At 47.8% G+C, this 67,500-nt stretch overlaps 2 protein-coding genes and 2 pseudogenes across 15 annotated transcripts in view; 3 read left to right on the plus strand and 1 right to left on the minus strand.

Moving 5' to 3' along the window:
* The first annotated feature begins 3,715 nt into the window (after window positions 1–3,715).
* Dnajc27 (DnaJ heat shock protein family (Hsp40) member C27) lies at window positions 3,716–49,785 on the plus strand. 7 transcript variants are annotated; one of them, XR_015621733.1, is made up of 9 exons: window positions 3,735–3,978; window positions 7,031–7,113; window positions 10,240–10,309; window positions 18,802–18,966; window positions 19,880–20,002; window positions 25,212–25,372; window positions 29,712–29,862; window positions 35,060–35,190; window positions 49,462–49,785. XR_015621733.1 is itself a non-coding variant. In XM_087552527.1 (8 exons), exons 1-7 carry the CDS (start codon window positions 3,892–3,894, stop codon window positions 29,842–29,844), a joined length of 822 nt encoding a protein of 273 aa, XP_087408653.1. In that variant the 5' UTR covers window positions 3,735–3,891; the 3' UTR covers window positions 29,845–29,862; window positions 30,507–33,426. The 7 variants fall into 7 exon arrangements, 3 of the variants coding, with proteins under 3 accessions (NP_996727.2, XP_087408653.1, XP_087408654.1); XR_015621732.1 differs by lacking the exon at window positions 49,462–49,785 and adding an exon at window positions 42,904–43,133 and having other exon boundaries at window positions 29,712–29,894; XR_015621734.1 differs by lacking the exon at window positions 49,462–49,785 and adding an exon at window positions 42,904–43,133.
* On the minus strand, window positions 27,841–28,080 carry Cox7b-ps3 (cytochrome c oxidase subunit 7B, pseudogene 3; annotated as a pseudogene).
* LOC120103497 (general transcription factor IIH subunit 5-like) lies at window positions 46,231–46,622 on the plus strand (annotated as a pseudogene).
* A 9,942-nt stretch (window positions 49,786–59,727) lies between the features above and the next one.
* Window positions 59,728–67,500, plus strand: part of Adcy3 (adenylate cyclase 3) — a 78,918-nt gene continuing 71,145 nt past the window's right edge. For 2 of the 8 annotated variants that reach the window (XM_087554559.1, XM_087554563.1), the window contains exons 1-2: window positions 59,728–60,100; window positions 60,474–61,327. In XM_087554559.1, the coding sequence (XP_087410685.1) occupies window positions 60,653–61,327 (675 nt within the window). In that variant the 5' untranslated portion in view covers window positions 59,728–60,100; window positions 60,474–60,652. The remainder of the gene's footprint in view (window positions 60,101–60,473; window positions 61,328–67,500) is intronic. The other 6 variants (XM_087554560.1, XM_087554564.1, XM_087554557.1 and 3 more) reach the window with 4 other exon arrangements.

Raw genomic sequence — 67,500 nt, forward strand, 5'->3', positions numbered from 1 at the left:
ATCTGCTGTTAGAATTGTAAACAGCACTAAGCTGTATTTTTGTAGTTGTGATGCATTTGTTTGCCTTGAAATTTTAGAACCCTGCAGATATCTGCCTGAGAATTCGCTACGGGACTGTGGAGATCTCAGCGTAGTTTGAGAATCATGGGGTCCCAGAACAGTGCTGTTTAAATGTTTTATGTCCTGATTTTAAAAAGTCCTTTTATATTTTATTTTGTGTGCTTGTGTGTCACGTGTGTACCTATGCCACAGAGTCTGTGTGGAGGTCAGAGGATAACTTGTGGGAGTTGGTTCTCTCCTTCCACCCTGTGGGTCCTGGGGATCAAACTTAGGCCCCTAGGTTTAGCAGTGGGCACCTTAGTCCACTTTGGCATCTTGCTGGCTCCATATTGCCTGATTTTGATACATGCGATATTGCTATGTAAGATAAAGTTCCTGCTCTTAGCAATACATAGTGAAGTATTTATGGATTTAAAAAGTTTGGAAACGAGGGTTGGGGATTTAGCTCAGTGGTAGAGCGCTTGCCTAGCAAGCGCAAGGCCCTGGGTTCGGTCCCCAGCTCCGGAAAAAAAAAAAAAAAAGTTTGGAAACTAATTTCAAATGACTGAGAAAATGTGTGAGCATATATGTACAGTGAACACAACCTATGTAGCAAATGGATGGAGGCATTTAAACTCTAGAAAGATCTGTAAATTTTATTTTTTGTGGTGTTCCTAAAACGTCTCTTTATTAAGCTACTTAAAGATAATTTTAAAGATGAAATGTAATACTAAATCTTTAGCGACATAAAATGTGTATTTAAGCATTTTTAGATGTCTGGAAGTTAAAAGCGCGATCACAGATAGCTACAAGCTTTTGTAAAAATGGTGGTAGTTGGGAGAGACATGCACAGGGTCAGTGACGTTTGCTTCTTTACCTGGGCAGCAGACACTTACGTATTCATCCTTCCCCCCTCCTGCCTGCCTTTGTCTTTTGAGACAGGATCTCACCATGCAGCTCTGGCTGTCCTGGAACTCACTATGTAGACCAAGCTGGCCTTAACTCACAGAGATCCACTAACCTCTGTCTTCTAAATGCTACAATTAAAGACCTGTGCCACCTCATTCAGTACCATTTATTTTTTGGGACAAGGTCTCATTCTGTATCTCTGACTGGCCAGGAACTTGACAGAGAGCAGGCCAGTCTCAAACCCATAGATATCTGCCTGCCTCAAGGTGGGAGCCACCATGTCTCATTCATTACTTAAAGTGGTTTGGTCAGGGTTCAAGTGACTGAGGTGCATATTTTACACATCAAAGCAGACCTGGCCTCCATGTTTTCCCAGCATCCCTCAGTTCTACCTGGCCTATCCTACCTCCAACCTTGAACTTTCAGTCCAAAATCTGGGCTAACCTTCCCCTTTCTAGGGGAAGGCTCTTTCCTATACAATCCAGATGTTTTGTGCTGGCATTCTCTCTCCCTCTGTGTCTCTGTCTCTCTCTCCCTCTTTCCCTCCCTCCCTCCTTTCCCCTCTCTCCCTCCTTCCCTTCCTACTTCCCTCCCTCCCTCCCTCTCTCCTCCTCCTCCTTCTCTTCTCTCTCTTACCCCTCCCCTTCTCTCCCCATGGTGACTTCCCTGGCCTCCTTTCCTGGGGTCAGTGAACTCACCTGCCTGAGAGCAGCTTCCCAATGAACCCGCCTTTAAAATATTCTAATCTGGTTTGAATTGGCTCATTTCACTGGCAGCTGAGAAATAAACTGATCAGATGGTGCCGAAACCCGGAAGCTGGCCATCTCCTACAGAATTTCCCATGGCCACGTATTACGTTGTGATGTCAATTATTGAAAAAGGTTCTATCTTTTTTCTTTTTCCAAAAAAGCATTTAACATTTTAAATTAAACATGCTTGAAACTGACTTTAGTAACTACTGATGACTCCAGTCTTCACGGTGTCTTCCCAGACTTGGTTTAAGATGTCAAAAGCACTGTGGGGGCAGGAGACTTCTTCACCTTGCAATTACTGAGAAATTGGCAGCCATCTTTCCCCAGGGCATGAGATAATCATTTGTCAAGCTCTGTTTACATCTGTAACTGAAATTATTGACTAAAAGAATAGTGTGTCTGCCAGACTGACTTTCATTCAAACACTTGCTTTCTGCAATAGCAAGTTATCTTAGAATTTATGATTATACCTTGTCTTGTCAGGTAAGGGGAAAGAGAGAACAAGGTTCTGGTTAAGCTGGGATGTAGGCAGATGTCAGAACCCCACAAAACCTATGCTAGAGAGGGGAAACTAACACCTCTCTCCCCTGCTGCCTCTGCTCCAAAAGGCAACTCTGGTTTTTAACAAGGAAAGAGTCTTGTTCAAGGTCCTTTTCCAGAGCCAGGGTCGGACTCCCTCTTCTCATCTGATGCTACCTTCTTAGCATGATGTTAAGATGGCTCCCTGCTTTTGCAGGCTGTCTGAAACTAGAAGCAGCAATCCATTAAGAATAATCAGGAGAGGAGGGGATGAGATGTGATTGTGTTCTAAACATGTACTTTTTAAAATTATTCCCTAAAAGGGCAACAATATAAAGTAACTATTTACATAGTAATAGCATTTACACTGTAACAGCATTTACCTTGTACTGAGTAGTTATGCTGGCTAGGCTGGGTTTGGGGTGGAAGCCAAGAAAACTCACTTCTATAGGAAGCAGACTGAACAAAGCCATGAGGGGCAGGCTCCTAAGTAGTATTCTTCCACAGCCCCTGCATCAGCTCCTGCCTTCAGGTTCCTTTCCTCTCTGAGTTCCTATCCTAAATTCTTTTGACGATGAACAGTGAAGTGTAAGCCAGGTTAAACACTTTCCTCCCCAAGTTGCTTTGGTTATGGTGTTTCTTCACAGCCATAGTAACCCTAAGACAGTGGGACGGATAATGTAGAGGTGACAAATAGGCTGAGGGTGTGCATACATTGCATAAAGAGTTTTATACAGGTGGCTGAAGAGATGGCTCAGTGGTTAAGAGCACTGACTGCTCTTCCAGAGGTTCTGAGTTCCAATTCCCAGCAACCACGTGGTAGCTCACAACCATCTATAATGGGATCCTTCTTCTGGAGTTTCTGAAGACAGCAACAGTGTACTCACATACATAAGATTTTCTTTTTCTTTTCTTTTTTTCGGAGCCGGGGACCGAACCCAGGGCCTTGCACTTGCTAGGCAAGCGCTCTACCACTGAGCTAAATCCCCAACCCCCATACATAAGATTTTTATACATATAAAATTTATAAAGGTTTTTGTATCTTTATTGGAAACAAGATTGCACAATACTGCCCCACCTGGCCTTGAACTCATAGAGATCCGCCTGCCTCTGCCTCCTGAGTGCCAGGATTAAAGCGTTTGCTTGGAAACCGTCTTTGAGTGACTGGGACATCCGCAGTATCCACTGTGATCCTAAGATCAGTCCTCTGCAGAAATCCCCAGGTCACTGTATTGATGGAAAGGAGGATGGCAGCGAGGCATCCATCGGCAAAGATTCCAGAAAAAAAGCCTTTGGCATGACTGGGCCTTACACTAAATTTCAAAAACTCCCCCTGACAACCACTCTATTTCTGCCATTAAGTGCAGACCAATTCTGGGGCCAGGAAAGGAAACACTAATAGCGCACCAGCAGGACCCCAAGACCCAGTCCTCCTGGGCCCCGCAATGACGTCACGGCGCGCTGTCATCGCGAGACTCCGCTCGCCCTCCGCGGCTCGCCGCTTCCCAACCGCCCGCGTCCGTCCGCGGCCAGGCAGCGGTGGGGATGGCGAGCCGCGGAGCCAGGGTGGTGACGAGCGCAGCGGCTCCGTCATTGGGCGAGGAGGCCTGAGGGACGGGCTGGCTGGGTGCTTAAGGACACCAGAACCCGCGGCCCCAGCAGAGCGAAGGCAATGGAGTCCAACGTGCCGAAGCGGAAGGAGCCCCTCAAGTCCCTCCGCATCAAAGTCATCTCCATGGGCAACGCCGAAGTGGGGAAAGTGAGTACCGCGTGCTGTGAGGGGCAGGACCTCCGCGTGCCAGAGCGACCTACCCATTGGCTAGCAGAGCCACCACTCAACAGCCTGAAGCTCCGCCTCCTCGCTGTCTGCTCAGCATCCTGAGCTCACTGGGGCTTGCGGCCTCCAGAAGAAAACAATCCTGACCTTTTTGACCTTTGGGTTGCTGGCTCTTTGCTGACGTCACTGTTCCTAAGAAGGTGTCTGGGGTGGCCTCTGATCTTTGATTGTATTTTGGAGGTAGTAAGGAGGCCTAGGTTCCAATGTCGGATGATCAGTTTACGTATCAAATCTTTTTTCAGGGAGAGGGTTGGGGAGAGTGGTTGCCAGCCTTGCTGTTTAAAGTGAGGCAGTGAGGCATCCAGATTTAAAGGGATGCTAGATTCTGAAACATGTAGCCCTGATCAGCCTGGGAGCCTATATTCCCATCACCAGAGCATAACAACCCAGTATGTTTCTGGAGACTTGCACTGGCCACCCAGGATCCTGCGTTTTTAATTTCTCATACTGCCACATCCATTTTTCTCGGAGAAGCCTTTAAAAAAAAATCTTTCAGAGTGTTCCATCTGCTGCTTATAAGCTATTAAACTTCCTCTCAGATGGGAAAGGCAGGGTGACTTAAGGCTTTCCCTAAATGAATTTAGATGCGTATTACTCGTTTTCTTCCCTTAATGTGCGGAAACTTGGTTAAGAATTCCCAAGGTCGACAGACAGTGACAGGGAAGGGATCAGAAGAGGAGTCCTTCAGTAAACCAAATGCAGAAGGCCTCTAAAGAGAAAGTGTACATACTATATAAACCAGTGCCCTGCACTAGAAGACGCTCAGCAAATATTTATTGGTGTTTTACTATTTAGCACGCTCCCATTCTACTTAAGTACCTTCGTGTACGTGTTAACAAAACGTTCGCTGAAGATTAACATTTATTGACTACTAACTATTTTCCAACTCTCTTTTAAAAAGCAGAGAGAGTTGGGAGTATAGATCAGTTGGTGCTGTGCAAACATGGAGAGCAGTTTCACATCCAGAACCCCTGAAAAAATCTTTTAATCCCAGTGCTAAGCAAGCACAGATGGTTGGATTCTGGGACCCACTGACCAAGTAACCCAGCCTAATCAGCAAGCCTCGGGTCCCGAGAGACGTTGTCTCAAAAAGAAAGATGGCTAGCCACTGGAGAATGACACCAAGCACTTGATTAAAACTCCCTTCACTACCTAAATTTTGGCTTTCCGTGTAGATAAATGTTGGACAGTTTTGGAAAATGTGCTTAATACATTAAATGAAACTGTAGCCACTGGTTTATTCACTATTATTTTAAAGAAATATGTTTTCAAAATTAACATAGTATGTAAAGAGATACAAGGTCGCTGATGAGTGAGGGTATTAGGTAATTTCAGGTCCAGGTCCGAGGAGACTTTGAAAATTGGCATGGGACTTTGGGGTGCATTGACTGCCAGGGCAAGAAGCTGAATTGAGTTTAGATGAGGGGCACAGAGAACTCTCAAGTTGCCCAGAGAAGGAATAAGCCCTCGGGGCTGAGCTGGTGTGAAAACCCTAACTGTATAAGCCTAGTGGCCTGAGTTCAGCTCCAGAACCCAGGGTAGGAGGAGAGAATCAGATTCCAAAAGCTGCCAGGCTCAATGCGGCCTGAGAGAGCTCAGCAAGTAGAAGCACTTTGGACTCCTGCAGAGGACCAGCATTCGGTTCCCAACAGCTGCCTCAAATTAGATGGCTCAGCATTGCCTGTCTCTCTCTAGGGATTTGATGCCCTCTTCTGTACTCTACTGACACCTGCATCCACAGACATACACATGCACACAGTTAAAATTGAGCTTAAACATTTTAAAGTAAGTCTTCATGTGATAGAATTCACATAGAGTTCACTTATTTCAAAAATACAGTTGATTGATTTTCATTTCATTCACAGAGTTATGAAACCACTACCTTGATCAGTTGTAGAATATTTTCATCATCCCCTGGAGGGAACAAGCCCCAGCAATTAACAGACTCTCCCTAGTTCCCCTAGCCATTAACTCACTTCCTGCCTCTATGGATTTGCCTGTTTGGGCGAGTTCATGTGAATGGAGTCATATACTACGTGACCTTTCACTCCAGACTTCTTTGACTTGTATAAGGCGCACCTTTGCTGTGGTATATATTAATATGTTCTTCACGTGGTAGAGATGTATTCCATCATGTAGATGTCATATATTCATGTGAGTTTTCGCTTTTGGTTATGGGCACTAAAGGTAATTATACTGTAGACTTGAGGTCTTAGGCCCTGAGTCAAATACGACTTTAATATTTTGATCCTTTTTCACTGGCGGAGTCCTGGCTCGATTAACAGAGCTCGATGTAGGCAAGACCAGCTACTGTCATGTCTTGTTAGCTCACTAGGGGCCTGCTGACTTAGGTGATGGCAGGATGTTTGAGTAGAAACCATCCAGCAGATGCTTAGATGTGGGCGTGGGAAGAAGCGAAGGCTAGATATGGGTACTTAAATGGTGTTGAATGTGGAAGGCCGAGAGAGGTCTGCAGGAGACAAGGTCAGAGCGATGGCCGTATAACAGAAAACACATCCACATTTAGTGTGAGGCTAAGAGTTAAGTTTTTTTCTTTAAAATCATCACTTGTGGCCTGGTTGGTGGCACATGACTTTAATCCTAGTACTAGGGAGGCAGAGACATGTTTGAGGCCAGCCTGATCTACATAGCAAGTTCCAGGCTAGCCAGGTCCCTCTTAAAACCGAAGTAAAAACCTCACCTCTTATACTTGTTTCAGGCACATTATAGCTTTTGTTTTCTTCTTGTCTTTTGGGGGTTGTTTTAGTTTTGGGTCAGTCTCATGTGGTTGAGGCTGGCCTTGATCTCTTGATGCTTCTGTTTCTCCAGGCATCCACTGCCACGGTAGCCAGTTGTTGCATTTGGAAACTCTTCCATTTTAACTGGGGTGACTGAGGAGGCCCTAGTGAAGAAATGTGTTGTTTCTAACAGCTTTCCAGAGTGTATTACTAACGTGTGCATCTTGATTTTCTAGAGCTGCATTATAAAACGCTACTGTGAGAAGAGATTTGTGTCTAAATACCTGGCCACCATTGGGATTGACTATGGAGTCACAAAGTAAGTATATTGTTCCTCTGGCCTGTGCATTATACAGCTCTCAGACTGGGTCCTAAGATAGCCTGCATCTCCTTCAGAGCATGGCGTGGGGTACACTGAGGGCTTTGAAGGTAAATCTGAGAAGACAAGACTAAGGGACATTTTCAGGTACGTGGTGCTGTGCTCTCAGCCAGCTGGTGTGTTAGGTGCCTGCCAGGACAGACGTGGTTTTAGGTGTAGCCCGGCAGTGATGAACAGGCCAACACAAAGCCTGACTGGCAGCTGGAGCATCTAGGACAGATGTCTGCATAAGCAAGCCTGACCAGCAAGTGTGGTTTTAGAACTGTGGAACCCAGCATGTAGATCTGAGAAGAGTGAAGTTGGGGATCAGGGGAGATTTGTTTAGAGGTGAATCAGGAGTGGTTGGAGAGAAAGTAGCAAGGGAAGCCCCACTGAGGAGTAGAATCAGGACAAAGAGCTCATTCCTTACAGACTTCTGTGCCTTCGGCCCCTGAGCACCTCTTTATCAGTGAGGACCTTCGTAAGTGACACACGTTAGCGTTTTCTGTGTTGTCTGTGGTGGTTGATTATTTCTGTATGTTTAAGACCCCTGACTTGAGAAAGGGGTCTCTTTTGCTAATGTTATTATTCATTCTTTGAAAGTTTTATGCGTTTGTATAATGCATTTGGACTAATCCACCCACCAGTACCTCCACCTCTGCATGGGTGTGAGGCCATCCACTCTCGGGGCAACCTACTGTGGCCACATCCCCAAAAGAGAGTTACTTTCCTCCCTCAGGAACCATCAACTGCCAACAGCTCCTCCACCAAGGGTGGGACCCCAAGGGTCCTTCATCCATGCTGGGATTTAGACTGGCTTCATCTGGTCTTGTCCAGGTGACCCCGGGGGCTGTGAGTTGATGTGTACAGCAGCCTCGTCATAACTGTCAGCAGCTGACGACTATCTTCCCCCTTGCCAGCTCTTCCATGCTCTCTGTCACCTCTTACCTGGGTTCCCTGAACTGTCTTGGTCAAGGCTGATAGAGAAGATCACCTACAATTAAACATTCCTAGTTATTGATACTTGTCCCTTTGACCAGTTTTTCCTTTCTGGTTAACTACTCCTTACAGAAGCTTCTCTGACCAAAGTTGAGAGCAATACAGGTCTGTGGGTCTAAACATAAATATTGAGAAGTTGGTTTGACAGAATGACTATTAAGCAAAACAACAAAAGTTATTTGTGTCTTCCCAGGCCTCATATATAATCCGAAAGTGGTTGGTTACCTTCATGTCTTAGAGTCTTATTGCTGGGAAGAAACGCTATGACCAAGGCAACTCTTATAAAGGCAAACATTTAATTGGGGCTGGCTTACAGTTTCAGAGGTTTAGTCCATTATTATCATGGTGGGAAGTATGGCAGTGTGCAGGCAGACGTGGCGCTGGAGACGGACCTGAGAGTTCTGCATATGGATCTGCAGGCAGCAGAAGGATGCTGTGTCCTACACTAGGCATATGTAGCTTGAGCATCTGAGACCTCAGAACCCACCGTGACAGTGACATCCCTCCTCTAGCAAGACCACACCTCCTCCAATAAGGCCACACCTCCTAACAGTGCCACTCCTAGGACCAAGCATTCAAACACATGAATCTGTGGGAGCCATTCCTATTCAGACCACCATACCCATAACTGCCATGCCACTGTTACACCAGTGGACGTATCTTGCCAGGCAGATTGGTATTGTAGCAGTAGGTTCCACCACCAGCGGAGATCGTGATCTCTTTTCTCCCCACATCCTGTACACCATCTTGTGGTACATATAACCAGCCAGCAGGGAGGGAATATCCACGTCAGTCACGGTTTATTTCTTTATGTCCTACATCCAAAGTGAGTCCTGTAAAAAGGGATTTGGTATGTTTTCTCCAAGGGCCAGGTACAGTGCTTCTCCCTGGTGACTGCTCAATAAATATTGATATACTTAGAGATGAAAAAATTTATATCAGAATATGAAGGCAATATTCAAGAAGGTAGATAAAATTGGCGAGGTGTATGTATAGCAGAATGTCAGTTGTATAAAGCACAAGGTCGAGTTTACCTATGTCCTAGACTGCGTTAAAGTCGTTCAAATCTATGGTAAAGTAGAACCTAAAAGTTCTATATAAATTCTATCACTGTTTTCAATTGAAAGCAGCAGGAGATGTTTTTGAACACTTTTCTCTAAAGTATGCAGTTTATAACTCTTGAATGAAAGTTACAAAGCTCTTCATTTGAAATCCTCATTTCTTTCTAAGTTTTTCTTTCCTGTTTTCTACTTCAGAGCATAGGAGTTCATCAGTGATGTGGTGGGGCATTCTATCCAAGGCAACTTTGATTACATCTTATTGACAAATGGAAATTGCTATGTAATGCCATAGAATTGCGACTTGTTTGTTTGTTGAGTCAAAGTGAATTGAATTTATTCAATAGGCTATTTTGTGTATTACTAATTTTTTTAAAAATGTGATTATCCCGTGATGAGTATTCTGAAATTCCTTCCCAAGGAAGACACAAAGAATGCTTACCCCTCCTCTCAAGTCTCTATGGCTAACCAAGGCAAGATTCCACCTAGGAAACCGACTAGTTTATTTTGCTTACGTAGGTAAGGGGTCATCTATGGTGTGGGTGTTCCTCTCACAAAAGTTGGCACCAGAAAGTCTTTACTCTGCTGGGATGAGGGCTTCCTCTAAGCTATATAAATGCTACCCCTAACCCTCAGTGGGTTACTCTAGCTCTTCCCCAAGGCCATGTGCAATTAAGGCAGAGTTTCATACAACAGGTGTTGGGGAGCAGGAAGAAACTCAGATGAGGGTCTTATGACCCCGTCCCCATGACAACCTCAGCTGGGGAGGATCCTTTGTAAGTGGGGAACTTGTTGGTTCAGGGTTGTACACTGAAGCATCTGAGGTGGAAGGTGGGTACTCAGGGCTTATGTGTTCCAAACAAGGAGGCGGGGTTTATGATCAGCTTGCTGGCTCCTATTGTAAAGTTTATCTGGAGTTAAGAAGAGGATGAAGAAACCTCTGGAAATGTCACTCCTCTTTCCTTTTGAAATCCATAAATATCAGTACAGAAACACGACCTTTGAGATTGTTTCCATCTGAATCTTTCAGGGTCCAAGTCAGAGACAGAGAAATCAAAGTTAACATCTTTGACATGGCTGGACATCCCTTCTTCTTTGAGGTAAGAAAGGCTTTTTAGGAAATTTAAATCTATAAGCAAACAAAAGCAAAAAAGCTGGGCAGTGGTGAGCACCTTTATCCCAGGAGGCAGAGGCAGAGGCAGAGGCAGAGGCAGAGGCAGAGGCAGAGGCAGAGGCAGATGGAGTTTGAGAACAGCCTGGTCTGCAGAGTAAGTTCTAGCCAGCCAGGGCTACTGAGGAACCCTGTCTCAAAAGACAAAACAAACAAGCAAAAAGAAAACTTTAAGTCCATTTAAAAGCAAAACAAAAATCCTGGGCAGTGGGGATGCACAGCTTTAAGGTAGATCTCTGTGAGCCAGCCTGATCTACAAGGTAAGTTCCAGGACAGCCTGGGCTACACAGAGGCACTGTCTCAAAAAACAAAACAAATAACAACCACCATGGCAGTAAAAATAAACTAAAGGAAAAACCGAAAACCTAAGTCCAACATTGACATTGGAGACAGAGGGGATTAATTGAAGTGACTGGTATTCAGATCATCTGTAAAGTTAGCTCATATTAGTGGCTTGCCTCTGAGTCTCAAGTTAGTGGATATTCCTTGATCACTTAGACTTTCCTGGAATAGAGATGGAAACTTTCATGGCTAATGTTTCAAACATTTTAATGTATCAGCCATTTCCACCGTAAGAGGACGCTGACCTTGTACCTTATACCTCAGCCCAGGGTGTGAGGGGTCAGTGATCACAGTCCTGCATGGGCAGTAGCAGCTCAGCAAGGTCACTCTTTGACAGCAGGGTCTAGTGTGACCTTCCCTGTCACTCCCCAGCCACGCTGCTTCCCAGGAATAAGCCGAAGCAGCCCTGCTAGGTGCATGTTCATCTGTGTGGCAGTCCCCAGACGGGCACGCACTCCCTGTTGGTGACTTTTGCTAGCTTGGCCACTTCACTTTTGTCTGTATTGTCATTATTTCCTTATTCCTATTAGCTCTGGTGTTATGTGGCTCTTTGCTCCGGGTTCTTGAGCTAGAGCCCGAGCTAACAGTTGCAGACCCTTCTGTGCAGCGAGCGCTGTGGTTCTCTCCTCAGCATCGCCTCCTGTGTCCGTCACACTGCATGATGCCTTCATTTTCATTTGGTTCAGTGGACTGGGGTGAGGGCGTTTGCCGTTCGTGTGTTTCACAGCTTCTTGAATCTGTATGCTGTGGATGGCTCTTAGCACTTTTAGACATTCCAGCCATGCTCGCTTTGGAGGCAGGTTCCCCTGTCTCAGATGCTCACCTCACTGGGGCTGCGGCCACCATGCTTCCTGTTCTTCATTACACTTCTCAGCTCCACTGTTCCTATCGATTTCTTTTAGTCCAGTAGGTCCCAAAGTCCCTGTTCATTCATTCATAGTCCTGTGTCCCAGTCCTCCCTCATGTCTCCTCCACCCCAGGTATACACACACACACACACACACACACACACACACACACACACACACACCCCACTCAGATTGGGTGATTTTTGCTGTAATACTGATTTTTAAAAATTACATTATTTATTTATGTGTATATGTGTAGGCACATGTATGCCATGGTGTGTGTGTGTGTGTGTGTGTGTGTGTGTGTGTGCGTGCATGTGTGTGTGTGTCCTTTCACCACGTGGCTCTTTTGGGAATAGGACAGAGTCATCATGCTGGGCAGTGAGCATTGCCTGACTGGCTGCAAGGGTCTCTGCGGTAGTCTCTGACTGCCACAGACAGCAGAGCAACAGTGTGCAGGAGGCGAGGGGCAGTTCAGTTCAGCACGACTCAGTAGCCGGTGTTCAGACTTCGGGAGTCTGACCCTGAGCAGTTTATTTTAGGTATATTTAAGTATAGCACAATGGGTAAAAACCTTTCCTGGTGATAATGAACTCAATCCTGTGTGCACAGTAAAGCCCAGAGTGAGCTGAATGAACTGGGTGTGGCTGCACCAAAATCCTTTGTAAAGTACATGTGACACTTGTTCTGTGATGAGTTCTGTGGAGTGACCAAGGACAAGCTCAGTATGGGTTTGGGGGAGGGTCCTGTGGGGTCTTGGCTGTACAGATGCTACAGAGGTTACCAGACTGTTAGCCAAGCCTACTCCCAGTCTTCTGAATGGATAACAGGTTATACGGCCCTGCCTTTAAAGGTGCAACCCTGTGTGTTTACATTCCAGAGTCCTAGAGCTTATCTGTGAGCACGAGGACCTCCATACCTCCTACAGCTGGTCCCCCCTTCACTGATTTTTCTCCTATCTCCTCCATTCAGCTAGTGATCCGTTCAGTTAGTGATCTCAATCACTAAACTTCTTATCTCCACGGTCACAGTTCACGTTTCTGCAGTCTTGACCAGGGCAGGAGATGCCCCCACCTCTCCCCACATAGGTGTTTGGCTTTTGTTTGTGAGCTGCCTCTTTCCTGTGTCCTTCACTAGTGAGGCTGGGCTTTCCTCAGGCCTTTGTCTGTCCCTCATGGCGTTCTCTAGACACCTAGAGTTGCTTCTCCACATCTTGGCAAAAGAATCCCCAGAACTCGCTAGCATGCCATTCCTCTGGTCCCAAGGACCTTAGCTCGTCTGCCTTAGCTTCTGTCCCTCAGAGGTTTTAGAATTCATACTTTATACGTAATGTCCAGGATTTTACCTGTTCTTACCAAAGAGTACAGGAACGTATGGCTGCTTCCGTCTTTTGAGAGGGACTTTTTAATGGTTGCATAATTTTCTACCTTGTGAATACACTAAGATAGAGAGGTAAAACAACTCCCTTCTGTATGGGAAGCTTATGCCGGGTTTAATCAGTTTCCGAAGCTGAGCCTTTTGTCAGTGAAAAAGGCACAGAGTTCTGGTTGATTTTAAGGCTGACCTAGGTGTTCTGAATATCAGAAATACTAATGTAGATCTTGACTTATACAAAGATCATCTCATTGGAAAGTTAAACGATGTCAGCATACTCCTAAACACAGTGGTCATCTGCCAGTCACGGCTAGCTGTAAGTCAGTTTCTATGCTAGACACTGGAAGCACAGAGTCCCATGTTCTTGTGGAGTGTAAGTATGTTCGAGAAGTATTCCTTAAGCCAGCGGCAAGTGCTGGCTCATTCAATACTATGATTCAGTGTCTCCCAGGGTCAGAAAGTCCTACTGAGGAACATGACATTGGAACTGAGAGGCTGCGGGTATGCTAAGACTTACACAGGGTGGGGTGTGGTAGTGTCTGGAGAACAGGGAGTCATGACAGGTTTGCTGCTTTGTGAGCTAACCCTGTCCAGAGCTAAAGCTTGTGGCTGCCCTCCATTTGTCTGCAGCAGGCTCTGGCCTTGCCTTTGAGGAGAGAGACTAAGTCTTTGTGGGTGTCCCTGTCAGCTGATGTTCACTAAGCTCTAATACATCATTCTAGGTATGTCTGATTGCAGCGTCTCAGCTCCCTGTTCTATATTTGACTCCTATTAATGCAATCTAAAAATACTTTGGGTTTTCAGGAGTTTGTGAAAATAGAAGTATTAATTAAGAGAAACTCCTTAAAGTTACCTCTTCTGCAGTACCTTGTCACAGACATAGTCTGAGCTCTCTTCATGTGTCTTGTAGTTGCTGTCTGTGGTACAAACCTTCCTTTTTGACAAAACCAAAAACACTCTCTTCTTTCTAAACCACAAGCTCACCAAAGTGTGTCCTTGCTCAGCACATATGTTGTGAACACCCACAGACATCCCACAGTCCCCAGCTTCCTCATCCCCTGATGGAACTTCCACTGTTACCAGCCCCCTTGACAGGTTTCCCCAGGGGCTTGCCAGGGGCAGCAGAGCCTCTCTTCCGTTGAAGAACATGCAGTCTCCTTTAGATGCCCTCATAGGAACTTTCTGAGACCTCTGTAGTATTGTATTACATTAGAAGCTGTCTCAGCCTTTGCCCTTCCCTTAGCTTCCTCACTAAACTTCGTTGTGATAAGTCTCCTGCCCATAATCGGAAGCTGCTTCAGAAGACTAGAGTGATGGAGCTGTGGGGTCTACTGAGACATCTGTTTTGACCTTTTCTTTTTACAGGTAGGGAAACTAAGGCTGGGGTAATAAAACAACGTACCCAAGACCATGTAGGTAGCTAGTCCTGAGCTTAAACCTGAGTTTGAGCAGTAGCTGTTGAGCTTGCTTTAATCTATCTCTCTCTCTCTCTCTCTCTCTCTCACACACACACACACACACACACACACACACACACATACACTCACACTCACACTCATACACACACTCACACATACACTCACACACACTCACACACACATATACACTCACACACACACTCACACACACATGCACACACATACAGACACACACACATAGAGCCTCCCCTCACTCACATACACACACACACACACACACACACATACAGACATACTCATTCATGCACTCACACACAGACACACACACACATAGATCCCCCCCTCTTACACACACACTCTCATACACTCATGCATTTTCTGGAGACATGACCCGCAGTGAAAGTCTCCTCCCCCTTAGCCTCTGCTCTTGTCCTCTGTAGACATCTATATGTTCAGCCACTCAGTGAATCAGTGAATGTCCATTGGCCTCATGGGTGACCAGGAATAGATATATCCAGGTGCCTTGACCTTAGTGTGGAACACAGCTGATGCAAATGCTGCCAGCTGTGCAAATGGCAGCAGGTGACAGGAGTGTGCTACACGTGCAAACAGTAGCCAAGCATGATGGTGCATGTGGTAATCCCAATACTTGGATGTGGAGTCAGGAGGATCAGGAGTACAAGTCATCATCAGCTAAAATGGAGTCTTTGAGGCTAGTCTGGGCCACAACAGACCCTATGTCCAAAACAAACAAAAACAAAAATAGAGGATGTGGGGGTGGGGTGTGTAAGGTGAGGTGGGAGTAGAGGAGAAAAGAAATAGAGACAAGTGTAACAGCTGTGGTGGTTTGGAGGCCAAAGAGTTTACCCTCTGTTCTGTTCTGGAAGGTAAGATGGTGAGAAATGGAACAGGAGAAACCACATATAAAATACAACATTATACTCAAAAGATTAAAGACAAGAACTCCAAACGGGGGACTGGGGGCACAGCTCAGCAGTTAGAGCATTTGCTGCCCTTGGAGCAGGCCAGGTGTGACTCTCAGCCCACATTAAGTGGCTCACAACCTCCTAGCTCCAGAGGATCCAACACCCTCTTCTGACCTCCATGGTCACCCATACCTTTGTGTGCTCTCTCTCTCTCTCTCTCTCTCTCTCTCTCTCTCTCTCTCTCTCTCACACACACACACACACACACACACACACACACACACACACACACATACACACACACAAATATTTTAAAATTTTAAGTCTTTTTTTTTTTTCTTAAGAAGCAGCTCTGGCATGCACCTTTAATTCCACTGCTCTGTTTTTTTCTTTTCTTTTTTTTTTCGGAGCTGGGGACCGAACCCAGGGCCTTGTGCTTGCTAGGCAAGCGCTCTACCACTGAGCTAAATCCCCAACCCAATTCCACTGCTCTGAAGGCAGAAGAAAGTAACTCCCTTTTAAGTTTGAGGCCAGACTGATGCATGGTGGATATCAAAACAGCCAAGGTTATATAGCGAAACACTGTCATGAGCCTGCACCCACCCCCTCCCAAGAAAACAAAACAAACCCAGCCTTATAACCCTGTTCAAATGAGATTGAGCTTCAGAGGACTTGGGGTGGGGAAACAACTAGGGGATTTTGGGCCAAGGCTGTGAAAAGATAAGTTACAATGTGTCATGGTGCTGGGAAGACAACAGGGAGGATGACAGCAGTGTGGTGAAGGTAGTGTTGCACGGTGGCTGCTGACAGGAGAGCGGACAGCCCAGCTGGCCCAGAGACCACAGTGCTGCTTCATCCTGACTTCCCCTATTACGAAGGCTCCTGTGGTTCAGGTAAGTCTGGGGCTGCCTAGCAGAACGGAGGTCCAGAAACTGAAGGGAGCAGACTGATCTTGAAGATTGTTACAGCTGAACCTATGCACATGGTTGATGGCGCTGAACTGTAAAGAAAGCCAGGAAGAAAGGAAGAGGGCCCAGGATAGCATTTGGAGAGGATTGGTATTTGACAAAGCAGAGAAAAGGAGTTAGTAGAAGATAATTTATATGTATTTTATTACATGTATAATATATATAAATATATTAATATTTTCTATGCTCTCATGTACGTCTGTGTACCTGGTGCCCTTGGACGTCAGAAGAGTGTTGAATCCCCTAGAATTGGAGTTAAGCACATTGTAGGCCACATGTGGGGGGTGGGAATCAAACCTGTGTCCTCTGCAAGAACAACAGGTGCTCTTACCCACCGAGCTATCTCCTAAACTCTGGTGGAAGAGAATTTAAGAGGCTAGGAGGATGGCTCACTGGGTAAAGTGCTTGTTGCACAAGTATGAGGACCTAACTTTGGATCATCAGTACCTACATAAAGTCAGCTGTGGTAGTACACACCTGTAACCCCAGGGCTGTCCAGGCCCAGGGGCTCCCTGACTATCCATGAATAGCAATCTGCAGGTTCAGTGAGAGCGTTTGTCTACAAAATACTGTGCAGAGTCAGAGGAGGGCACCTGATATCAACCTCTGGCCTCCACATGCACACAGGCAGTGAACGACCTGCACATGCAAGTGTGCCTGCATATATGTACACACAAAGACAGATGTGGAGGGAGGGAGGGATGGGTGGATGGATGGATAGACAAATAGGATAAACACACCTGGAAGATATGATGTGGGAGCCAAGGCCTCAAAGCTCTGGCATAGTAGGGAGAGTCACCAGCTGCCAAGAAGGGCAGGGACTACCCTTTGAGGAGAGAGATTATTAATCATTATCCTAGTCAGTGTTCTGTTGCTATGAAGGGACACTGTGACCACAGCAACTCTTACAAAGGGAAGCACTGAACTGGGGCATACCTACATGGCATATCAACATGGCAGGAAACATGGCAGCATGCAGGCAGATGTGGTACTGGAGGAGCTGAGAGTTCTCATCCACAGGCATCAGGAAGAAAAGAACAGCTAGTGTGTCTGGTCCCTTGAAACCTCAAAGGCTACCCTCAATGACACAGTTACTCCAATGAGACCACACCCACTTCAGCAAGGCCACACCTCCTAATCCTTCCCAAGTAGTGTCACTCCCTGATGATCAAGCATTCAGATACATGAGCCTATGGGGGCCATTCTCAGTCAAACCACACAGCCATCTTCTGCTTCTGTTGTTTCTTACTGTGGTGGACTGCTTCTTAGATTTCTGTAATTTGTGATAGAACCTTATATTCTTGGTCAAGGTTTTTGTCAGCTTATACTTTCATGCCCAGTATGAAAGATAAATGCCGGGGTTGGGGATTTAGCTCAGAGGGGTTGGGGATTTAGCTCAGTGGTAGAGCGCTTGCCTAGCAAGTGCAAGGTCCTGGGTTCGGTCCTCAGCTCCGGGGGAAAAAAAAAAGATAAATGTTTCCCTCCCCCTCCTCCATAGGGTTTTATTATATAGGTCAGATTTGCTTCAGACTTACTATGTAGCCAGGGTGGCCTCAGACTCACTGTGCAGTCTAAGCTTGCCATAAACTCACAATCCTTTCTCAGCCTCTGAATGCTGCTGTAGCAGACATTGCCACCATCCCCTGCTTCTTCACTTCTGAATACTTAGCTGGAGTGAGTCTGAGTGCATGGGGACCTCGTGAAAAGAACATAAAGCTATGTTCTCTGCCAAGGTTCCGACTAGAATTCCTGCCCACCCAGCTTCTCGCTGCCTCTGCCTGCTGAGTTCACCCTGCACTTCTGTCAACTCTTCTGAGAGGTGCAGCCATGTGCCAGAGGGAAATGGCCATTTCTGATGAATTGTGTGAAGACAGTCAGAGTGCAGAGAGGAAAGGGAGAGGAAGCTGTTGTATTGTGTTCAGGCGCTGTGCTGAGTGTGTTGCCTTCATGATCTCCCCTGGTGCAGCCACTGTACAGTGTCCTTTTACAGATGAGGAAGTGCATGAAGGTCCTGTGGTCAGACCGTGGTCACACCTCTGGTCGTGTGGACCTAGAGCTGCCTGCCTTCTCAGCTGTGCTCCTTGCCATCTGATTGCACTGGCTCTGGGGTTGGGGGCTGAAAACTGACGTTCAGCCCTGGAACAGTCTGGGAAACCCTGCTTAGGATGCTGGTTAACCGGCTGTGATGTGTGGTGGCAGCTGCCATCCACAGTCATGTCGTTCTGCTTGAAGCTCCTTCTGACTGTTCACCTGCCTTCCCGACACGGTTTTTACATGACTGTGTTTCTAAGTCTGCCTACAGCTAGAGAGTGCTGCCTCTGAGGAGCCAAGCCCTGTTTCCTCCTCAATATTCTCCTGACCTACAGATCCGTTTGTTTCATTTTTGATTTTATATAAAGTCCTCTCGGAGGCAGTAAATACTGAGGTACAATAATGAGTACTTCAAATATAAAAAACGACCCAATTTGTTCATTAGTAACTGTGAGGTGCATCCTTACAATGATCACAGCGCCAACTCCTCTTGCCTCTGTTCTTCCATCCGCAGGTCCGAAATGAATTCTACAAGGACACACAAGGTGTGATACTGGTCTATGACGTTGGGCAGAAAGACTCATTTGACGCCCTTGATTCATGGCTGGCAGAAATGAAGCAAGAGCTTGGGCCTCATGGGAACATGGAGAATATTGTCTTTGTTGTATGTGCCAACAAGGTAACTGCTTTGAATTGGTTTGTTAACAGAGTTGTGCTTTTGAGGACATGAAAAGGAAAGAGCTGGGTATGTGGCTTAGCCAAAAATTCCAGGACTCAGGAGACAAAAGCAGGAGGCCTCTGAGTTTGAGGCCAGCCTGAGCTATCTAGAGTTCCAGGCCAACATGGCTGGTTTCCTGTCTTCAGTCTTCAAATACACACACACACACACACACACACACACACACACACACACACACACACACACACAGAATGGGGGCGTGTTATTTTTAACATAGAAATCAGTAGCCTTAGCCAGGCACAGGCCTTCAGTCCCAGCATTCGGGAATCAGAGGCAGGATTTCTGAGTTCAAGGCTAGCCTGGTCTACAGAGTGAGTTCCAGGCCGGCCTGAGCTACATCTCTAAATAAATAAATAAATAAATAAATAAATAAATAAATAAATAGTAGCCTTTGAAAACATGTCTCTGAGACAAAACCCACAAAAACCTGGCCTAACTGGATTTTTGTTCATTTTTCTCTTGGGTTCAGCTTGAGGAAACAGTCTAGGGAGTAAACAGGAAAAGCTTAATATTTGTACCTTGACTCGGTGGGAGGGGTAGTTCATGGCAGACAGCAGACCTCAGGATGGCCTCAAACTCAGAGGCCTCCTGCTTTTGTCTCCTGAGTCCTGGCCTCTTGAGTAGGACATGTAGTGATGCAACTTTCACAAAGCACACAGCTGCTGCTTTCCCATGGGAGGAAGTGGAAGTGTGGTCTGAATTAGATGGAGAACCCGTCATTGGGCTTTGTTGTTTGGTCCTATTTAGCCTGAGTTTTATACGGAGCTCTGAGGCTCAGGATAAAGACCTCACTGGGCCTGGTGTAGTGGGACAAGGTGGATCCCTTCTCTGTCCCCTCCTGACTTTATTTCAGATTGACTGCTCTAAACACCGCTGCATTGATGAAAGTGAGGGGCGTCTCTGGGCTGAAAGCAGAGGGTTCCTGTACTTTGAAACATCAGCACAGACTGGAGAGGGGATCAACGAGATGTTCCAGGTAATCAGACGCCATTCTAGGGTTCATGTCAGCCAGCGGGGCAGGTCAGGTAAGGTTCTGAGAAGAAGCAAAACAGGAATGGGTGAGGTGGAGGGACAGAGAATCTGAGCGATCTGTTGAAGGGCAGACCCGGTTTATCATCTTAGTCACCTGCTGTCTCAGATACTGTCCTCATCACTGTCAGAAACACCTGAGGAGAGCAACTTAAGGAAGGCAAGGGGCTTAGATACAGCTGAAGAGGACAGGCCACTGTGGCTGGGAAGTTATGGTGACAGGAGGTTGAAGCAGACACACTGAGGAAACAGAGAAAGGTGAGCACTGACTGGAGCTCTGCTTGCTTGATTTCTATTCAGTCCAGGACTCCATCCCATGGACGGTGCTCTCATGGTTTGGGTGAGCTTTCCTAGCCCAATGTAGAAAAGCCCTCAGACTTTCCCCCGTGATTCTAAATCCCATCAAGTAGACACTCACAGTGAATTTCACACCTGGGGAAATTCTTCAAGGTGCTTCGGACCTCTCGAAGCCTCATGTTACCATGGACCCTAGGGATATTTAACTTTTATTTTGTTTGAAATAAGGTCTCACTATGTTGCCTTGACTGTCCTAGAACTTGCTATACAAACTGGGCTGGCCTCAAACTCAAAAAGATTCGCCTGCTTCTGTCTCATGAGTGCTGGGCTCAAAAGCATATGCCACCACATCTGACTAGACCCTTGAAATCTGTGTCTTGAAGAAACACTCCAGGTGTTGGTGGTGGTCATCAGTGTTAACAAATCACTGTGCTTCGCTGAGTTGAAAACCAGATTTCAAAACCATCTTTGGATAATGGTGGTACATTCATATGAAGCCTTACTGTGGCAAGTTGACTCGCAGAGCAGCTCCCAACTCGATTGTTTAGAGAATAGGAGGCCATCATTGCAGAATCTAACTGGTCACATGTAAAAATCCAAAGGCAGTAGAAGGATGTGCTCACATGCTAGCCTGAGTAGATGATGCTTTCTTGTTAGCCTGTGTATGTGTGTATACATACATGTTTAGGTGTCCTCTCAGGTGTGTAGAGAGGTCAAGTGTCTCTCTTGCTTTCCACCTTTTGAGCTGGGGGGTCTCTTGGTGAACTGGAGCTCACATCTAGACTGGCAACGAGACAGTCACCAGGATCCACCTGTCTGCCGCTTCCCCACTTTAGCTCTGCGGCTATGGGCACTGACCCTGCTCCTGGCTCTGTAGCACCAGTTGTCACTTTTAAAAACCTACTTTTTAAAAGCTACTTAGAACAGTAAGTAATAAAGTCAGGGTCTGAGTATAGGTCCCTTTAGAAGGTGTCTTAGTTAGGGTTTCTATTGCTGTGGTGGAACAGCATCACCAAGAAGCAACTTGGGGAGGAAAGGGTTTATTTGACTCAGGACAGGAGCTCAAGCAGGGCAGGATGCGTGAGGCAGGAGCTGGTGCAGAGGCCTTGGAGGGCTGCTGCTCACTGCCTTTCTTACCAAGGACCACCAACCCAGGGACGGCTTCACCCACGATGGACTGGGCCCTCCCCCATGGTTCATTAATTAAGAAAGTCCCCTCCAGCTGGGTCTCATGGAGGTGTTTCCTCAACTGACCTCAACTTTCTCTGTGATGTCTCCAGCTTGGGTCAAGTTGACACATGAAGCTAGCCAGTATAGAAGTGGGGGTGTGAGTAAACTGTTTTTCTTCTTGTGAGTATATCTGACATTTGGGGAATTTTTAGCTTTTCAGATACTGTAGTTATTCTGCAGAGTCAGTCTTAATTGCTGTGTGGGATTGTATTGATTCTTTCTCACAAGAGGCCACTTCTGCAAGACAGGTGCATGCTTGGCTGGCAGGATTTGCTATGCTTCCTCTTCTTTTTTTTTTTTTGGTTCTTTTTTTCGGAGCTGGGGACCGAACCCAGGGCCTTGCGCTTCCTAGGTAAGCGCTCTACCACTGAGCTAAATCCCCAGCCCCTTCCTCTTCATTTGAGCACACTGGGCCTCACGTTCACCATGTGTGTGGTGCGCAACCATGCAAGTAACACTTGACAGCTCCAGATGTTCACATACCTCACCTTGAGATGTGTGACAGTGTGCGCTGGGTATTGTTTTTGTTTTATGTACAAGAGCATCTCAGTGAGTGCATGGAGTAACTGTGAGAGACAACACTTCTCTTTCCTTCTGGTTGAGTACTTTAACTACATAGTCAGAGATCATTTGATTCACATACACAATGCTTCACTGTGCAAATCAGAATAGCTGGCATCTCCTTAGGGTAAACTCCATTCTCCTCTGGCCTCACTCATACGCTAATTTATCTGTCTGTATTTACCTTTCCCCATTTTTGCTGCTTTGGGGCATCTGTCTTTATCTCTGGTTCGCAGGCCATGCTGAGGGTCTCTATATATATTCTACCTGGGATTTGTTCATTTTCTGAGATCGCCTGGTGCCCATGGAATCCAGAAGAGAGTTTTGAGTCCTCTGGAGCTGGAGTTACAGTTTGTTGTGAGCCACCATGTGGGTGCTGGGAGTCAAACACAAGTCCTCTGCAAGAGCAACACTTGCACTTAACTCCTCCAGCCCCCACACCAAGAGAATAGGTATTTTTTCATCAAATATGGGAAGCCTTGCTGTATTTGCTTTGGCTTTGGTGTGTGTGCATGTGTATATGTAATGCCAGAAGACAATGTTGGGGTCATTCCTGAGGTGCTACCCCTTGTATTTTTGAGTCGGAGTCTGCCACTGGCCTGGAGATCATGAATTCACCTGGGCTGACTGACCAGCAAGCCCCTGGATACCACCTGCCTCTCATTCCTTAGTGCTGGGTTACAAGCCCACATTACTGTGCCCAGCATCTTCAGACACCAGTACAGGGCATCGGATCCCATTACAGATGGTTGTGAGCCACCATGTGGCTGCTGGGAATTGAACTCAGGACCTTTGGAAGAGTAGTCAGTGTTCTTAAGCTCTGTGCCATCTCTCCAGCCCTGTGCCCAACATTTTTAAAAAGGAGATTAAACTGAGGGCCTCATGTTGTACAGCAAGTGAGCTGTCTCTCCAGCCCATTTTTACAAAGATTTATTTTTTAATTTTTTTGTATATGAGCATTCGCCTATCTGTCTGTGTACTGTGTGCTTGCCTCATACCCACAGAGGCCAGAAGAGGGTGTTGGAGCCCCTGGAGCTGGAGTTTCAGGCTGCTATAAGCTGCCATTGGGTACTGGGAAACTGAGCCCAGGTCCTTTTCAAGAACAATGAGTACTTTTAATGCTAAGCCATCTCTCCAGCACTCAAATAAGGTATTTTTTAAAGATACATATTTTTGTTGTATTTTTCTTTACCTTCTTTCAGCATTTCTGAAGAATAGCTAGTTGTTTTGAAACCTATTAAGTCCAGCATTTGAACCAGTTCAGATTCAGGTCCTACTGAGTGCTTTCCCCTGACATTGGTCATGTTTTCTTGTTTCTTTGTGTGGTAGTGGTATTTTGAAGGCAACATTGTAGAGATCCTGCATAATTCCTTCTTTCTCAGAAGAATATTGTTGCAGAAGCCATATCACAGCGGACTCCTGTAAGCTTGCATTTTTGTTTAAGGTCAGAGATCTGAGGGAAGCCCTGAGTGCACTCTACACCTTCTAATTTGGGAGACTTCAGCTCCCAAAATCTGTCTTTCCTCAGTTGTGTTAGTTCTTGGCTTTGGGTTTAGTTAGGGTGTGTGAAAGTCCTGAGGTACAGCCTTTCTGTGGTGCCTCTGGGACTCCACAGGTGTTGATTAGGTGTTCTGGGAAGGCCAAGCTCAAGTGTCTTGGGCTAGTTTTTCCCCTAGGGGAGAAAATGGGTTGTATTCTTAGTTCCCATCTGGTGAGCCTCTGGAGGCCTCAGTTTTCATATGAATAACAGTTTTTAGCTAGAAATCTTGGAGGAAGCCTCACCTCAATAGGGTCCAGCACCGTCTGTCACCTTCCTGCCCAGTGCCTTCTCTGCTGCTGTTCCACTGCTATAGCCTCATACTCTGATCTCTGCCTCCCTCTCTCAGTGGGACTCTGTGTCTGTCTGATCCAAGTACAGCCTTCAGAAAAGAGTTAGTGGCTCACTTCAGTGACTTCATGTTTGCTGTGTCCACTGCCTGAAAGTAGCAGCCTTGTGCCTCTGTTCAGCACACACTACAGAGCTGCATGTGGTTCGACACATGTCATCCTAGTACTTAAGAGGCAGAGACAGGAGGACCTTGTGTTCAGTATTACCCTCTGCTATGTAGCTAGTTCAGGGCCAGCCTAGGCTATGTGAGACCCTGTCTCAAAAAACAAAACCAAAAAAATTCAATATTGTTTATAATGCCCAAAATGCTAGACAACTGGCTAGTCCAGGAATAGGGAATTAAATGAGTTTGCTATAACCACGTAATAGAATACTGAATCATTAGGAAGCAAAGAAGGACCTAAATGTAGGAAGATTCCCTGAAGGAGGTGCTAGGGATTGAACCCAGGTCCTTACTTGTGCTAAGCAATCACCCTACCACTGAGCTGTATCCTAAGTCTCATTAAGTTACTGAAGCTGGTCTTGAACTCACTGTATAGTTTGGGCAGACCTTGAACTCCTGCTTCTCCTACCTTAGCCTCCCAAGTAGATGGGATGACAGGCATGCATACCAGGCCTGGGCAAGATGGATTATGAAGGAAACTGCAGACTGCTAAGCATTGTGTTCATCTGAGATCTTTGTGTAAATGTTTATGTATTTGTACACAAGATTTGCTGGTAGCAGATGTTTCTGTGGGGATACTAAAATATGCTAATGATGGCTATATTAGGGAGAAAGACTCAGGGTAGAAAAAGACTTTCTATTTTACTATTTGAGTTTTTCTGATAGTGTTAGTCTATTACCAACTATTACCAACTTCAAATGTGTTTCTTTGAGAATAGAATCATTTTAATTTTTTTAAATTAGTAAATTTTAAGCTAGCTAATACTTTTCTGTTTTAAAAATATGTAGTTAGGGGGTTGAGATTCAGCTGTAGGGCACTTGCCTAATGGTTAGGGCACTTCTGTCCTCAGTGCCAAGTGGGGGTTTGGGGAGGGGGAATAGTTCCTTTAAACAGTCTTCCAGTATCTTCCAACTGAAGTGTATTTCCTTCACTTGTGACTTTCAAGAGTTACTGAAGTGTGTGAAAGGAGCTCCCGTTTCAGAGAATCATCTCTGAGGTGTATTTTCTTCCCACAGACCTTTTACATGTCCATAGTTGACTTGTGTGAAAATGGGGGCAAGCGTCCTACCGCAAATAGCAGTGCTAGCTACACCAAAGAACAAGCGGACACCATTCGCCGAATCCGGACTAGTAAGGACAGCTGGGAGATGCTGGGAGTCAGACCTGGGGCCTCAAGGTAAGCAGTTTTAGGATGCTTAGTTCTGGAAGAGACCGGGGCTCTCTTCCAAAAGTTCTACCCAATCTTTCTCTTTCTGATTGGTTAGGAACTTGAAGATGTCTGGAAATAAGTTTCATAAGGACTCTACCCCGCTAAATTAACACAGAGAAATGAAACAGAAGGCACACTGCCTGCTGAGCCAGCTATGTCCTGTTTCTGTGGAAACACTTGAGGAGATGGCTTGCTCCACCTTTGACTGTGTTGAGCAAGAATCTGACATAACCTAAGAAAACTTTATGAAAAGTAATTTTTAAGTCATAGAGTTTTAGAAGAAGAAAGATCTTTCAGCTTGCTCTTCTTATTCTAGGGAACTGGGTTTCGGTGAGATGGGTGATCACTGAGGCCCCAGGGGACAGCAGTGTGTCCTGACCCAGGAGCACTGTCTGCCTAGCTTCGTTCTCATGAATCTGCTCGTTCTCCGCTGTGATTGGGTTATGTGTAGTTACCTGTTGTATTCTAAAGACTTGTTTAGGAAGAGCTGGGCATAGTCGCACCCTGTACTCCCAGCACTGAAAGAGCACAAACTTGAGGCCTGCTTGGGCTGGTCAAATTCTTTCTCAAAAGGAAAAATAAAGAGAGAGCTGGGGGTATTTAGTTCAGTGGTAGAGAACTTACACACACAGCTCTGGGATCAGTCTCTAACACAGAAGGAAAAGGAAAAGAACGTATTCTTCGTTGTGCAAAAACAACTCATTGCTGAGTGTGGTAACATAATTGCTAATGATGCATGACTCGTGTGACTGGTTATAAGGGTATAAGGGTTTCATTTTGTTTATTTTTGATGTTTTTTGGGGAGCGAGTTATTTTGGATTTTTTTTAAGCTCTGGCTAGGCTGTAACTCACTGTATAGACCAGGCTGTCTCTAGCTCACAGAGGTCCCCTACCTCTGCCTCTTAAGTGCTTAGGGTCTCATTTTCTCATACTACCCTCCTATGCGTCTCCCTTCGGCACCTTGACTGCCACAGTGGAAACACTTGACCTTGAAATTGCATGTCAGAAGCAACCTCTTTTTCTTCTTAGCCTCGTGGCATAGCTTCACAACCAAGGCAAAGGGGGAGAACTGGGAAGGCTGTTGGAGGGCCACCTGGACCTCCCTGTGTGTCAAGAGTGCTCAACTCATACTGTGAAGGGACTCAGATGGGCTCGTGCATGCAGCAAAAGTTTATTGGTGTCTTAATTTCCCTTTGAACTCTCTGTAGTCTAATTCTGAATCTTCTTTGTCATTTGCAAGTGCTATTGGCTCCACTATTAAGGAGCCATTTCTTCACCTCCTTACTCATAGATTTTAAGTAGTATGTATTGAAGAAAAAGAAAAGTTTGGCTCTTTATTGACTTTAGTTAACTAGAATCTACCAGAGCTTCCAGGGTCCCTGTGATTTCTGTTTCCATAACCCATATAAACACAAGTTTATCTTTACACAACCATGTCTATCAAATGACATTGAGCACCAACCCTTAGATTGTTAAGTTCTGGAGAATTCTGGTACTTGTTTGGAGCCAAATGTCATTACAGTTCTTCAACTTTAAAGAAACCTTACTGTCTGTAGGTAGCACTGATACATTGTTGACACCTTACTGTCTGTAGGTAGCACTGATACATTGTTGACACCTTACTGTCTGTAGGTAGCACTGATATTGTTGACACCTTACTGTCTGTAGGTGACACTGATACATTGTTGACACCTTACTGTCTATAGGTGGCGCTGATACATTGTTGACACCTTACTGTCTGTAGGTAGCGCTGATACATTGTTGACACCTTACTGTCTGTAGGTAGCGCTGATACATTGTTGACACCTTACTGTCTGTAGGTAGCACTGATACATTGTTGACACCTTACTGTCTGTAGGTGGCGCTGATACATTGTTGACACCTTACTGTCTGTAGGTAGCACTGCTACATTGTTGACACTTTACTGTCTGTAGGTAGCGCTGATACATTGTTGACACCTTACTGTCTGTAGGTAGCACTGGTACATTGTTGACACCTTACTGTCTGTAGGTAGCACTGATACATTGTTGACACCTTACTGTCTGTAGGTGGCGCTGATACATTGTTGACACCTTACTGTCTGTAGGTAGCACTGATACATTGTTGACACCTTACTGTCTGTAGGTAGCACTGATACATTGTTGACACCTTACTGTCTGTAGGTAGCACTGATACATTGTTGACACCTTACTGTCTGTAGGTAGCACTAAGAGGTTGTTGACACCTGCACCAATCTGGCTCATCTAAAACTTTCCCTTAAGAGACTTTCCTATGCCTATAAATCTTTTTTCTTTTTTGAAGCTTTCAAAGGTACTTTATTTCTTTATTTTTTCTTCAATATGCCATATTTTAATGAGTACATGGTTCTTTGACTTGACATTCATTTATGAGTTGGTTTTGAAACAATTACTTGATTATCGTACCAGCTGGCATGACTACTGATCTCTCCATTCCTTGGGGTGACTCTGCTAACGGGACAGGTTCCACTCTATTCCAATTTGTGTGGCTGTATATGTTCATGTAGAAACACAGAAGATGCCTCTACCTGCTACTATAGCATTTCCATATTTGTCATGGAAAGTAGGTGTCCTCTTCTGATGGCTCTGCCTTGCTACCACTTGCTGAATGCTTCAAACAAGAAGATGGCTTAGTGTGTTTTTGGCCAAGGACAACATCACGGAGACAAAGGTGGAACTGCGGTAACTACAGCTGCTGCCTTGGTCGCCTATAAATCTTGACAGGCACTCAGTGAGAGGCCAGAATAACCCTGAGCCTGTCTAGATGTAACCTCTAAAGCAGTGGCTCCCCTGCCCCTGTTCCAGACTCTCTCTTGGAGAAGGAAGGGATTCCTCAAGGACACAGGGTCTTTGGATAAATACAGACTGGCTGTCCAAATATCTTCCAAGAAGGAAAATGCCTCTTGATTCCTAATACCAGAGTACACATGTAAGGGTGGGGGAAGGTGACTCAGTGAATAAAGTACTTACTACACAAGCATGAGGACCTGAGTCTGGAAACCCAGCACCCACTTAAAAGCCAGGCATGACAGCATAGTTTATAATCCTAGTTTTGGGAGGGCGGAGACAGGTGAGTCCCTGGGGCTCATTGGCCAGCCAGCCTAGCCAAAGCAGCCATGTTGAGGCTTAACAGACCTCGTCTTAAGAAATAAAATGAAAAGTGATAGAGGAAGACCCTGGGTGTCTAGATGAGTGTGCAAATGAGTGTGCATGTGCACGCATGTATGTGCACGCACATACACGAGCATATGCATGTGTACACATACACACCCAACAAAAGGTTACATATTGCATATGTAGACTATAACATGCAAATCTAGAAAAGAAAGTCAGGACTCATCTAACAGCAGGAAAAGCTCTGGCTCCTTTGCCTAAAACACAGGGAATTACTTCTATGACCCCAGACTAAGGTCACACTCCAGATTGACATCAGCTTTTTTATCATCTCCAAGCCAGCAAAGAGCATGTATTAATTGTGGAGGTGCTATGAGAAGTCCTTCCATAAAAACAATGGTGAAGGCACTTAACCCAGCACCGTGCCATGCTGACAGGATCACAGGGACCCTGGTGACAAAGGAGTCCTGGGAATTAAAACCATGTGTTGGGGACGGAACTCGATAGGAGCCTGGCACCTGAGGCTGATGAAGAGTAGGGATGGGGAAGAGCCTGTCATCTCTGGGCCTTCTCTAGCCAGGTACTCTGGACCACGGAGTTGTCTCAGTGTCTCCTCCCTTATCGTCTCTGGTTAGTTGTTGATTACATCGCTCCCTCCACTGACTTTTGCTTCATGTTTTATAAGCTCTCTTGCCTTGGCTGTTCTCACACATACCTCCAGCTGAAATTTTTGCTCTCAAGCCTGGGCTGCCGTGGCAATTACTTTCCTGTATCTTGACTTTGAGAACAGGCCTCTCTACCATTCCTTCTCCAGTGCTCTGAATTCCCCACCCCATGCTAATCACAAGTTCCTCTTCTTTTAGAAGCTTCTCCTGATGGATTACCTCTGGTTCCCAGATTCTCATTCCTTCAGTTAGCAAAAGCTTGCTCTGTGCCCCCTAAATGTCTAGAGATGCCTGGCTGCAGCTGATCCTTCTTTGACGTCTCCTAGACTCACTTTTACTGTGTTTTCTACTTGTGTGCGACCTATTGTTTGTTTGTTGTTTTCTGTTCTTCTAGTCCCACCTTTGAGAAAAGGAGGTAATTGCATGGGAGATGTGTAGTGTGTTCAGATAGCTGGAATGCAGAATTGGGGGCCCACCTGGTCACTGACAGAGCTCGTCTGCTCTTTGCAGGGAGGAAGTCAATAAGGCCTACCGGAAGCTGGCTGTGCTGCTTCACCCAGACAAGTGTGTAGCTCCTGGTAGTGAAGATGCCTTCAAAGCAGTTGTGAACGCCCGGACAGCTCTCCTGAAAAACATCAAGTAGAGGCAGCGGAAACTACAGGCAAGCTTAAGTGCAGACAGACTCCCTTTGAGGTGAAATAACCAACATGGAGTTTCCTTCACAAATGCTCACTGTTGTGTCCCCTCCCTTGTGTATTAATAGTATGGGTGCCTGTTACCGTGTGGTGGCCATTTCTCAGTGAGATGACCGATTTTGGGTGAGAGATAGCCTCGCATCTCTTATGCACTTCATAGCTTATTGCCAGATGACTGGGTGTTTGTCATTGTGTCATCGTTTATGCATTCACCTGAGTCCATGACCATGACTCACCTGAGCTTCCTCCCACCAACCCACCACCCGTCCATCTGCCCACCATCAGAGAAGGGAATAACAACAGGAAGGAGGATGGCAGGAACTAGCAGTTGGCACCCAGCCCCTGGGAGCCTTGCACGCTCTGAGCAGTCTCTTGGTTAGTATTTTAACCATCAGCCTACATAGTTAGTAGCCAGGCATGGTGGCATGTGCCTGTAATCCCAGCACTCAGGAGGATGAGGCAGGAGGATTGTGAGTTTGAAGCCAGTCTGGATTGGATTATTCAGCAAGACTGTCAAAGAGAAACCAGCACCTTTGTAGAAGATGTGATGTGAGTTGACACTGTTCTGTCTGCCCGCCCTTCCAGAACACTGACTCTGTTCTTTCTCCAGCCACCAGGGGGAGACAAGCCAGTACTAAGAGAGAGGCAGTGCCAGCCACAGGAGCTGGAGACCCTGAAGCTCATCCTGGATCCCAGGTCTTTACTCTGCCCTAGAAATAGTTGCCACTAGCAGGCAGCAGAGAATTCTGTGTTCCTGGGAATGAGGGACCAGAAACCAGAACAGAAGCACTCGGAGGGCACGCTGTAGATTACTCGGGAATGAATGTGTGCTCAGCCAGCTTGGGCTTTTCCTGAGCTCCGGCCTGTTGGGCACTAAGAAGGGCCTGCCATAAGGCTTGTCCCTGTCCTCAGTCCCCACCACAAGGGCAGGTGAGAGGCAGGCAGGCGCTCTTCTGCAAGCCGGTCTCTTCCTTCTGCACCCGTGTTAATCTGTTTCTCCTCTCTTCCTGCTCTGTTGTTACACCCCACATCTGCCATTGCCTTTCTTCTTGAATCCCTGGCATTGCCCCGGGCTCAGCTGACTTGAAATAAGTAGGACCCATTTGGGGCACAGTAGGACATCTTGGGCCTGTGTGGGGCAGAATCCCTACAGTTTCTAAAGTTTCTGCTTGGACTCCAAATTTCTGAATAGTATTTTTAAACTACAAGTATGACAGCTGATGTTGCATAGAGAAGCCTTACTCATGGTGTTGTTCCTGCCTGGTCCACAGGACTGGATGGAGCTGGCGGAGCACTGGGACTCATGTCAGCCTTAGGGGAGCAGGCCCACTTCTCGATTCCTGTCATCCCTCTTAACTGTGTCTTATTTTGAGCTGCAGCTACCTGTGCTACCTGGAACTCAAAGGATGTAAAGCATCACCAGGCTATGACTTTTAAATCCCTACCCCATAATGGTTGCAGATAACATCTCTCTCACCTAAGAAGACACGCTCTTGTCTTACTGTCTAAACACTTGCTGTCTTCTGGGTTTTCTCCTTTCTCCACAGTAGCCTCACCTTGCATGGTGAGTTTAAAATGTTCTTAATGAACTCAGACCCATATAAAAAAGGTAAAGAGATCTGGTATATGGCTTTATGGCTTTTTCTAGCCCCTGAATTTGCTTCTGAGATGATTAAACTCCACTTCAACGTTCCTGTGGGTCTCAGTTCTGCCTGAGGCCTCTCTCACGCCTAACATGTCCGATTGTCCAACTGCTCCTGGAACAGAAGGTGGGAGTCCTGAGGATGAGGGATTGTGCATGGTGCAGTCAGCCCCAGTGTGGGGCCCCGTCTTCGCCTCATTCAGCGACATGGGCAGCTGAGCAGTTACGGCAGGACACTTTCCCACTCATATCCCTCCCTGCTGATGTGGTCTCTGCTTCATTCTTAGATCTTGAGACTCTGTTTCTGACATCTTAGTTACTAACATTTAGGGTGGCTACATAGTATTTATTTATTTATGTAATAGTAATAAAATGAAAAAGTTAAGTCTCAGGGTCCCAGAATTTTTCTGATTTCTATAATCCATCAGCAGAGCATTAAGAAACAACAGAGCATGCCTCCAGATGTAAAGTGTTTTGAGTCCTGGCTTCACGATCCGGTACAGACCTCTCCGTTCATTTAAACTCTCAGTGCAGGCGTGTGCTTTGTCGTTCCACATTTTGAAAACTATTTGCACAGTTGAGATCTTAGACCATCAGCAGGAGTTGCAACTCAGTCATTTCAGTGGCTGAGAATTTGTTTATAAATAACCTTGTTTCCCAAAAAAAGGGTTAAAATATTTGAACAACTGTTATTAAAGAAAGCTGTGTCCTCCTCCACCTGAGTCACCAACCAGTGTCACCTCTTCACCTTGTTGGGAATGTCTGGAGGCATTTCAGAGTTGGTCTTCCAACCTTCGCAAGCACTTTAGATCCCCCTCCCTTTGTGTCTGTGTTCTCTTGTGCCTCCTTGGGAACTGCTAGTCCTCACTCTCAGTATCTGACTTAAGCACTGCCACTTTACTTCTCCATTTAAATGTGTCTGTGGCTTTACCAGCCTGTTAACTTACGAGTCCAGATGTTGAGGATAAGATGCTGTCCTTCTATAAACTGTACACCATTCTTTAAGGCTTGTATTTACTCAGGAAACGTATTCTAGTATCTTCTCACTGATTGAAATCTCAAGTGACAAATACTTCTTTATACCTGCAAAATGGTACCTAATTCCTTCTTAGTTCATGAGCCATAGGTCAGGCAGCTAGATGGTCAGTGAGCCATAGGTCCGGTGGCTAGATGGCTGAAACCTTCGTCAGAGTAGAACAAGGAGCTCCTGCCAGCACTGAGTCAGGGACAAATGGCTGTTCCACCCAGAGTGGCAGGAGGACAGGCTTGCCATCTGAAGCTAGGAAGCAAGGAGCTGGCATGTTGTCTCTAGCAATGACAATGCTCCCTCCTGGGTCAGCTCAGAAGGTTCTGGAACCGTGCTTCTCTCATACTCAGCCCATGGAGCTAAGGCCCCAGCAGTTTTCTAAAACTTTCAAAGATGAATTTAGTTGCAAAATCAAGCTAAGCAATTTCCACTGCAGGCTTTACAAAGAGCTGTTGGTCCTCTCATCCTGGTGCTGAGCACAATTTTAGACATGGTTAGTGCCCCTTGGACATTGATTGCTCCATTAACTGTCCCTGGGGAGGATGAAGGTGTTTACTTGTGGTATGGGCGCAGTGGGTCTGTGTCTTAATGCACAGTGCGGTGCTGGGCACGCTGGGAAAGGCCCTGGGTGAAAGGGCTGTTACTGAAGAGCTGGACAGTTTGGGTTTGATCACTCCCCGTGCTGATCGCCCCCTCGCATTCTTTCCCTTGACTGTGAATGCTCTTACAAGGTAATTTACATATTTGCTTTCTGTTGAAATAACTGAAAGTGTTAAATCTACCAGTTGTGTATGTCTTGTATACAGAGTGTCATATGTATTAAGTTGTGTATTTTTATAGAGTAAAGTCAAATAGCAAACACTGGTCTGCTGGCTGCATTGATTTGTTGAGACCCTGATCTTGGTGTAAAACCAGATTAAACAAGAGTCTGGTTCCTAATCAGCTGATCTTCATTCTGCAAGATGTGTTCATCACTATAATCCCAGCACTATAACTGGGAGGCTGAGGCACAAAGATTGAGAGTTTGAAGCCAACATAGGTCACAAAGAGAGACCCTGCCTCAAAAAACACAAGCTAGGTGTAGTGGTGAATGTCTATAGTCTACCCTACCACTCAGAACAAGAGGATCATGGGATTCCTGGTCTGCGTAGCCAGCTACAGGCTAACCAGGCTATAGAGTGAGACCCTGCTTCAAAAAACAAAGCAAAGCAAAGCAAAGGAGAACCTCTTAGTTAAGACTCCAATGGGAGGGGTTGGGGATTTAGCTCAGTAGTAGAGCGCTTGCCTAGCAAGCTCAAGGCTCTGGGTTCAGTCCCCAGCTCCGAAAACAAACAAACAAACAAACAAACAAAAAAAAAAAACAACAATTTAAAAGGGCTGGAGAGATGGCACTGACTGTTCTTCCAGAGGTCCTGAGTTCAATTCCCAGCAACCACATGGTGGCTCACAACCATCTGTAAAGAGATCTGATGCCCTCTTCTGGTGTGTCTGAAGACAGCGACAGTGTACTTATATATAATAAATGAATAAATCTTAAAAAAAGTGTTTATTAAGACTCCAATGGGGAAAAAATGCAGAAAATTGCTTAGTGTAGATGGTGCTCTTGGTTTGATGTCCAGCAACACCCATGCCCTCCAAAATAGTAGTGCTGATTGACTAATGCAGTTAATTCAGTTAACCAAACCCTTAAGCTAATGGATTGCATCAGTGTGGCATTGGGGGACCTGTAGGACCAATGCACAGGAAGCAGCCTGTCTCTGAGGGCTGCAAGTCAGAATTTTGCTTTTCTTTCTTTTTTTTTTCCTACCTATGGAACCCAGAACCAGAAATAAGCATTTCTCCAATAGGAGCCAGCAGAGAGGCAGGATGTCTCCTGCTTTCCCTCTGTTCCTAGGAGAGCTCTCAAAAGATTTTTCTCTTTCTCCAAAGCATCTGCGGAGAGTCCGGGAGGACTTTTTCCCAAACCCGTTCTCTCTCATGTCTAGGGTGTAAACTATCTCTAGTCAGGGTCCAAAGACTAAAATATAACTCTAACAGAACACATATGCAAAAACACTTTACCATTACCTTGTCCCTTTTTTATGACAAGTTTTACTCAGGCTAGCCGAAATCATCCAGGCCTTTTCTGGCCCATCTTACCTCCAATTCGTCCCTTCTCCTATGCCGGCCGGGCTCCAGGGACATCCCGTAGGTGGTACCCCCTTTCTTCTCCGATATCGGTGGGACCTCCATTTGTCGGCGCCAGCACCGACACGGTACCGAGAATCAGGCGAAAGCCTACAGGATGAAAGAAACACACACACACACACACACACACACACACACACACACACACACACACACACACACACACACAGAGGTTATCGTGTCAAACCAAGAGAGGAAGAGAGAGAGAGAGAGAGAGAGAGAGAGAGAGAGAGAGAGAGAGAGCGGAAGGAAGAGTGAGAGTGAGGAAGAAGAGTGAGAGAGAATTTTGCTTTTCATTCTCATGTAGACCCTGGTCTGCCTAGCACTCCGAGAAACCAGAAAATGGCCTGATTCACTCTCCTCTAACTGCACATCTTGCTGACATGTTCCAAGTGTCTCAGTTCTCACAGGGCCCATCTGTCCTCCCCGGACATAGAGGTAAGTCCAGGGGACAGGAATGTAACCCCAAATCAGCCAGTCAGCAGGCTCTATTGCTATCCGTGTGTGTGTGTGTGTGTGTGTGTGTGTGTGTGTGTGTGTGTGTGTGTTTATGTGTGCATGGTGCACATAAGTATGAATGGGCACATGTATGTTGAAGCTAGAGGTCATTGCCAGGCACCCTCTTGATCACTTTCTTCTGTGAGACAGGGTTTCTTATTGAACCTGGAGCTCCCTGATGAGTCTGCACTGGCAGGCCAGCTTGCTTCTGGGGTTCTCCTGTCTCCCCAGCACTAGGATTTCAGGTACCTACTATCATACCTGGATTTATCTTTTTTAATGTGAGTGCTGGGAGTTGAACTCAGCATTTGTGCCAAACATGTTACTGATTGAGCCATGTCCTCAGCTCTGTTGCCTGCTTTAACAGATGAGAGAAACTGACTCAGGTTGATTCTCCCAAGGTTATACAGAAAGCCATTCAAACCAAAGGCTGCTCAGTTGTAGAATCCACACTCTGTGAGATCAGCCTGGTCTTCAGAATGATTTCCAGGACAGCCAAGGCTACATAGAGAAGCTCTGCCTTGAAAAACAAAAGCAAAACGAAAGGATTCACACTTTGACTCTTTAGCTACAGACTCCTTAATTTTCAAGGTTATATCTGATCTTTAAGAATACCTTAAGTTGGCTGGGGACGTGGCTCATGGTGTAAAGTGTTTAATGTTACGAGCGTGAAGACCTGAGTTCAGATTGCCAGAACCCTTTGTCGTGGTTTGAATGGGAACGGCCTCAATAGGCTCATAGATTTGAAGGCTTACTCATCAGAAAGTGGTGCTACTTGAGAGAGATTAGGAGGTGTTACCTTGTTGGAGGAAGTGTGTCACAAAGGGGGACGGGGCTTTAAGACTTCAAAAGCTCAAGCCAGGCCCAGTGTCTCTTTTCCTGCTGCCTGCAGATCAGTATGTAGGTCTCAGTTCCTCCTCCAGTCTACTTGCTGGCATGTTCCCTGCCAATGCTGACAATGGACTAAGCCTCTGAGCCTTTCAGCCAGCCCCAATTAAATGTTGTCCTTTATAAGAGTTGCCATGGTCATAGTATCTCTTCACAGCAGTAAGACAGTGGCTAAGACATCGTGTGAAACCTGGGTGCAGTAGCACAAACATCGAATCTAAGTTACTGCTACAGTGAGATGAGGGTAGAAACGAGGATCCCCAGAAGTTTGTGGGTCAGCTAGCCTGACAGTCCCAGACAGACCCTGCCCCAGGCTGTAGATGAGGACTGTGGGGTGAGGTTGTCCTCTGACCTGCACATGTGCATCATGGGTATGCACACGTCCACATTCCATGTACATACACACAGACTACCTAAAGCAAATGCACCTGACTTGGGGACCATAGCCCACCAGCGGGACCGGTCTCCCTGTGATCACAGGCTGCCTCCTCCCAGCTGCCTCCTGGTTTCATGAGTGAATGGGGCAGCAGGACTGCCGCCTAGGACAGGTTCAAAGTTGAAAATTTGATGAAGTGATATTTTTTTGTACCATCAGGGTTGGGGTGCAGAATCACAGCAAACCCTTTGAAGCTGAGGACGGTCCGTGTTCTTGACTCATCCATTGATAACACTAGCTGTTCACCCAGGTGACTTTACTGGAGAAAGAGCCTATATTAAAAAGCAAAAAGTAGGGGTTGTGGATTTAGCTCAGTGGTTAGAGCGCTGGCCTAGCAAGCGCAAGGCCCTGGGTTCGGTCCCCAGCTCCGAAAAAAAAGAAAAAAGAAAAAAAAAAAAAGCAAAAAGCAAAAACAAAAACACAAACACAAACACCCCCCCCAAACACACACACACAAACAGCACTGGAACCAACAGCTTTTGTTTTTGTTTTTCAGCAATGACCTAAATTCAGGTTCTTCATAGATGTAGAGCAATGACATGAACTGGTACTAAATAAAGGGATTTGGCTTCCCCATCACGTGCCAATCACAGAAACCAGTTGTGTAGGAATAACTTTTATTCAAAGCCTCCAGGCTTATGGAGACAGGAAAGCTAGTCTCACTCCACCCCACCCCCAGTGCAATGTTTAGGAGTAGTTATAGACCAAGGTGTGTGGGAAGATGATCCAGTTAAACCCTGTTACAGTGGCTACCCTCAGGCTGGAGGGGTTACCTGTAGTTAATCGAGAGCAAGTGACTTGGGAGTAGACTGCATGGGTTAAGCCTGGAGAAGCAGGTGACAGAGCGGAGAAGTCTTGGGTTAGTTAGGCACCAGAATAAAACAGCCATTGTAGTAAACTTTTCCCCTCAGCTCAACACCATGTGTGGTGTACCCAAGCCAAGGGGAGTCTCTGCGATGGCTTCAGTGACCGTGTTAAAATACAGATCACAAAACATCTGGATGGTTGTGTTTCTTCTGTTTGTAAATGAAATTTTGGACAAGCTCACAGGGCTTCTGATGCTTCCCAGTTGTCTAGAGGATTACATTATATAGGTTCTGTCCAAGCCAGCAACTGAGGCATGAGTCCTCTTAAGAATGGCCTTAAAGACTTTGCGTCTTGGTGACTTTCATGTCTCCAGTGTATTCTTTTGTCACAAGAAGCCATAAAAAGGTTGTTTCCCTTCCCACCTCTATCCTCAAAACCAGCCCTGCGCTATGTGTTAGAAACACTAGCACTTTATAAGGAAGGAAGGAACACAAATGATTCCTAACCTGAACCTTCAGGAACATGATGGAGGCTATAGGAGGGCTTTGTCTTTGCCCTCTGTTTGTCTGTTTGTCTATTCTGTTTCAGTTTCCCCCCGAATGTGGACTCCTTAATCCTCTAAATAAACCATGAGAAACCAAAAGCTGTTTAGAACAGTGGTTTTTAGGTTTTTATTTTTAAAGGTTGTCTATAGGACCTGTGCCATGCAGTGGCTCCAGGCTGTAATTTAATCTTGAGGAAACTTCAGACTGAATGGAAGAGGCTTTTAGCCACTTAGATGTTGTCGTTGTTATTGTTGTTGTGGTAGTGGTTGTTGTTTTGGTTTTGTTTTGTTTTATTTGGAAAAGATAACATCGATCAGTGCTCTGTGGTCAGAATTTCAAATCCACTTAATGCAATTAGAGTCCATAGACAGAGTAATACAGTAGTACAGAAGCAGGAAGAACGAAGCAAGAGGCTTGGCAGTGTCTTTTCTCCTGCTCATTAACCGTGGTCCTGAGCAGGTTGAAGGGAACTCCCTCCTTTACTGACAAGCTATCCAGTTCTATAGCACTAGAGGCTTATAATGCTGGGTCTGGTGCCACAAGCTGATAATTGCTCCACTCCAGAGGTTACATCAGAGGACCTCAAGCTCAAGGCCTTGCTTGGACAATTTAGTGAGATCCTGTCTTAAAAAAAAAAAATTCTGTGGCACAAGCCTTTAATCTCAGCACTCAGGAGGTAACAGTAGATGGACCTCTCTAAGTTTAAGGCTAGCCTCCTCTACAGAGTGAGTTTCAGGATAGCCAGAACCAAATAGAGTAAGACTCTGTCTCCAAAACCTTTTAAAAAAATAGAAAGGATGATTTTAATAAAATAGTGAACTAGACTTCTCTGGCATTGTTGATTTTGGCCTTGTCTTCATTAAATAGAAACCCCAAACTCCTTAATGTAACTGTGACTACATCTGGTCCCACAGAGGCACATGGTGAGTAGGCACTGAACTTCCCAGGAGCCAGTACAGTGGACTGCGAGGTCAGAGCCGGGTTTCTGTAAATCCGGCGTTGTCTGGATTCCCGTGTTCATGTTTCCCCCAGGACTGCGATGGGAAAGTCTGCCAGCCTCAGCTTCTTGCTCCAGCTGTGACCATGATGGATGGGAGATTAAGGTGCAGTCAGGACAAGATGCCCCTGCCCAGACTCTGCTCGTCCCCCTTACCCGAACATGCAAGAGTTGGGACTGGTACTGACCTCCTGACCCAAAGAAGCATCTTCTTTTCCTTGTTTCCTGCCCTAGCCCTCCATAGCTCTCCAGCTGTCTGTGAGGTTCATGCCCGCTGGCCCCTTCTCAGTTGTTATTACTTTAAAGTCATATCAGATCAAGTGCATGCCAAGCTTTCTCTAGAACGGCACCTCTCATGCTCTCGCAAGCCTGCACATGTTATCCTCCAGGCCCCAATAGTCACTGCATAGCGTCAGTCCTGAGAGAGTGGGAGGTCAGCATTTGAGACGTGGTCTCTCACTGAACCTGGAGCTCACTGTTTTGGTGGCTGGTCAGTAAACCTTAGGGTTCCTCCTTGTCTCCATCCTCTCAGCACCGGGATTATAGGTGTACTCCACCACCCCACCTGGCTTTTCCATGGGTGCCGTGGACCCCAAGCTCTGTTTCTTAGGGTTCTTCTTCACCCTTATTCTCCCAGGGGATCGGTGGCTAACAGTCTCTTGTCCCAAGAGCACTGCATGGGGCATGGCCTGGTTCATCCTCGCTGTACAAGGGGCACATTTGGGAATTGGCTCCGTCTTACCCTTCCATAAGCACCTCCTTTGTGAAGCTTCTCTTGATCATGTGGTGGAATCCATGTTTTGTGGAGTTGAAGCCGTAGTGTCCTGGAGTACCTACCACACACCGAGAGCTTTCTCAGCCATGAAGCAGCTTTTCAGATTAGAGATGCGACTCAGCCAGAGCACTTGCCAGCCACAGGGACAGGACGTGTAGTATTAATTCCCAGCATGTGACCAAGACAGAAAAAGAAAGGGAGGAGGAAGAAAGGTGGGAGCGAAGACAGATAGGCAGTTTGTTCCTTTTCTGGTGCTGTGGTAGAATACGCTGTGGAGACTGGCTGGGCTTCTTTCTGCCTCCCAGAGAGAGACAGTCCATGCTGGTAGGGAGGGCATGGCAGGAGCATGTGGGTCACATTTCTGTAGCACATAGGGAAGACGGAGAGATAACAAGTGTGGCCAGGCTCTCAGAGCTCAGAGCCAGTTCCCAGTGATGTATTTCCTCCAGAAAGCCATCACTTACCTACAGGTTCCATAGTCTTCCCAAACAGCACCAACTGGAGGCCAAGCGTTCAAATACAATGCCTGTGTGTGTGGTGGCCAGGGTGGGGAGTAGGAGGTGGATGGGCTCCCCAGGGTGTGGGGGAGGGAGATTTTTCATTTATGCCACAACAGTCAGGCAGGTAGGCCAGCAGACAGGCGGGCAGGCAGGCGGGCGGGCTGGATCTCACTGGGCTCTTGGGATATTTTGTCTCTATCCATGGCTATCTCATCCATAGGTAAGAAGAGGGGTCTTTCCTCATTAGGCAAAGTACCCAGCCACTGTAGTTATCACATGATGGTCCTGCATACATGTGATCAGGTGACCTCAGTGTGATCTCATCCGGGTTAGGGTCTACACCAGATGACGTTAGTTATACCAGAGGTTCTCAAACTGTGGGATGCGACCCCTGGGAGGGACGTTGAATGACCTTTTCACAGGGGTCAGACGTAAGATACCCTGAACATCAGATGTTTACATTACAACTTATAACAGTAGCAAAATTATAGTTTTGAAGTAGCAACAGAAATAATTCTATGGTTGGGGTTATTATAACAGAAGAAACTATATTAAAGGGCCACAGCACTGGGACCACTGTTTTATAAGACAGATGTCATTAAGGTGGGAGATTGTGGCATGAGATCATCCTGGGGAAGGTAGGCCTTAAATCCAATGACAAACCTTTAGAAGAAAAGAAAAAAAGGCCAGGTAAGAGACTCCCAGAAGAAAGAAGTCTAGGTAAAAACAGGGCTCGAAGCTTTTATGCTTTGAACCCCAGTTTTTTTGAGTATTAGTAATGATACTCAAAAAGTTTCCCATTTTACAGCATTCCAACCTAGGGCTTTTTCGATTGTGGTCAGTGTGTAATGATTCAGTAAACAAGCACAGCCTGGAGCTTTGGGAGGGATGGGGGCTGGCCAAAGCCTGCATCTGCATCCAGGGCCTGGGTGTCACCACAGCACCTTGCTGTCAGAGCCTGAAGGAGCCAGCCCTGCATTCTCTGGCCTCGACCTTACACTTTCATCTTCCCTGTATTCTGAACACAGTGAGCTTAGTATCCCTTGATCCTGCTTGCTCTCGATGCCCCACCCAACACAGCCACCTCCCTCTCCCCCTTACTTGGCTCCCCTTACATCTGGGTTAGGGTTATTATTTCTTTTCATTTGAAACAGGGTTTCTCTGTGTAGCCCAGGCTGTTCTGGAACTTGATTAATAGACCAGGCTGCCCTCGAACTCAGAGATCCGTCTGCCTCTGCCTCTAGGATGCTGGGACTAAAGGTGTGCACCTCCACTGCCTGGCAATTTAGTGGATTATTTTTTTTTGGGGGGGTTCTTTTTTTTTTTTTCGGAGCTGGGGACCGAACCCAGGGCCTTGCGCTTCCTAGGTAAGCGCTCTACCACTGAGCTAAATCCCCAGCCCGTGGATTATTTTTAATACCTAGCTCGATGGCCACTCCCTGGGAAACTTCTTAGACTTAGCTTTGTTGCCTGGGCTTGCAGGAGACTTCCTGCTCGGCAGGGCTTCTCTGGTCCAGGACCTTCTTGTCAGAACATCATCTCGCATTTCTCTGGTGACTGCAGTGCGTGATGAGGGCCAGTGAGCACCTGGTGACTTACACCACAGTCCTGTTGCTGAGCTGTGAGATGCACTGTGGGGCCCTCAACAGTGCAATTCCCTGAGCCACGGCGATGAGAGGAGTTACAGAACACAGCTGGCTGTTTGTAAAAAGGAGCCCGAGAGGGATGAAATAACTGTGTGGGTGCCCTTAGCGCTCCGATACCGGGCTCATTAACCAGTCAGACTGTGTTAGCGTGAACTCAGTGAGGTTAGCCTGAGTATCTGCTGAGTGTATAAAGCCTCCTAAGGGACTTGGCTTCGTCCTGGAGTCTTGTCCAGCCTTTGAGGAGTGCCAGAGCCACACTGTCTATCAAAGCTCGTTCAGGAGCCCTTCCTCCAGCTTCCTCGCTACACGCATCTCTCTACTGCACAGCCCAGAAGCTAAGTGTAAGTGGTGGAAGCCATTCACATTGGTCCCAGTTCTGTCGTCAGGGGTTAGTTTGGAAGTGAGCATCTGTCCTTACTCATAGGAAAGGTATGAGTGGATTCTCCTGGGCAGCTCCCAGGAAAGAACTCTACTCCTGAAAGGAAGGTACAGGAAGAAAGTAGTTCTCTTCTGCCAGATAATGTCCTATCATCATATGAAGCTCATGTTTCGGCAGTCAGCTTACAGCCATGGGGAGCCATAGGCACTAACTGCTGAAGCCAGTTGTCTGAAGGTGGCAGGGGAGAAAACGCAAAGCGCTTGGATTGTAGTTTTTAAATTATATTATTTTGTGTGCACATGTGGTGTGTGTGTGTGCAGGTATGTGCATACTGGTGTGTGTATGTGCAGGTATGTGTGCGTGTGTGTGCATGTGAAGGTGTATGTACCGGTGTGTATATGTGCAGGTGTGTGTATGTACAGGTGTGTGCATGTACAGGTGTGTGTGCAGATGTGTATATGTGCAGGTGTATGTACAGGTGTGCACGTGCAGGTGTGTGTATGTGCAGGTGTATTTACAGGTGTGCGTATGTTCAGGTATGTGTGCAGGTGTGTGTATATACAGGTGTGTGTGTGCAAGTGTGTGTGCAGGTGTGTGTGGAGGTCAGATCAGAGGACCACGTTCAGGAGTCAGTTTTCTTCCTCCTAGGGCTCAGACTCCTGGTGTTGTTTTCATGACAGGTGCCTTTACCCATTGAGCCATCTTGGGAGCATGCACATGGATTTTAAAGATATTTTTGGGGCCGTGGTGTTGCTCAGCAGTGGAGCGCATGCAAGGATTGATTGCTACTACTTAATATAAAAAAAAACAAAAACAAAAAACCCAAAGCTGCAGAAATGCTAGCCTCAGCCTCCCCCAGCTGTTTTACAGGTTACAGTCTCTTCTCTCCTGTATAAATCGCTAACACTTCAGCATGTGTCCATGTCTTACTGTCTCCGTCGGCTTACTAAGTCCTTTTCCTGTAGCAGTTGCCCGCTGCACTCTGAGGAAAGGGGGGTGGTGGCATGTGAGTATGAATTTATAGCTAGCATTGAATTTTTCCTTTACACCATTCTCTCTGAAGTTATTTAAATGTGATTATTTTCAGTCGTAAGGCATATTTGAATTTAGACATGGCTTTTAAAAAGAGTGTAGCATTTCCCTCTCAGAGTTCCTTAATGGAAACTGTGAACAAGCTGCACAGCTGGGAGGGAGGCTATTCTCCGAAGAAAAACATGCACTTAGGGACTTCTGGAAACCTGCGCCCGACCTGTGCACCTGGGCAAGGGACAAAGAGGGGACACAGACCTGACTCTGGTCAGGGATGGGGTAGGGTGGCCCACTCACCTCCTGAAGATTGGAGCCAGTGGTTCCTGCTGGAAATACAAGCTTGACAAAAAGCAGACAGAGCGCGCCCAGCCAGTGGAAAAACCAACTGAACCTAACGCTGCTAAAATTAGCTGAGGTTCCCTCTGCAAACGGATCTAACACTGGTGGGTGGTGTGGGGTCCAGGGTGGGGGCTGTGAATGAATGGAAGCACCACGTGGATCAGGGAGCCCTGCGCTGGGTGCTGGATCCCCAGCCAGGCTGTGAGTCAGAGCACCCCACACCCCATCAGCAGGAGCTGGCGGCCTGCAGAGCTCACAGCATCAGAGAGGAGCTGGTGAGAGACAAGATTCCTGCAGCCTGCTCTGGGCTCACTGCACTGGGGTGAAACCGAGTGGAATAGGGGGAAAGGAATGCACTTAAAAATAAAACTCTCTCCCTCTCCCTCCTTCCCTCCCTCCTTCCCTCCCTCCTTCCCTCCCTCCTTTCCCTGTACCTCTCTCCCCCTACTCCTCCCTCCCTTTCCCTCTCCCCCTCCCTCTCTCCCTTTCCCTCTTCTCTCCCCCTCCCCCTCCCTCCCTCTTTTCTTCCTTCCCTCCATCCCTTCCCTCTACCTCTCTCTCCCTCCCTCTCTCTCTTCCCCTCCCCCTCCTCCTCCCTCTCCTCCCCCTCCCTCTCCTTCTCCCCCTCATTCCCTCTCTCCCTATCTCCCCCCACATCTCTGGCATGGCTGAGATCCTTACATGACACGGTGGGATGGAGAGAGAGAGGGCAGGAGAGGCAGCATGTTCGTCTTGCAGCCCCTTGCCGCACACCGTCTTTTTCTTTGAAAATCGAGTCACTTCACAATCACAGAAGTTGCCCTCTGCAAACACAGGGATATGGTCAACAAAACTCTTAACACGTCCACATGAGTGTAAGCCCAGCCATTGCCTGCTGGGCGAAGCCTGGCAACTCAGGGGAAGGAATGCAGGGGCTCCTTAGTCACCTCTGGACTCCTGTCTTCTGGTGGGTGCCACCTTGCTTTCTCTCTAGAGTTTCTTCCATGGCCAAACCATCTTGTATCCCTGTTGAATCCTCTGATAGGATGCAGTGAGCAGGACAGGTCACTTGCTCAAAAGAATCTTTGAAAGCTCCGGTAAATACCTGAGACACTTAAGCTCGGCATTCAAGCCCACCTGTGGTATGGCTCTTTGTATCATACTCCTGTGTCCGAGTATGTGTACAGGTCCATGTCTGTGTCCAAGTGTGCACACACGTATGTGCAGTGTGGATGCTGGAAGTCAGCCTTGGATGCTATCCCTCAGGTACCATCAGTACCCCCTTTGTTTAGAGATAAGGGCTCTCAGTGGCTGGGAACTCACCAAGAATAGGCTGGGTGGCCAGGGAGCCCCAGGTATCTGCCTATCTCTGCCTCCCCTGTATAAACTCGCACAACCACTTTGTCCTTCCGACCATTCTATATCCCCAGGCAGGCTCTGCACTTCCAGACTCGTGTCTGGTCACCCCACATGCTGGTGCCTGAGTATAGAATTGAAGTCCAGAGAGAATGTTAATTATCAAAGCCTATGTAAATTTGGGCCCCAGTTGCCGATTCCATTTTCAATCTATGTAGAGTAGCCATGCCACCTGCCTGGTTCCTGGACAGACTTCTTGAATGGTTAAGAGGTAGCAAAAGGAACTGAATTGTGACTAGATCTCAGCAGTAATATGCAGTCACACACACACACACACACACACACACACACACACACACACACACACACAGCACTGGGTCAGCAATATGTAAATCAGGCTACCTTGAGCCCCCCAGGCCTCGCTTTGTTGTTGTTCTGCTGTCATTCAACTATCTAGGTCTCTGCTTTCTGACTGGGACACTTTCCCCAATCCAGGGTGGGAAGGATGCATGGATTTATGCACACAGGGTCGCTAAGGTAAAGGCCCCACCACCTGCCATTCCTGCCAAGTGCTCTGCTCTGGCTTTTCCCATGACCCACAGGTTCAGTACCATCTTGGCTCCTGTCTAAGCAGATTAGACGGCATGAGTCCTTCATTCCTTCAGCAATGGCTGAGGATACTGAGCAGGTCTAAGTACCTAAAGAATAGATACATGGGTAGGACATGGCTGCAAGACTTTGGGTGAGTGCAGAATCCAGCCTCAGTTTCTTCATCCAGAAAGTGGGTGTGGTCATTGCACTTTCCACCTACAATTGCGGTGAAGGTTATGTGAGGTGAAAAGCCTGGGACCTCACCAAGGAACTGCTGGATACTGAAGCCTTTACCGTATAATCTGTGGTCAGAATGAAAACCGTAAACACTGGAGGAAGGGATACAGTCTGAACTATGCTTCAGGGAAATGACTCATAGCATCTAATAGGAACTTTAGAATGGCTGGCATGTATATATTGTAAGAAAATATATTAGATTTGGATCACATGATTCAACCTAGGCAGTCAACAGTGGCTGTCTCATAGTGGAGGGGCTGAGAAGATGGCGGCTGCTCAGTTCATGGACTAGATGTCTCTGCAGGCCTGATTTGGCTTTGAAGACCTGGAGAACTGCAGGAGAGCCACTGGTCTTTAGTTAACATTAGAAGCCTGGAGAAGCTGGGTTCTGAGGTGGCAAAGGAATGGAACTGCAGCAGCAGAGTAGGTGAAGCTGCCAAGAAGAGTGCAGGCAAGGGACGGCCCTGGTTGTGTCAGGGGCAGAACTCTGCTGGCTTTGAGCACCTTCAAACAAATTCTTGAAGTCATCTGCACTGTCTGCCTGAGGAAAGATGGCCAACACCTTAAAAGGAGTGCTTATAGAATGTGATTCTGCCACGAAGCAGTTCTTTCTCTACTTGAATGAGTCCAATGCCTTGGGAAAGAAGTTCGTCATTCAAGACATTGATGACACACATGCCTTTGTCATTGTGGAACTGGTTAATGTCCTCCAGGAGCAAGTAGGGGAACTGATGGACCAGAATGCCTCTTGTCTTACCCAGAAGTGAGAGCTCTAGTGTTAAGCACTTGGCATTCCCAACCAGACACGAGAGAGAGGCCTGCTTAGTGTCTCCTGGGGTTTAGACTTGTTACGAGCATTTGGTGGGAAAGGCTGCTGCAGGGTCATTCACTCAGATGTAAGCTCCCAACTGATTTTGTTGGACCATTAAAAAATATCTTTTTAAAGAAGAGAGAGAGAGAGAGAGAGAGAGAGAGAGAGAGAGAGAGAGAGAGAGAGAGAGAGAGAGAGCAGGCGCTCACTGCAGAGAACATGGTTCTGCTCTCTGGTACCTGTGTGGTGGTTTGCAGCCATTCTCAACTCTTGTTCCAGGACACCCAACACCTCTTCTGGCCTCCCTGGCCACCAGGCATGTGCACTCGTTGTGCACATACATGCATGCAGGCAAAAGCGAAGGCAAACAGGCACGAAGCAAAGCTTCTTTCCGTACTCATTTATCTGAGCTGCCATCAGAAGGTGCCACCTATGTTAGGGTGACTCTTTCCACTCTTTGGAATTTGGTGGAGAAAATTCCTCCCAGGAGTACCCTACAGCTTGCCTTTTAGTTGCTTCCAGATCCAGTCAGGTTGACAACCAAGACTTACCGTCACAGAGGAGACTTACGGTCTCAGGTGTCCACTCAGCTCTCTGTGACCTCTCCCAACCAACATTTGTAGACTGAAGTATGTGTCATCTGGGTACTGAGTGAGGGCACCTGGAAGGGGACATAAGGGAGAGCTATCAGGTGCATTCCATTCACAGTCTTCTCCTGTCCCGACCGTTTTACAGGGTCTTCCCTCTCAAGGGATGCCTGGCTAGCACCCAGTCTTACAGCATAGAATTGAGACATTTGGGGGAGATTTAAAATAGAACATTGTGTGTGTGTGTGTGTGTGTGTGTGTGCTTGAAGTGTGTGGTCATATGTGCCTTGACATGAATGTGGAAGTCAAAGGACAACCAAGTCTTTTCTCTCCTTCTGCCTTTATGTGAGTCCAGGGAATCGAACCCACGTCACCAGGTTTGTGTGGCAAGCTCCTTTACCCACTGAGTCATTTCCCGAGCCCTGGGGAAGATTTTAATGGGAAGAATTAAGATGAGTCTTAGCTCAAATCTGTACCAACCAGATGTCATAGTATGAGCCAACCATACTAGACAGAATAGTGTCCAACCCCAGTGTTGTTATTACCCCGCTCTCCAGGGACTGTGATGATGATGTCTTACATGGCAAAGGGGGTCTGTGAATGTGGTTAGGTTAAGGAACCTCAGAACCTTGAAAAATGCCAGGGTCCAGTGTATCTACCTGGAACCTTTGATCTGCCTGTTTGTTTTCTTTGAGGCAAGGTCTTGTGTAGTTTGGGCTGGCCTTAGTCTAGATAAATAGTTGGGGTTGGCCTATAGTTGGTACTATTCCCCTGCCTCTACTTCCAACCCCGAGAATGCTGAGGTCACAGGCGTGTGATAACAAACTCAGGTCCACTGAAACTGAGGAGACCCTCTGCTGCTGTGTCTGCAGAGACCAGGCTACTGACGGCATGTGAGGACTCCCAGGAGCCAGGGAAGGCAAGGGAGTCCCGAGAGTCTCCAGAAGGGAAGGCAGCACCAACACAGCTTAGCACTGGCTCAGGGAGGTCCGTGTGGCCTCTGATCTCCAGGAATGGTCAGGAAGGAGTCCCAGCTCAGGCACTAGGTCTGTGTGGTGTGTGAGGCAGTCAAGGAAAATGAATACAGTGCCCAGGTGCTGATGAGGCCAAACACAGGGGACTTGCCACCATTTTCCACCTTGGAGAGCTCACCCAGTGAGGGAGACAGACAAGCGGACTCCTTGCCACCACATTGACTGGGGAGTTCTCTCTGCCTGGGGACCAGAGAGACATGGAGCAGGTAAGCTAGGGTGTGTCTGTAGGATAGGTAGCAGGTTTTATTTGTGTTGTTGTTGTTGTTGTTGTTTTTATTTGCTTTAGGAGAAAGGGGGAAAGGGAAATCTAGGCTGAGCAGACAGTATGTGCAAAGACACAAAGGAAGGAGGAATATGATGTATTTCCACCTGCGAAGACAGTCGCCGTGGAGCCAGGGACTGGTGGGGCTGTGTTCCTGTGCCCATCCATCCTCGAATGTCCTGGGGGAGAGCAGGAGGTGGGCAGCGCTGGGCTCTCTGCAGAGAGGAGGATCTTCCTGGAGGTGTGAGTTCCGGTCACCAGACGCTCCCACCTGGCTCTCTCCTTGGAATCTTGTTTTGTGCTTTAGAAATGGACATGAAGGGACTGGGGATTGATTCAGACAGTAAAATACCAGCCACAGGAGCTAGGACCTGGATTCAGAGCTCCAGAAGTCATTTAGAAAGCCAGGAGTGGCAGTGCACCCCTGCAGCTCCTGTGTTCTCCGTGTGCCTGCATGTGCATGCCTGGTGAGAGATCCTGCCTCGGAAAATAAAGATGGAAGGGCATGGAGGACGCCTGACGCTGACCTCTGACCTCTGACCTCTGACCTCTGCGTGCATAGCATGCCTTGCCTTAGGGCTATGATGAAACACCATGAACCAAGGCTTACAGAAGAAACTGTGTAACTGGGGGCTTCCTTACAGCTTCAGGGGGTTAGTCTATGATCCTCATGGTGGCAGGCAGGCGGGGCAGTAGATGGGAACTTACATCATGATCAGCAGGCATCGGGCAGAGAAAGAATGCAAAACTGAGTCTGGTGTGAGCTTTTGAAGGCTCAAAGCCAACCCCCTGTGGCATACCTCCTCCAACGAGGCCACACCTCCTAGTCATTCCTAAACAGACTACCCACTGGGAACCAAATATTCAAATATATGAATCTATAGGGGCCATTCTTATTAAACCACTAACACACACACACACACACACACACACACACACACACACACACACACCACATAAATATGCACATAAACAGATTTTTTTTTAAAAGTGGATATGTTTGTGCCTTCTAGTCCACAATGAATCCTTGATGACTTCAGAATAAAAATAGTGATTCGAGGCTGGTGAGCTGGCTCAGCCAGGAGAGCGCTTGGCCTTCGCAGAGGACCCAGGTTTGATTCCCAGCACCACACGGCAACTCACAACCAGCTAACTGTTCCAGAGGATCTGATGCCATCCTCTGGCCTCCTCTGGTGCCAGCCATGCACATGGTGTACAGACGTGCAGATAAACACTCAGATGCAAAAAAATAAAAGGAATAAATGACTCAACTTCCCTTCAAGATAAAAGAAAAACAAAACTACTTCCATTGTAAGTATTTCCTAAGAAGAAAATAACATGCAAACTTCGTGGGGTTTGCCTTCTTCTAGAATGCCCCAGTATGTCCTCGGGGTATTTACATTGGGATTGAAAAGGGAACTGACATAGCTTAACTTTTCTCCTGTCTCTGTGTGAGTGTATCCACGTGTGACTATGTGCAGTGTGCACATATGTACATGGAGGTCAGAGGTCAACATCCAGTGCCCTCCTCTCATGCTCTCCATTTTATCTATTGAGACAGGGGCTCTCATTGAACATGGAGGTCCCTGATTGGCTAGACTGGCCAACAAGCTTTAGGATCCACTTGTCCTCTCTCCCCTCTAGGAATAGAGTCCTCAGCACATGCTGCCTTGACTGGCTTTTATATGGTGGCTGGAGATCCAAGCCAGGTCCTCATCCTTACACATTCAGCTATTGTGTGTGCACGTGTGCACACGAGCTCTCGCACAGGCAGGCTTGGCTGGTTAACTGTCAAGCTCCAGGGATCCACCTACCTTCTGCCTCCCACCTCACCATCCCTGGCCCCTGCAAGATTTTATTTAACAAGGCATTGTTGAGTATCAGGGCTGTCGATCCATGTATAAAAGAGAAATCACGATCTTATTCTTGGGCTCAGAGTCTTGGAGTGGGGTGATAACCATTATAATTCTAACAGACTCCAGCATGTGTTAAAATACAGGTGTGAAGAATGCAATTGGATCCTGCCTGGGTTCCCTGTGGCTGTCATAACAAGTTAGCACAAACAGGGTGGCACTAGACTAGAATTTTTTTTGTCTCATATCTCTGGCGGCTAGCAGTTTGAAATCTGGGTTCCAGCAGAACTGTTGCTTTCTAGGAGTCTTGATCAAGTTTGTTTTCTCTGCCAGTTAAGGAATTAAAAGGCAGGGAAACTGGAGGGCACCAGGTACTATCAGAAAACTCTCTGACCTCTTACACAGGAGCAGACAGACTTAGCAGTTAAGACACAGGTTTATCGGGGCGAGCACACACATTCAGCAGACTCCCAGGGAAGAGACCCTCTGTGTCTGGGGAGGGGTGGCTCAGGAAGCCGGAAAATCAATCTCTCCTCAAGGGCTGGATTTTTAAAGCGTCTGAAGAGTTTTTCTCTCCTGATTTAGGGTTGGTCAGTTTGAAGAGAGGTGGATGGTTGATTGGCCCACAACTATTGTGCAATACACCCTGATCTGAAGGCCTGGAACTTACTGAGCCAGTCTATCAGCAGGGAGCCTTTTGATTGGAGGAAAATCTCCAAGGCCTGGATTTTTTTTTTTTGTTTGTTTGTTTTTTTGTTTTTGTTTTTTTTTGTTTTTTTGTTTTTTTTGTGCTAGGCTTTTATCTCAGGGCCATCTAGGAAGTGCACCACTTTTATTACCTATCCATGCCTTCTCCCTATCTGTCTGCCTACCGGGGAGTCTGTCTAACTCCTAGCTTCTCAGAATCTTGTCCTTGCTGGCAGCCTGGGAGAAAATGCCTTCTTGCCTGCTCTAGAGTCTGGTGGCTCTGAGAGTCCCTTACTTGTAGCCATATCCCACCAATCTTGACCTTTGTCCCACACCCCTCCTCATTTGTAAGGACATCGTCACTACTTTGGAGCCTTTGCCAGTGATCTAGCGTGATCTTATATTAGATCTTTTACTTAATTATACCTGAAAAGATCCTTTCCCCAAGGTGGTTCAACCATGTGTTTCTGGGGTTTGGATGTGGGCATATTTGAGGGGCACCATTCAAACCACTATAGATTTCAAAGGAAAGTGACTAAGGGTACACTGAAGGTGACGTGAGCGTTCCATATGACCCTATAATAACTGGGGAGAAAGCTTGGAAGCGTGGAGACCTTAATTCAACCCCTAGAACCCACACCAAACAAACAAACACACACCCTCTCCTCACCTTTCCCCCCTGCCCCCACCCCTTAGGCATTTACTCTCTCAGCTACAGGGAGGTGGAGGCAGGAGGATCCCTGTGGCCAGGAGGCTGGTCAGCCTAGCCCTCCTGAGGAGCCTCTGGCCAGTGAGAAATCTCAAAAAACAAAGAGATCCTACTGTGGTGGCATGTATCTCTGATCCCAGACCGCAGGAGGCAGAGGCAGGCGGATCTCCATGTGTTCAAGACCAGCCTGCTCTCTACATAGTGTGTCCTAGCCCAGCCAGAGCTACACAGAGAGAGAGACCCTGACTCAGAAAACAAAAGCAAACACAACCCCAAACTAAAGCAACGAAACAAAAAGCAAATGTGGAGGGTGATGTCTTAGGAACAACACACGAACTTGACCTCCACCCTCCACACACATGAATGTCAAAATACAGAAAGATTTTAGAGGACTGAGGAAGGTGGGCGGTGCTGTCCCTGGAGAGAAGGGTCAGCCTTCTCCCTCTCTAAGTGGGACCTACCATAGACTTGGGAGGATCATCTTTGCTGGGATGTAGAGCATGGGGAGGGAAGAGGGATGACGTTCCGGCTCAAGGATGGTTCTTGGTTCCTGAAATGAGGCAGGATGGCTCTGTGTGTGTGTGTGTGTGTGTGTGTGTGTGTGTGTGTGTGTGTGAACTTGATTTTAGATTTTTTAAAAAATACTATGTATATGGGTATTTTGCCTGCATGTATGTCTCTGCTCCACTGGTGTGTGTGCCTGCTGCCCATAGAGGCCAGAAGGGGTCATAGAATCCCCTGGAACTGGAGTTACAGATGGTTGTGAGCAGCCTTGTTGGTGCTGGGAATCAAACCTGGGTCCTCTGGAAGAGCAGCCCTTTTTTTGTTTTGTTTTGTTTTTAACCTCTGAGCCCTTTCTCCTGGCTGGATATTTAGATTCTTGTCACCCTCAGGAGATGCTTGGGACAGCCCTTCTTTACTGTCCCTGTCTGACCCGCCTCAGCTCTTAGCTTGGCCTTGGGAGAGGTGGCTTTCTACCCACAGAGGACTTCTAGGGTGATCCTTCGTCCGTTCTCAGCCAGGCTGTTTCCAGCCCCCTTTGCTGTCCTAGACTCCTCCTCTGCTCTCCCTTTCTCCCAGAAGGCCTGAGGAGGCTTGTTAGTCTGCACTTCTATGGAGGCTCTTCCCACGGGCCCTGGCTGGAGCGCTCTGGAAACGGTGACATTCCCACAGAGGCCACAGGATGACTCAGCATTCACAGTGGTTCGAGCTCCTGGGCCTGTTTCTTCCTCTCTGAAGTTCACCTCTCTGGTCTCCATTTGGGCTGAAGAATGGTGTTTGCTGTCTCTTTTGGCTCTCACATCAGGGAGTCTCTAGCCCTCTTGGCTATCAGTGAGAAGCCAGGTCTTAGACCTCAGATACATGGGGACAAGGGAACCTAACTGGGGAAGCTTTGCCAGAGCCTTTCTCCACTGTGGGGTCTGGAATAAATTACCTCACGTCTCTGAGTAGGGTTTCCATACCTGTAAAACAGGGTCCTTGGCAGTACTACCCCATGTAGAGGGGAGAACACATACGCCTTCATACATGCTCACTCCCATATAACTCATCCTCAGTGACTTACATGCTCACCTCCTGGCCCACACAGTCCCCTGCTCACACACAGTGTCTCCCTGTCACACACATCTTCTCAGCCATGGTCTCTCCCTCTCACACATGCTCTCTCTCATGCTCACATATACCCTCACACATGCACACTTACATGCTCTCTAACACACATCAGACATACACCTGTTTACACACCTTAACTCATATGCGTGCTCACACGTACTCATCTGCAAGCGCACACACACACACACACACACACACACACACACACACACACACACGCTCACAGACATTCTTCTATTCATACATGGAAACACATGCTTGCTTTTCTTTCATTCTTCCACATCCAAGTGCCCCCGTGTATCCATAGTGGCCCAAGAATCAACACAGAAGCTGAAGTAACAAGACACAGAGGGGCACAGAATGACAAGTGAGAACACACGCACCACAGGCTGCTGCCAGGGAGAAATGGCAGATGAATCAAGAGCCAGAAAGAGGACACAGTCTGATGGCGGCCTAGTCCAGCCTTGCACAGGGCAGAGATGCTCGCCGTCTAGCTGTGAAGTGGATGGGCTCCCACTGACATGCTCTGTGAAGGTTTGTCAGCCATTCTGCCCCCTCCCCGCCCCCATACCCTGTCATGGTCTTGCTGTGTTGCCCAGGCTGGCCTCAGTCTCCTGGGTTCAAGCTATTCTTCCGCCTTGACCTCCATGAAGAGAGGCTATGAGCTACCGAGCATGGCTTGCTGGCAAACTCGTTTTACATTTTCCTGTCTGCAGTGATCACGTCTGCGGATTGATGACTGCTTTTATGTCAGCTTGACACAAACTAGAGTCATTTTGGAAGAGGGGACCTCAATGGAGAGATTACTATTGTGAGTGGGCCCAGCTCACCATGGTGGCTCCAACCCTGGACAGGTGGCCACAGTAGGATGAGAAGGGAGACTGAGCAAACCAAGTAGGTGAGCATGGGTCCTGCACGGCCCTCTGCAGCAGCCGCTGCCTCCAGGTCCCGGCCCTGTTTGAGTCCCCAGACTGACTTCCCTCAGCAGTAGAGTGAGCTAAAACCCCACCAGAAGCTCCATGCTTTGGTCTTGCTATTTTATCACAGCAATAGAAACCCTAACCAAGACACAGACTTTGCACCACAGGAACACTAATGCACGGGAGGCAGAGAAGCTTTTAGATATCTTTTTGTTTTAAAGGTATACAGTCTCATTTTTTATAGTATATTTTTTTATTTACATTTCAAATGTTATCCCCTTTCCTGGTTTCCCGTCCATAAACCCCCATCCCATCCCCGTCCCCTGCTTCTATGAGGGTGTTCCCTCACCCAACCACCCCCTCTTCCTGCCTCCCCACCCTGACATTCCCCTACACTGGGGTCCAGCCTTGGCAGGACCAAGGGCTTCTCCTCCCATTGGTGCCCAACAAGGCCATCCTCGGCTACATATGCAGCTGGAGCCATGAGCCTGTCCATGTGGTCTCTTTGGATGGTGGTTTAGTCCCTGGAAGCTCTGGTTGGTTGGTATTGTTGTTCTACCTATAGGATGGCGAACCCCTTCAGCTCCTTCAATCCTTTCTATAACTCCTCCAATGGAGAACCCGTTCTCAGTTCAATGGTTGGCTGCTAGCATTCGCCTCTGTATTTGTCATGCTCTGGCAGAGCCTCTCAGGAGACAGCTATGTCAGGCTCCTGTCAGCATGCACTTCTTGGCATCCCCAATAGTAAATGGTTTTTTTTTTTTTTTTTTTTTGGTTCTTTTTTTCGGAGCTGGGGATTGAAAGTAAATGGTTTTGGTGGCTGTATGTATATAGGCTGGATCCACAGGTGGGGCAGTCTCAGATTGGCCATTCCTTCAGTCTTTGCTCCAAACTTTGTCTCCATATCCCCTCCTATGAATAGTTTTGTTCCCCCTTCTAAGAAGGACTGAAGCGTCTGCACTTTGGTCATCCTTCTTGAGCTTCATGTGGTCTGTGGATTGTATCTTGGGTAATCTGAGCTTTTGGGCTAATATCCACTTATCAGTGAGTGCACACCATGTGTGTTTTTCCTGTGACTGGGTTACCTCACTCAGGATGATATTTTCTAGTTCCATCCATTTGCCTATGAGTTTCATGAAGTCATTGTTTTTAATAGCTGAGTGATATTCCATTGTGTAAATGTACCACTTTTTCTGGAAAGAACCCAGATGTCCTTCAACAGAGGAATGGATATAGATATTGTTAGCTAATGTAAAAGGGTAAGTGCTTCTCTCCTCCAGGTAACAGGACACAAACCCCGGGGCTGCTGGCAGCTAAGCAGGGGTATGAGCCCTGAAGAGGACACTAGAGTCAGACCCACCTCCTCCCTACCCAGTGCTCTGCCAGGAGCCTGCTTGGGCTCTTTCAGATCCTGCCCAGGCCTCACTACTCAGCCTCATGCAAGCCTGGAAGAACTAGGAATGACCCCCCTGACCACACGTGGACTCACTCGCGCGCGCACGCACACACACACACACACACACACACACACACACACACACACACACGCATGCACCCAAACCCCTCTCCCCCTGAAATGGCTTCTCTAATTAAACAACTCTGGCTGCCTGCTTTCAGGGCCCTCCTGGTGCCTGGTCCCAGGGGGATTCATGATCTTCTCCCCTCCCTCCACCTCCTGCCCAAGGGATACCAGAGTTCTGCTCTGGCCTATTGTTTGCTACATTCAGAAGCCACCAGGTCCCCTGGGGGAGTGGGGCAACCTACTCTTGTTTATCCAATAACAATTAATTCTCAGTAATCATGCTGGTCCTGAATCAGGCAAACAAAATTCAGCAAAAACTACCCTATAGGGCTGTGAGGCTGGGATGGTGTGGGGGTTGGGACTCCCTCCTGACTTCAGCCCACACCCACAGTTCTGGTTTTCCTGTGGATATGTGTGAGGGACAAGCCATCTAGGCATTTAAAAGTCAGACTGACAGCCTTCGATGATGGAATTTAAGCCTGTCTGCCTGGTCCTGACCAGAAGAGAGTGGACCCCACAAGCCCATCCTGGTCACTTGGCCTAGCGGTAGTGGGAATAGAACCCAGGGCCTCCCTCACATACCACATGCAGGATGAGCACTGTATCCACCCCCTCCTTGAGGGCAGTTACTATTTTATTGAGACAGCATCTCATGTTGCCCATGCTGGCCTCAAACTTGATTTGTAGCTGAGGACAACTTTGGGTTTCTGATCCTCTGGAGCACTGGGATTACAGGCGTGGGTCACCCTACCTGGTTTATACCATGCTGGGAATTGAACCTAGAGCCTCATGCATGCCAAGCACGAACTCTACCCACTGAACTACATCCCCAGACCCGAGAGTGATTAGTCTTGAATGTCCTTTGACCTGAATGCTTGAGGTACCAGAGAAGAAGGCCAGGTGACTGCCTTGGGGGCAGCTGGTGCCTTTATATGTGGCAAGTCTCTTCCAGGGACTCAGCCATTCACTCTGCCACAGTGTCTAGCTATGCTAGTGCAGGGACCCTGGAAGGCACTGTGGCTCACACAGATGAGTTCCCAATCTCCTTCAGGGTGGGCTGGGGCAGTGAGCAGCTCCTCTGAGTTGGAATATTCACCCCATGCATTTAACTGTCAGGGAAGCCTCAGCTGACCTCCTGTAGTCTTCCAGGACCCACAGGAAAGAACACAGCCCTGACTGGGAATTTGGAGCAGGACTGGACTGTGCTGCAGGTTTTCCTGTTGTTAGGCATTGACCACGTGGCTCCAGGCACCATGCCCTGAGGCCCGATCAGATCCTCCATTGCGAACCTGATGGACCCTTGTCCAATTGTAAAGTCACTGGCAACTCTGAATGGCAGATACCTGAGGGTCTGTCGTGTTGGTAGATGTGGTGCCTGGCAGAGCTGGCCGCAGCCAGAGGACAAGGCCAGCGCTATGTCTTCCCTAATGTCTGCCTTGCTCTTAGAACATGCCAGGTAACGGGTTCCTGTAGCGATGGTAAGGTGCCCTGGGGGATTCTGGAAGGACAATGAGTGGACAGCAAGGGAGAGGTCAGCAGCGTCTCTATGTGGCCCCATTTCCTTCACAAGACTGGGCTGCGGGCTGGAGAGATGGCTCAGTGGTTAAGAGCACTGGCTGCTCTTGCAGAGGACTCGGGTTTGGCTCCTAGCACCCATGTGGTGGCTCACATCTGTCCCTAAGTCCTGTCCCCAGGGATCCAAATGCCTTCTTTTGGTTTCTTTGAGCACTGGTAATGCACACAGTACACAGGGGCAGAACACTCAGACACAGGAAATATAAGTAAATCTTTAAACAGAACAGGGTGGGAAGTGGGGGCTGGGTCGTAGGTAGTTTCGGAAGGCCTATGGAGGAACTCAGGGCAGGATTCAGGCATGTGGCCTGGCCTTGGCACATGAAGGACTAGTGAGGCCCCAAGGGTTGGGGAGACTCAGAGATGTAATATGAGTGCCCTTGTGTCAAAATAAAACCTGTGAGTTGTGATAGTGTACACTTTTAATCCAAGAATTTAGGAGGTAGAGGCAGTCAGGTCTCTAAGTTTGAGGCTGGCCTGGTCTATGAAAAGAGTTCCAGGACAGCCAGAGCTACACGGAGAAATCATCTCAAAAAAAAAAAAAAAAAAAAAAAACAAAACTAAACTAACTAAACAAACAAACCCTAACATGATATTTATGAATCCTTAAAATGTTTTCTTTTTAAAGATCTATTTATGTAATGTATGTAAGTACACTGTCACTGTCTTCAGACACACCAGAAGAGGGCATCAGATCTCATTACAGATGATTGTGAGCCACCATGTGGTTTCTGGAATTTGAACTCAGGACTCTGGAAGAGTAGTCAGTGCTCTTAACCTCTGACTTGCCTATATGTATGTGCAGTGTGTGTGTGTGTGTGTGTGTGTGTGTGTGTGTGTGTGTGTGTATGTGTGTGTGTGTATACACTTCTGGAGTGTCTGATGCTCTCAGAGACCAGGAAGGCCAGGAGAGAGCGCCAGAGTCCCTAGAACTAAAGTTACAGATTGTGAACCACCCAATGTGGGTGCTGGGAACCAAACATGGATCCTTTGCAAGAACAGCAAGTACGTTAACCACTGTAGTCAACTTGACCTTATACAAGGACTGTCCTCTACCACGGAGCTACATCCCGAGCAGTTCAGGCAGACTCATCTAATGGTTTCCTTCCATGACACAAGGTCTCATGCAGCCATGGTGACCTTGAACTTTGTACTAGGATCACAGCATTTAATATCCTGTGGACTGAATCCCAGGCCTTGGTGTGAATGCTGGTCAGAAACTCTATGAATTCATAGCCTAGCAGCTATTTTTTTCTCTCTTTCTCTTCTTCTTCTTTTAATCAATCCATTCCTTTGTTAAAAGTAAAAGCCAGGCCCTATACCGTTATGCAACAAGCTGAAATAAATTTCTGGACCCCAAACAACTTAAAATGATGGGACTTCGCTGTATTCAGATTACCCTCCTTCTCTATTTGAGTTATTATGCTCTGCCTTGCTAATCAAAGCCATGGGGAATGTGGGCTGAGGCACGTGGGACGGGTGTGGGGAGGGTGCAGGGTCGGGGAGATGATCTTTTCAGATACAATGATGGACACCTGTACACACAGCAGTGGCAGACCGACTCTCTGACGGACTATTCCCTGGATGTTGTGAATGTACGACTATAGTTCTAAACAGACACGTATCCATGACTGACAGGGCATCTCTAATCAGCCCCCCCCCCCCCAACCCCTATGGCTGTTCTTTCCTCATCTTGAGCTGCCTCCCAAAGTGATCCCTTGATGCTGAGGGCTCTTCCCAGTCCCCTGAGTACATTTTCTTCTGAAAACGACTTTTACTCCTAACAAGGTGTTCTGTCAAAATTGATACCACGGCTTAGCAGACTGATAGATTCAAAAGGAACATTTGCGTCTTTAAGGAAGAATCCAAACACATCTCAATTGGTAGGATGGAGATCTTCGAGAAGCAAGGCCTCTTTCGGGCCCACGTGCCAGGTACCAAGCAAGCTACTCCAGGCCTCTTTTGTCACCAGGTTAGGCTGTATATTCCCTTGAGGAGAGATCAAGCCCCACGCTTGACGTCTGGGCTGCCAGGGTAGGCGGAGACACTGAGATGGGGCGCGCCCATTCGGGGAGCGGTCCCCAAACCTCAGCCAGGGCCTCTCCTTTCCCCGGAAGGAAACCAGGGTAGAAGGGCGGCTGGGGTGCCTCAGCACGCCTCACCTGCAGGGAGGATACGTCCTGGGCTTTGATCTTCTGTAACACGGTCTGTTCGAGGCAAAGCGTGGAGTCACCTCGCTCTTTTCTGTCTGCCACCTACTCGGCGTTTCCACGCAGCTATCTCCGGGCGCTGGCAAGTGGGGGGACACCGGGGACAGCGAGGGGCCCCTCCACCCGGCGTCCAGGAGGCGGCGACAAGGCGGGGAGGGGCCGCCCGCCTCCTGGGGCCTGCGGCGCGCGTGAATCAGTGTGCAGAGCGCGGCGCACGGACTCGGCTGGCTCGCCCTGCGTGCGGGGAGAGGATGCTGGCAGGCTGCCCCGGCCTGGGCCCGCCATCCGCAGCGTGAGCCACCGCCGTCCTCTGCGACCACGGATGCTGAACCACAGCCCCGCGCCTCTACCGGCCCGACCCGGGGCCTGACCGCAAGGGGACCCGCGCACAGGCTCCGGGCGGAGGAGCTGGCGCGGCGGCACTGCGGGAAGCAGCCTGCGGCTCGCTGAAGCCCGCTTGGCCCGGCTCCGCAGCCCTGGTCCGGAGCGCGCGGCTCCCGAGTTCCCGCACAGGTCAGCGCCAAACCAGGATCCAGGGCCGGGCTTCCACGAGGCTGCAGAGCCCGAGGTTGGGAAGGGGTTGGATTCTCCCAGGGGTGGGTGGGGGAAAGGAAGTAAACAGAAGGGAGATGAGGGAATCCCCAGGACCGCCCCGGCTCCTTCCAGGCACGTTTTATTTTCAGCTTGGAGGCACTGGGCCTGGAGGGAATTTAGGTGAGGAAGTCAGGGATAGAGCCGGGCATGTGAGGGATGGAGAGATGGCTAGGCCCCTCCAGAAACCCGACGCAGGAAACCGGGTGTCTGGTGTGGACCGGACTGAGAGTGTGCGTGGGCGTGCTTGGGAGGCTATGGTGTTGGAGGCTTGTATAGCATGGATCTGTGTGAGGGGTAGGGTGGGTGGCGAGGAAAGAGGCGCTTCTACTTAGCCATGTCCTTTTAAGTTGCAGATGATCGGTGCCACCTGTGTCCTGGGAACCCACTAAACATTCCAGCTCCAGTTGGACGCCCTTCACCCACAACCAAGGGGAGCCTCCCCGCCTTCCCAGGTCTTAACGAAGCCCTGGTGAAGTGGCTTGACCTGGACTTCTCCCTCCCTCATTAGAAGCAGCCACCAGTCAACATGCCGAGGAACCAGGGCTTCTCGGATCCCGAGTACTCGGCAGAGTACTCAGCCGAGTACTCAGTCAGCTTGCCCTCTGACCCCGACCGCGGGGTCGGCCGGACCCATGAAATTTCTGTGCGGAACTCTGGGTCCTGCCTGTGCCTGCCTCGCTTTATGCGGCTGACCTTCGTGCCTGAGTCCTTGGAGAACCTCTACCAGACCTACTTTAAAAGGCAGCGCCATGAGACACTGCTGGTGCTGGTGGTCTTTGCGGCCCTCTTTGACTGCTACGTGGTAGTGATGTGCGCGGTGGTCTTTTCCAGCGACAAGCTGGCGCCCCTCATGGTGGCAGGCGTCGGTCTGGTGTTGGACATCATCCTTTTCGTGCTCTGCAAAAAGGGGCTGCTCCCGGATCGAGTGAGCCGCAAAGTGGTACCCTACCTGCTGTGGCTGCTCATCACAGCCCAGATCTTCTCCTACCTGGGCCTGAACTTTTCGCGTGCCCACGCAGCCAGTGACACTGTGGGTTGGCAGGCCTTCTTTGTCTTCTCCTTCTTCATAACGCTGCCACTCAGCCTCAGCCCCATCGTGATCATCTCCGTGGTCTCCTGTGTTGTGCATACGCTTGTCTTGGGGGTCACGGTGGCCCAGCAGCAGCAAGACGAGCTAGAAGGGATGCAGCTGCTGAGGGAGGTGAGTCCCACCCCCCTCCCTATCTATCGCGTGCTTTTCCTTCCAGCCAGGTCTCACCCAACTGGGATTGCTTTTAAGCCAGGAGTCAAACATGTCCTGAGTGGCCTTGGGGTCCCAGTTGCCAGTTCAGAAGGACCACCTCTCAGCCCCTGGGAGTGTACACCCCGATGCTTATCCTAGAGAAAGGGAACAGAACACTGGGCCTCGGGGCCACTCAGCCACCTGTGCCTAGTTGGAGTAGGCGACAGCACCTTGGAGTCTTGGTGTGGAAGAAGTCTTGTCCAGCCATTCCGTCAATGGCTCAGGTCAAGAGACAGATTGTGGCAAATTCTGATCACTAGCTGTCTTTGCTTAACTCCAGATGGTATTTGACTTGTGGGAGCTCAGTGCTCTCAGTCAAATGGAGATCCTGTCTGCCCTGAATCCAGAAATGGCTGTTATCAAGATCCGAAGGAACAGGGATGAAAGCTTGTTAGGTTATGTGAAGAGACGTAAGGAGGGAAGACAGGATTATCAGATACCCTGCTTCTTCCTTAGAGCTCAGAGTGTCACCAGCAGATAGGCGATGTAAGGGAGGGTGGTCTCCCATAGAAGGCAGGAAGTAGGGACACAGCCGGGAGAGTTGTCATAGCCATTGTGGTGTGGAGCATCCTAGTGAGCTGTTTCTACTGAAGGGATGGAAAATTGAGACTCAGATTTACTGATTTGTGTTCCCACCAAGTGCTACGAGAGACAGCCAGGCTGTGATTCTGGCCGGAGTCTATCCATCTGGCCATCCCGTGAAGGGCTCCCCGGAGTCATGAGTCAATGTATTCCGTATCTTATGCCATGCTCCCGTTTTCCACATATGACCGGAGAACTGGGAAGTGGTCAGCGACAGCCGTCAGGTTTCTTCCCTCTGCGTCCAGAGTTCTTTCCCCCACATCTCACTGCTGTCCTTCTGTCTTACCGAAGCCTTTGTCGTTTTCTGCTTGGAATTGGGGCATAGCCTAGAGCGACCCCATCGATACCTCCAATGAGAGAACTTGTGGGGGCTATCCCATTGCCTCCCAGCTGTTTAGAGGAAAATATGGCTTCTGCTGCGTTTTTAAACTTTTTTTTTTCCAGGTCTTGGTACAACCTTCTTTCTATTTTCCCATTCTGGGTCAGGTAGGAACCTATTTCACAGATTCTTTTTTTTTTTTTTAAATTGATTTCTTATTTTGAAGCAGGATTTCATGTAGCTCAAACTGGTCCTGCTGTAGCTGAGAATGGCTTTGAACACCTGATCCTTCTTGCTTCTTTCTACCTGCCATGTGTTAGGGTTACAGATGTGGGTTACCAAGCTCAGTTAAATTTCACAGAAGTTTTCTGCATGGTTCAGCACCGGTCTAGAACCTGTGGGATTATAGATTGTTTTTTAAGGGTTTTTTTGTTGTTGTTGTTTTATTTTTGCTGTTTTGTTTTTTGAGACAATATTTCTCTGTGTAGCTCTGGCTGTCCTTGAACTCACATCGATCCAACTGCCTCTACCTCCCCAGGGCTGGGATTAGTGTGCATCAGCACCACCCAGCTTTTGGCTTTTGTTTTCCTGGGTGCTTGGTGTTCTCTTGTAAACGTCTGGTGTTGCTGTCCTGGATTCTTGGGTTGGTGGCTTCAGCTTATGTCTCTGCTTGTGGACAGTTTTCTTGGGATGTCCATGGTCATCACTATTGGGGATTGGTCAGGACGGGTAAGTCTGGCAGCATTTGGGGCTTGAGGACATAATTCTGAACCGTTATCTTCCAATAAACAAGTACTTCTTCCTTTTTCTTCTTGCCAGGGTCCCTGGCCTCGAGTACTTCTCCCCAGTGTGTTGTTCATTGAGGAGGAAATCAGAAACAAATCCCTCCCCCACTTCTGACCACACCTGGACTTGTTTGTTATCAAGAGACTTTGGGGGTCCATAAAGCCTCTTCTAGTGAAATTGTGCAGTCCTTCTCTAAGTCTGGGCCTGCCCAGAGTGCTGAGATGGGGGATGGTGGGGCCTTGTCATGGTAGAGATTCTAGGTTATATGGGGAGCAGACTTGACTGACTGTAGATAGTGTGTCCTCAGCAAACCAGTGACCAGATTACACGGGGAGCTGCCTCCTGGTTGTGGTCCAGGAAGGTTTGCCTGAAGTCATTTGGTTGGTTGATGGAGGGACCTGATTCTTGATTCAGCTCTGTGTGGTAGAGGGTAAGGCTGGTGTGGTATCAACCTAAAGAGGTGACTGGCTAGGGGCCAGGATAGACCTGAAGTTCATTCAGGCGGAAGCCACTGCCAGCCCGTGGAAACTGGCCAGCACTTGAGCCGTGTCTGGTATATTCCACTCTTCTGCCAGATTCTCTACTTATGCCTTCTCAGCAAAGGCCTGGGATAGCATCAAGTCCAGAGCCCTCAGGTCATAGGGAGGGAATCACAGATAAGCAGCTGCTGACCATTGGCTGCAGAAATGAGTAGAGAGTCCAGGCGTGTGACTCACTGCCATGGCGGTGGGAATTTGTCTCCTTAGCCTGAAAATGGAATCCTGGCTTCTCTCTCTCTCTCTCTCTCTCTCTCTTTTTTTTTTTTTTTTTGGTTCTTTTTTTCGGAGCTGGGGACCGAACCCAGGGCCTTGCGCTTCCTAGGCAAGCGCTCTACCACTGAGCTAAATCTCCAACCCCCTGGCTTCTCTTTCTTGTCTCCTGGAGACAAGTACTCTCTCTGCCTGTCCGTGGTCATCACCCACATCTCAGTAGAAGGCATAGCTTGTAGAGTCTCTGGGTCTCTGTTAATCAAGCCGATGGGAACACTGTCATCTCATCTGAGGCCCCTTGCTCTGAGGTTTCAGTTGATACTTCAGGCCCACATCACTCCGGGCCTCATCTTCTCCACTCAGCAAGAAACTTTATTTGGAGGCTGCTCTAGGAAAGGATCCAGATCAAATATAGCCACATGGCAGGTACCTGCAGATCAGTTTTGAACTCGAGATTGCTGGTCTTAAAAGAGACCAGGACTGCAAAGAAATAAGAGCCCTAATTGGAAATAGGAAAAAAGGTAAAAGTAGTAACCTAAGAATAAAAATATTAAAGGCTGGGGGTATAATTCAGTGGTAGAATGCTTGCCTAGCGAGCTCTGGGCTCTCTTGAATCCCCAGCCTTGCAATAAAAGTAATACATATATACATGTTTATAAGATAAAAGTGTGTACTAAGAGTTTTTGCATCCCACGGGAACATGGTTTTGACATGAAATTGTGCCTAGAGCTTGGCTTTGGGAATAGAAGGGAAAGAGGGGCCTCCCAAGGTTAAATTGGGAGCCTGAGATAGGAAGCTGGAGGCCAAGCTTTTACAGTCCATGTTCCAGAAGTTTCTGAGTCACTTGTTTGGGACCAAAGTGACTTTAATTTTTTTTATTTTTAGCGACTTGTTTATTTTTATTTTATGTGCATTGGTGTTTTGCCTGCAGATGTGTCCATGCGAGGGTGCAGGATGTAGAGTTTCAAACAGTTGTGAGCTAACATGTAGGGACTGGGAATTGAACACAGGGCCTTTGGAAGAGCTTAACCATTGAGCTATCTCTCCAGTCTCCCCTCCAGTCCCAAAATGTGACTTTTCCAAAGGTGCCTAGTTTCCCAGGTCCACTCAATAAAGTCTCCCTTCACTTACGGCTTATGTACATTTCATCTCTGAGTAGATGAGGTTCATACAGCGTTGCTGTGGGGACAGATACCAAGGACCCATCTCCCTTGGGCGTGAAGAAAAGCGTCATTCTTTCACCTTGGTGCTTGCTTCTCCAGCCTGTGTGATGGGAACTCCCTTGAGGATGAGGGGGGCAGGTGTCCAGGCCCTCCATCAGGCAAACTCCCAGGAGTCTCCTCAGACCCCCACCTGGGCCCAACTTCCTTCTTTAATTCCTGCCCGTGTGTTTCTCTCTTGCTTTTTGGCTCTGGCCAGGTCTCTCTCCTGGGTATTAGAGGTAGGCTCAGTTTCATAGAGAAGTCTGCCTGTAGTTCTGGGGGAGTCTCGTGGTTTTGGTTACCTCTGTGAGTAGTATCAAGGAAGCATTTCCGGTGCCAGAGTTTCCTTGCCGGTCCCACACACCCGTGTCTGCACATGGCTCTGTGGGGGAAGGACTAAAGGTAGCCCTGGTGTTTGTGGCAATCTGACATCTTGTCTTTGGCTCTCCTCAAGGGGCCAGAGAATGGGGTTCTAGTGAGGGGACCAGGTGGTGTTGGGGCTTTGTAGATCTGTCGTGAGAGAATTTTACAGAGTCAAAAGTAGAGCCTCGCAGCCTTTGGGTCTGGGACAAAGAGGGTAAGACATGGGATTCTCAGGCTACGGTCAGAGGATCCTAAGCCTAGGGCTGCCTGGGGAGGAGGGATGAGTCAGGAGGAGCTGCAAGCTTCCTTATCCGGGTTCTGACATCCACACCTCTTGTAGCACAGCCTGTCCCTGACTGTCGTGACTACCCTTAAGATGAGGTGAGGGAGCCAAGTAGGCAGGACCCAGAGCAGTAGCTCGTGGTTGGGATGAAGGGAGTGAAGCAGGGTGGAGGGTGGAAGACAGCAAATATGGTGGTGAGTACTCCTCTGACCCATAACTGCTTTAGAGACCCTTTTACATACTCATAGGCGTCTGCTGTGTGTCATTAAGAAGTGAGTCTGTGGTGAAGGAGGACCTAGGAATCCCTGATGAATAGTTTGTAGACTGACTTCACAGCGGGGAAGGCTATTTGGGAATGAGTGGCCTGCTGAGGCCCTTATTTGCAAGGTGAGCCACGGATGTGATCCTTCCATATTTACAAATCAGTCACTTAGGGAGGGCTTGGCTCTGGGGGTCCTGGAGAGTTTGAACAAGGAGGATGTGAGAGAGAATACGGCCTCCATAGACAGCCCTGTCCACAGCCAGAGCCAGTGTGTGTCCTCCATATCCCCTTGTGTTCTGAGGGCAAGGGGACGGAGACTTACAAAGGTCGGAGGAGGCAGGTAGGGCTGGATTGCTGGAGAGTCACCCGTAAGTGGAATGGAGGGTTTTAGAACCAGGCATCTGGGCCTCCTGCCCACTACTTTGATCACCCAAATGCCTTTGTTGAGCATTGTCAAAGAACAGTGCCCAAGAGTTGGGCGACCCTGTGGTTGGGCGTTCTGGCCCTGGGAAGTGAAGCCTGTACCGGGAGGTTCTGTGTGAAGCCATGGCCAGATGTTAGTGAGGAATGAAGAGAGATCGGGAGTGAGGGAAGGGAAGGTCGGGAGGCAAGGCGGCCCCGAGGGGGTCTGGGCTCAGGCCAGATGTGGGAGAGATGCTGGAGACAGATGCAGGAGGGGGTCCACTCAACCCAGGCTCTGCCACTGTCCCAGAATGAGAAAGTGGCAGCTGTCCCTCTTTGATGAACTTACTGAGGAGATGGGAGCAAGGGGCTGTGGGGCCATGGAATCCATCTGCATTGGCATAGTTGGAGGATAATGAATTCCCGAACACATAAATGGTTCATAGACCCCCCCTCCCCCACCCAGTCCCTTCTGCCTGCTCACATTTCCCTGTGGTCTTTCCCGATCCTTATCCCTGTGTAAACAGAGCTTTCCTAGTGCATCATGAGGGTTCACGGGCAGTTTAGGGCCCACCGTTCACATTCTATTGACATTTTGTGGTTAGCATTGGCGTTCCTTTGCTTGTGAATTTTTTTTTTTTTTTAAGATCAGCATTTTGTAGACAGACAGGTTTTTTTTTTTTTTGTTTTTTTGTTTTTTGTTTTTTGTTTTTTTTTTGTAGGGGGAGGGATCAGGACTGGGCCAGCTGTGGGGACTGAGGCTGCTTTGTATGAACACACGTGTGCACACATGCACCCATACTCTCTCTCCAGAGCTTGGTAAATTCTCCATGAGAATCGCTAGGCTCCTCAGCTTCTTATTTTCCAGTCTCCCATCTAAGTACTAAGCCAGGCCTTGACCCTGCTTAGCTGTCAAGATAAAAAGAGGTTGGGTGTTCAAGGCTGTGTGGACTTTGCGGTTTGCATGTAACAACAGAGCTCACCCAGATGGTCCATCCTAAGATAATCACTCAATCACTTCCCACCTGTCTCCTCACCACACCATGCATTCCTGGTCAGATGTGCATGCTTTTTTCTTTTTCTTTTTTTCTTTTTTTTTTTTTTTTTTTCTCTTTTTCAGAGCTGGGGACCGAACTCAGGGCCT

The sequence above is a fragment of the Rattus norvegicus genome, chromosome 6, assembly GCF_021556685.1.
Source record: "Rattus norvegicus strain SHRSP/BbbUtx chromosome 6, alternate assembly SHRSP_T2T, whole genome shotgun sequence".
Classification (NCBI taxonomy): Eukaryota; Metazoa; Chordata; class Mammalia; order Rodentia; family Muridae; genus Rattus; species Rattus norvegicus.

Coding starts and splice junctions, on each gene's coding strand:
- Dnajc27 (NM_206845.2), top strand. CDS start 3,892: ATGGAGTCCAACGTGCCGAAGCGGAAGGAGCCCCTCAAGTCCCTCCGC. Junction 20,003..25,211: donor GGATCAACGAGATGTTCCAG/GTAATCAGACGC, acceptor TTCTTCCCACAG/ACCTTTTACATGTCCATAGT. Junction 25,373..29,711: donor GTCAGACCTGGGGCCTCAAG/GTAAGCAGTTTT, acceptor TGCTCTTTGCAG/GGAGGAAGTCAATAAGGCCT.